Source organism: Lonchura striata, chromosome 1 (genome assembly GCF_046129695.1).
Source record: "Lonchura striata isolate bLonStr1 chromosome 1, bLonStr1.mat, whole genome shotgun sequence".
NCBI lineage: Eukaryota > Metazoa > Chordata > Aves > Passeriformes > Estrildidae > Lonchura > Lonchura striata.
The window spans coordinates 123,449,838-123,520,278 of NC_134603.1; the positions used below are offsets into that span (position 1 = coordinate 123,449,838).

General features: G+C 45.9%; 4 protein-coding genes across 4 annotated transcripts; all 4 read left to right on the plus strand.

Moving 5' to 3' along the window:
• Positions 1–6,655: 6,655 nt before the first annotated feature.
• Positions 6,656–8,150, plus strand: HOXA4 (homeobox A4). Its single transcript, XM_021538195.1, has 2 exons — positions 6,656–7,291; positions 7,822–8,150. The coding sequence occupies exons 1-2, from the start codon at positions 6,700–6,702 to the stop codon at positions 8,148–8,150; spliced, it is 921 nt and encodes a 306-aa protein (XP_021393870.1). The 5' UTR covers positions 6,656–6,699.
• A 2,465-nt stretch (positions 8,151–10,615) lies between these two features.
• Positions 10,616–28,681, plus strand: LOC110474641 (homeobox protein Hox-A3). The gene is made up of 4 exons (XM_077781192.1): positions 10,616–10,710; positions 14,439–14,520; positions 25,751–26,339; positions 27,812–28,681. The coding sequence occupies exons 3-4, from the start codon at positions 25,868–25,870 to the stop codon at positions 28,579–28,581; spliced, it is 1,242 nt and encodes a 413-aa protein (XP_077637318.1). The 5' UTR covers positions 10,616–10,710; positions 14,439–14,520; positions 25,751–25,867; the 3' UTR covers positions 28,582–28,681.
• Positions 28,682–33,924: 5,243 nt separating this feature from the next.
• HOXA2 (homeobox A2) lies at positions 33,925–35,739 on the plus strand. The gene is made up of 2 exons (XM_021538046.2): positions 33,925–34,307; positions 34,985–35,739. The coding sequence occupies exons 1-2, from the start codon at positions 33,926–33,928 to the stop codon at positions 35,737–35,739; spliced, it is 1,137 nt and encodes a 378-aa protein (XP_021393721.1). The 5' UTR covers position 33,925.
• Positions 35,740–40,530: 4,791 nt separating this feature from the next.
• Positions 40,531–42,030, plus strand: HOXA1 (homeobox A1). Its single transcript, XM_021538047.3, has 2 exons — positions 40,531–41,149; positions 41,578–42,030. The coding sequence occupies exons 1-2, from the start codon at positions 40,531–40,533 to the stop codon at positions 41,931–41,933; spliced, it is 975 nt and encodes a 324-aa protein (XP_021393722.2). The 3' UTR covers positions 41,934–42,030.
• The last annotated feature ends 28,411 nt before the right edge of the window (positions 42,031–70,441 follow it).

The following is a 70,441-nucleotide window of genomic DNA, read 5'->3' on the forward strand; positions in this document are numbered from 1 at the left end:
TGGTCATCTTTGAAAATATTATGCCTTTCAAATTAAAGCATCTTCACTAATGTCTCTCTGTAAGGCAAATACTCATGGACCACCCCAGTCACATGTTCCTGTAGCTATGCGCACAAACAATTTCAAATCTGACACAGATATCGTGTAAAATTTGCCTGGATTTTTCCTTAAAACATGCAAAAGGAATCTTTTCTATATCCCCTCCCCCCAAAAAATGTCTTTTCAATAATAATATTTGCTATGAAGGTTATTGGGTAATTATTGCAATTTTGTGGAACAGTCCTTGCTTGAGGTGAAGTCTGTCTCCGGATAATAAATGGCAGCCCGTGCAGTTCACTGCCAGGTTAAGTAAATGCAGAAAAGATAAATCTGCACACCCTAGGAATCACCAGCAGAGCTCGCTTTAGACCAAGTTCACAGTCAACTCGTTTGCCTAGACAAGGCTTCGCAAACAATTAGACTTGTTTCTTTATGTTTAAATCAAGGAGAAATGACTAAAACGCTTCAGCAGAGAGCTGCAGCTTTTCCCCCAAAGCTCGTCGCTCCATTCCTTCCAACCTCACGCCCAGAACTTACCCAGCATTTCACCTGCAATTGTAACCATATAGCGCCTTTGAGTAACAGGCTTTCCTCCAACGCTGCCGAAAGGCTGTGCAAACTGATCTAACAGCATTTTACAAAGCTGAGAGATTAAGGAAAAGAAAAAAAAAAATTAAAAATGCAAAAGTATCCGATTTCTCAGCAACAAGGAAAAAAAAAAGGCAACAACAAAAAAGAGCGCCCTTAGAAAGCTGGGGGAAACAAGCAGAAGTATTGAAACAAACAGTGCGAGTCTCTTACTCCTAAAAGAAGCTGCATAGCTTTTGTATATCTTTGTGGTTAAGGGCGTTACAACTGCAGGTCAAAAAGTTGAGGGTCAAAAGTTTACGTTTTGCACCACTCTTAGTCATTCGCCCAGACAGAGTTTGATGTCAATGTTATAGCCGAGATCTTGACTATCAGCACAAAAGATAAAATAGCTTTGAGTTACGTGTGTATCACAGTATGGACTCCAGGTGAACCCTACTGGCTGAATGACCTCAATTACCAAGGAAAGGATAGAAAATTCCTCTTTTCAAGAGTAATACACGTTGTATTTCATCTTGAATTATCAGCCACTTCTGTGTCTGAATATCTCGGGTTCAGCCGCGGCAGGTAAACACGCGTGTTACCCCCGCAGAAGCCACAGATGTTGACTCCTCCAAAAGTCAGGTAGCAAAATGCCTCACCCTTGTTTATTATATAATAACCTGCTCTAAGAGGTTTAATGTTAAGCCTTCTCACTTTGCAAAATGGCAGGAAGATAAGATAGGAGCGAAGCTATTAACGCGTGTATCGATTCTAGCCGCGTCTTTGTTTTTGCTCTCATTTCTGTAGCGACCGCTAAACTGTGCTTAAACAGGACATGCCGGAGATAATACGGGCTATATGTTTGGTCCGAAGGAGCTCGTTTAAAATGCGGAGCGGTAGAGCCGTGTTGCGATACCCATGGAAAATATTACGGAGAAGCTGGCTCCCTGCGCCTCTCCGTGATTTGGAGGGTTCTCACAGGCTCCTGGAATTACCCAAGGCGGCAGTTCCCAGCGAAATTGGGAGTAGGACGCGTTGTTTTTCCTCTCGCCACCCACCCCTCTTCACCCTTCCAAGAAAAAGTTTAGTGGAATTTCTTAGCGCGGAGAGATTCCCACATTGCTGGGATTTTTTTGTTCCCAGTGCCGCCTCTGAGTAAAAGCTTTAGTTTCTTGGTTAGACGTGTCTGCAGGGAGAACTAACCAATATTGCTCAAGCAACTTAATTTTGGAGGACATAATCGCAGATGGGATTCAGCTTGAAATTTTAAGGCTGAGGGGTCGGTGGAAAAGGGAAAGGATATTCGAATATAGCCATAATCAGACCTGAAAGGTGTGGAGGAGGGGACAGTGCGACAAGGAAATCCAAGGAAAAGCGCACCTCAACCACGCATTGCTGCCTTTCCACCCCCAAGGCAGCAGCCTACACCGGCCTCTGTGTAACTGGTACGCGTGAATTATTTGCCAGAGATACAGCTGGATCGTGGCAGGCGAGCGCTGTATCTTGGGAACAAGTACGCGAGAGGTTAGATATCAGATTAGCCAAAGTGATTATCGGAGATTGTGCCTAAAGTACCTGCTGAAGCCTGGAAAGTGTGTAATGCAAGTGTTTGCTCGGCGTGTAGACGCTGTTCACAAGTTGTTGCTGCTGCTTACTTGTAGCGAGCCCTGGCACTGCACGTTTAGGATCCTGCCCGCTCTGGAGATAGTATATAACCTTTCACATCCAGACTATTTATTTGGTGTAAGACCGAAGCCTGATAACAAGCTAAAAACCGTAGCCAAATATCTATTTTGTTAAAGAATAGCAGGCGGATTGTTTCCAAGAATAACAATGCGTCTTTGATATACCCAGAATGAAAGTTGTTACTATAATCGGCTTACTCAAGAGTAGGTGACAGAAATCCATTTACTTCCTCACTAAAACAATTAGTGGTCAGGATTTCATATTTTAAATCTGGTTTAGAATAAAAATATCAATGAGAATAATTTTAAGTAAGTTGAAACCGTGACTTACATAAATATTTACTAATTTCAATTATTATTTAAATTGTCGTCCCCCCCCCAAAAAAAAAAAAAAAAAATCCAACAGGCTAGAACAGAACAGTTTATAATTTGAGACGAACTTTTTCTGTCCTTTTACTCTCTGCATTCAGCACGCTGCTCTCTGGCGTGGAAGGTCTGCTCAAAAGGCCATTCATTTAAAATCCGGGCACAAATCACATTTTACGTGTGTTTATTTAAGCGCACCAGGACAGAGCGAGCAAACCCCGCCAACCATCCCGTTGTTAAAAGGAGCCCCAGTGCCAGGGAAACCACTGCTTTTATCAAATGTGAACTTGGGGCAAAAATGCCACCATTGCCCCGGCAGCGCCCATCGGGAAGGACGCTCTCATCCGCGGAGGCAGGAGCAGCCTCGGGGCTCTATCATTCCCAGGAACAAAGAAAGGAATACAGTCGATACATTCCATAACGTTTACATTTTCCCTCGATTTTTTTCTTATTTTTCCCTTAGAAGAAGTGACCTGGGCAAAGCACCCTGCTATCTAAAAGACACTGTTATAGACCTTTTAGAAAAACTAAGTCCAAGGCCGAGGTGAACTTCAGGTCACCGCGTCTAACAAATATGAAAATGTCGCCTGGTGAAGGGCACGCCTTGTTATTTAACAAAGACTGTCAATGTGTAAGATTAATAAGAAACAAAATGCACACGGTGTCACTTTTCGGTCACTTTGAAACTTGGGACAGCCTCGCATTCAAGAGGGGAAAGCTGGGACTAAATATATTCAAAATGGTTCAAATCAAAGTCAAACCAGGCTGCTAGTGTGATTCTTCCTCCTCCTACCGCTCTCGGTGGAGGATGCCCGGCACGGCAAGAGGTTGACTTGAATTATTATTATTGTTGTTATTATTATTGTTATTATTATTATTACACTACTATTATTATTGCTGTTGTTATTATTATTTTCTCTTTCGTGGTAATTACATTTTAGCTGCGAATGTGGAGGGTAACAGGAATGTTTGTCTATTTCACAGGAAAAAGAGGGATCCCCTTTTCCCCCCTCTTTTGGTATGTATTGAGTTGCTTCTTCTTGGTGCATGAAAATTTACTCTCTCTCTCTCAACTTAATTCCAGTGCTGTCCCCGTCCCATTCTCGGCCAGCCTCGGTCAGGAAACTCTCGTTTCTTTATTCATTGATTGAAGTCTCCTTCTCCAGCGAAATCGAGCCTCTAGTCTTTCTGGAAAAATAAGGGAGCTGGTCTATTTTATCCTATCCTTCTCTTCTGTAAGAATTTAGGGTGATGGTACAAGTTTGTTAAAGGGAAGTACTGGGGGAAAAAAGGGTTTGAGATTGTTTATTACAGCCATAAATCTTGCAGTAAAATGTCGAAATGGCTGTGTGCAAGATAACACTTGGTGGTCTTGGCTGGGTTCTTGTTTATGATAACAAAACCAGAAAGACACGGAACAGGCCTTTTGGAGGTCCTGCCTCAGCACATCTTCACAGACTAAGAGAACCACACGAAAAAAACAGATTTGAGCTGGGCAGCTCAGGTCACCTTGCAGATTTACACTCTATACAAAATTGACTCCTTCTCTCTGTAACCAAGCGCCAGAGCCCTACTGTAGAAAAGGACACGGTGAAACTTTGAGATCTAATCACAGTAAATTATATGAAGCAGAGGCCGGTCAACTCTCCCAATATAGCGCTGATCTTACCAACCGAGACAACACTTCTCGTTGCGTTTTACTGTGGCGTGGGAACACGGCAGCCCGCTGTAGTGCTCCGGCCATAGAGCCTCAGGACTTATGCCGAGGATAATATTTACGATACCCCAGTGTAATTCGTCTGGTGCTAGCCGGCAGGTATTTGTATGTATGCGTCTCATATGTGTGCATGTATCTCTTTATACCGGGAAAATGCTGTCGTGGTGGACTTCGGCGATCTTTTCTTTTTAATAGTCATGCAGATAGGAGGTTTTTGTTTTTTGTGGTTTTTTTTTTTTTGTTTTTTTTTTTCTTTTAGGAAATGGGTTGCTGTTGTTTTGTTGTTTGGAATATAAATAAAACAATGTCCCCTTTTCTATCAAATGTGTGCTGTTGAGCAGTTGCGGCTGTCTCTGTGTGCAACCGCGTGTGTGTAACCGCATTTCCTTTCCACGCAGAGTAAATAGAGAAACTTATCTATTACGCCAGTTAGAGTTCCATAGATGTGCTGTTAGAAATGAGTAAGTAAATGTGTTTTAACTCTCTTTACAAATTAGACATTCGATAGTAGGAGGAAATGAGTGATTGTTTAGATAAGTACCCCAGTATACCCAAGTGCTGGAAATGTTCTAACATATTACAAACCGCATGCAATGTGCGTGCCTATGTGTCTGTGGATAAAATATAAATCGATACGTTGTGTGTCTTGTTAGATAGAATATATATTCAAATAGAATTTTATTGCACGTATCCATTATCTATTAAACTGCAAAAGACAATAATCTGAATTTAAACCAGGGTAACTGTTAGTGTAATATCTTTAGGAAGGCAAGATCTAAACTGTATCATATTTACGCTTGATATATTAGAAGTATTTTCCCATACAGCAGATGATATTTAGCCACTCAGCAATTATATTCTCTAAGGGTGTGGTAAATATTTCTATCTGTTTATATTCCTTCCTGTACAGATGAAAAAAATAATCTGAAAAAGTTCGCTCCTACTCCAAATGTGGCAGACTAGCTGACATTCAATAAGTATTTTTTTCCCCTTAGAATAAGAGCGTAATTAGTTTAACCATCAAATTTCAATTACCTAAGGTCAGGGCGGTTGTCTTGTTTCCCCCTGAGCTGCAAATACCGTTAACAGTCTCAGTTTTAGCAACGCAGAACTGCCCGAGTGCCCTCTCCCTCCTACACCAGGGTTTGCGAGCTACTGCTGCGAAGGCACTAGCGATTTCTTATGAAAGTGAAAATTAAAAAATAAACCCCAGACGAGGCACACCAAACCGACGGACTTAAATTCGTACTTTAGAAAGCTCTGCTCCGCGGGGAGGGATGCTCACAGTGAGCCCGGTAGGAAGCGTTTGGTACCGTCGTGTCCGTCTTCCCCTCTCCCTTTCCCCTCTGTTCCCCGTTATTTTCAGGCTCGCTCTATGCCTCACACCCCACAAGCCCCTCGAGGACTCTCCTCGGCCTGCCCGCGACCTTCGTTCTAACTTTTGCGTCTATTCCTCCAATTAGCCCAGCTTCAAAGGGGCAAAGGGCTGTCCCTGCAGCTCGCGGCCGCCCGCGGTCCGCAGCGGCGGGGCGCTGGGGACAGACCCTGGAGGGCGGCCGGTGGCCTGTGCCCGACAGCCGCTGCCGCCCTCTGCCTGCGCGCAGCCCCGGCATTCGGAGATGGGTTTGTTTAAAGGATTGTGCAACGCCTTGTGCAATGCCTGCCTCCTTCTGGATCACGCAGCTGGGCTGCGCTCCGCTTCCTCGCCCTGCTTCCTACACTCTCCCACGGGAGAACGAAGACACAAAAAGTGCTGGGGCGGGCGGGGTGGGTGGGAGACTGTCAAAGCCGGATTAGTTTTATCTCGCTTGACACCGCGACTGCTGGACGCTGCCCGGGTCGGCGGGCAGGAGGAGCCGGGGATGCTGGTGAGGAGCGGACGCGGGGCGCTCCCTCGCCAGCCAGCCGCCGCCCGTGGGGGAGGCGCCGTCCCCGCGAAGGGTCCGCGGGCGCGGAGCTGCCCTGCGGCCGCTCGTCCCTCTTCCATTTCCTGATCCGGGGTCCGCGGCCCCGCGCGGTAATTGGCGCTGGCGGTCAGGTGGTGGCGGGGCGGCGGGGGGTGCGGGTGTGTGTGTGCGCGGGTGTGTGTTTGTGTGTGTTGTAGGCGCTCCAGGGGTGGGAAGAGAGGAAGGGAGGGGAGTGCAGCGGGGAGAGGGGGGGGGGAAGGGCTGGAGGCCCAAACTTTGGCAGCGGCAGCACTTGACAGCAGCGGGAGGGGGAGAGGGAGGGAAGGGAGGGAAGGGGGGGGAAGGGGAGTGGCCTCGCCGAGCCCAGAAAAACGACAACGCGAGAAAAATTAGTATTTTTGCACTTCACAAATTAATGACCATGAGTTCGTTTTTGATAAACTCCAACTACATCGAGCCCAAATTCCCTCCCTGCGAGGAATACACGCAGCACAGCGGCAGCGCCGGCAGCTCCGCCAGCTACCACCCGCACCACTCGCACCCGCACGCCCCGCCGCCGCCGCCGCCGCCGCCGCCGCCGCACCTGCACGCCGCGCACCCGGGCCCGGCGCTGCCCGAGTACTTCCCGCGGCCGCGCCGGGAACCGGGCTACCAGGCTCCCGCGGCGCCGCCGGGGCCGCCGGGGCCGCCTCCCGAGGCGCTCTACCCCGCGCAGGCACCCTCCTACCCCCAGGCGCCCTACAGCTACAGCAGCGCCGGCAGCGCCGCCCCGGGCCCTGAGCAGCCGCCCCCGGGCGCCTCGCCGCCGCCGCCCGCCAAGGGCCACCCCGGCCCGCCCCAGCCCCTGCTCCCAGGCCATGCCCTGCAGCGCCGCTGCGAAGCAGCCCCCGCCGCCGGGGCCGGCACCGGGCCCGCCTGTCCGCTGCTGCCCGACAAGAGCCTGCCCGGGTTGAAGGGGAAGGAGCCGGTGGTCTACCCCTGGATGAAGAAGATCCATGTGAGCACGGGTGAGTTGCCCTTGCCAGGGGGAGGTGGGGATGTGCCTGCAGAGGAGAGAAGGGGGGAGGGTGCTCCCGGGACCGGGATGGGTCGGTGCGTGTGTGGCTTTTTTTTTTCCCCTCCTTCTCCGTCTGCGTTTCCTAATAGTAAAGGAAAAAAAAAAAAAAAAAAAAAAGGGAAAAAAAAAAAAGAAAAAAGAAAAAAGTGAGAAACCTTTTGTATCCGGGGTCCTTTATCAAAAGATTTACGAGACGCCAAACTGTTAGGGCAGTAATTATAGCCCCCATAAATTTAATTGCCCTGCAGTGGCTCTGGGCCATGTGTCTTTGAAGCTTTTCTTCTAACCCAAATGCCCATCACCATTTTTTATTGCTCCTCGATTGTCCCCACTGTCGATAGGCTGGGAAACAATTTTTCTTGCCGTTTATGTATCTTATGTGAACCCGGTGTCAAGTTATTATATAATGATTATGTTCCATCCCTTCCCCTCTCCTTCTTTCCGCGTGTGTATGTGTGTGCCTGTGCGTGCATGTTTCAGTCAATCCCAATTACAACGGAGGGGAGCCCAAGAGGTCTCGCACTGCCTACACCAGACAGCAGGTCCTGGAGCTGGAGAAGGAGTTTCACTTCAACCGCTACCTGACCAGAAGGAGACGCATCGAGATCGCGCACACCCTCTGCCTCTCCGAGCGCCAGGTCAAAATTTGGTTCCAGAACAGGCGCATGAAGTGGAAGAAAGACCATAAACTGCCTAACACAAAGATGCGTTCCTCAAACCAGTCCACACTGAGCCAGCAGTCCAAAGCACAGACACAGGGCCACCCCCATCCACTCGATGGGGCTACACCCAACGCAGCTGCTCTATAAATACGGTTTTTGGTTTGAGTCTTTTTGGTCTTTTTTTTTTTTTTTTTTTTTTTTTGGTTGGTTGGCTTTTTTTTTGGTCGTTGTTGTTGTTGTGGTTTTTAAAATATATATATATTTACCTATCTATTGGGGTTTTCAAGCTGCCTCGAGGTGGAGGCTGGCCTTTTGGACCAAACTGTGTAAAACAAAACAGGAGCAGAAAAGGAAGACGAGACGTGTCCAAGCACGGGCACATGTTTAAACCAAAACCCGGACGATTGTCTACATTGTATATAGATAATGGTTCCATGCCCATCATTTTTTTCTATTTATGGAAACGCTCTCTTGCCCTCGGTATAAGAGAGGGATGGATGCTGTCATGGACGAATTCTCTGTACCTAAGATGGACTCTTTTTTTTTTTTTTTTTTTTTTTTAGGGAACACGTTAAAAATAAAAAACATTAAAAACAAAGTAAAGAGCTCGTGAGACACTTGTGTAAGGCACTGACTTGAATAGCGCTGTTTTGTGGTGTGTTCATGGATTTCTCTGTGTGTGCTTGTGTGTGTGGTGGTGCACAGGCACGTATACACACACAGACCAACATGGGAGAATGAACACGTCTACAAGAGGTTAAAGACTTATGAAAAAGTCCCCTTACGCTGTCTAATGGAAAATGTTTTATGTATCAAAGGTAACTTAACTGGTTTTAAGTGTAGCCCCCTCAGTAGCTGTGATCTATTAGTTTTTCTCCACATTCCCTATTGCATTTATTTAAAGAAATATTGCTATAAAGGCTGTTGCTGTCTTCATATTTGGCACCGTCTAAGTAGTTTGAGTCCATGTACAATTTGTGGATTTTTGGTGTAATGTATAACAGTGCCAAATGCTAGTAATAAAGATTATTCTGTACAAAAGAATTAAACGCTTGAAACACAAGTCCACTACGTGCTGTTTCATCCACCTTGTGCTTGGCTGGTGTTGGCATCAGAAATGGAAACGAACAGTTTAATGCATTGGTTTGACTTGGATTAATCTTGTCAATAAGGTAATGGTTATTTTAAACGTGGTGAAAAAGCCCTTGACTCCTACTTGCCTGGCAGGGAAAAATTGCATTGCAGGGCGAAGAAAGGTCTTGCTTCATTGTATAGGTGAGTGGTGCTCTCTTTAGCTGACTTAGACAGAATGAGTCTGACTCCACCGCTGTCCGTGTGACTGTTTTCAGCTGCCTGACAAGAGAAACTGTGCTTCTTCTGGGAGCCAATAAGCTCCCATGCCGTGATAACACTTTAAATCTTTAGCCAGTCCTGGTTTATTCATTCATTTTCGCCTGATTATGATTTCTTAGCTGGCTAGCACTGTTTAAGGGGAATACTTGAACGGTAACCTAAAATTTCTTTTCAAGCTGCCTTTTCTGTGTATACTTCCTTTTGTTTTGTTTTGTTTTAAGATTATTTCAAAATGTGCTGAGAAAGCCTTGGTAGACGCATGAATTTGGATACAACTCATGAGGCTTTTTTGACCGAGATTGTCACAACTACTGTGGCAAAATGGGATTCAGCTGGTTCCAGCTCCGGCTGTGCATCTTCCTGCTTCCAGGCAGCTAAGGAGTTCAGGCAAAACAGAACTGCTAATGGAGAGCCCTGCTTGGGGCTTTCACAACACGGTGTAGCACTGAGCTGGGTAGGAAAAATCTTGGAAAGGAACTCAAGTGCTACTAAATCTTCCAGGGAAGATGTGAAGGCCAATAGTTATTTATTTACTCACCCGAATGCATACAAGATGGATTATTGGAATCAGTGCTTGTCTTCACCTAAGTGAGGCTGCCAGGACCAGGGGGCATCATCATCCCTGGCTGAGGTAGCACCAGGCTCCAAAGGTTGTGCCAGCATCCCTGCCTAGCCATGGAATATGTACCATTCCAAAGAAAAATGTAACGTGCCACTGGCAGAACACATTCAGCATCAGGGCGGTGGCAGCTGCAAACACCCACAGCAAACACGGCTGTCCCCATACCTGACTAAAGAGTAGGCCTGAAAAGCACACTTCTGCTCGCATATTACTGTTTACTAAATCCTGAGTCACCAGTTATCTCCTTATAAAGGGAAAAAAATATATAGCTGTATGTCAGGTAACTACTATCCGCAAATGTGTAACTCTTCATTTGGTTTATTGCCTGAGAATCCCTCAATGTATTTAGAGCCAAAATTAGCACAACTGAGCAAAATTCCAGCTGAAATGCATTAACTGGCAGTGCAGGATTTCTTTAGTGTGCAGCCTATGCGTATAAACCTGGTTTACTCCCATTGTAAAAAGAAATGAAATCACGCTGCAAATAGCAATTTTAGCGAGAATCATTAATCACCTCCTACAATAAATACTTCTTTGTAATTCAACAGCGGTTCTGAAAGGCATTCTCTTGGAAAAGTCTGTGAAGACGCAAAGGATTTTCCTGGGGGAAAAAAAAGTGGTCATGTGTAAAGACACAGCATCTTGGCTGTCTCCTAAAAAAATGTACATTCTCTTGCTGGAGATTGAACTGCGGACTGCAAAATACCCCATGGCCGATTATCATCGTTTAAGGTAAATTCTCCTTCCTTCTCTTTCCCTTCTGCTTCTGTTGGGAGTAGAATGCTGCTCCCGGGCTCTGAGCCCTCTGCTGCCTGTCCAATACCTCCCATCTTTAGAATAACCTCCAAAATTACATCGTCCTGTTTAAATTCTCGCATTGTGCTCCCTTTGCTAGGGCAACCAGGAGTTCACCGAGAGGACAAATTTTCTATCCCATTAATTGTTTTTTTTAGAGGGGCAGACTGACCCTTCAAACCCTTGACCTTTAAAGACAGTATTCTTTTTAATCCGGCACTTGGACCTAAATGTCTCCCCCCCCCCCCCCCCCTCCCCCCCACGCTCTCCCGGTGTCTCTCACACACGGATTTATCTGCTTTGGTCACAAAGGCGAGCACAGCTCAAAACGCTGGAAGTGGAAGTGTGTCAATATTTCAAAGAAAGACCAAATCACCTCGGAGTCAATTTGCTGTCAGCAGGGAACGCCACTCTGTTAACCCCGGCACCCATCTCCCCTCCACCCACCAAGAAAAATACTCCTCTGCCGAGATCCCCATCCTCGTTTCTCCTGCAACCTCTTGCTATACCTGGTGTTTCATTACAGGAGGAGCTGAACTGTGACAAGCGCCTTGTGGTATTTAATGACCAGGGCCATCCTGCATCGGGGCATTACGCAATGCTAGGATTTTTTTTATTTTATTTTTTCCTTTTTTTTTTTTTTTTATTTTTTTTTTCCCAGGGTGCTTACAGTCCCAAGTCTTCTTGTCCCGTGTTTGTAAACGAGGAAAGGGTGGGGGGAACCCTCACACAGGCGGAGATCCTGACAGGCCCGCAGTGAAACTCCGGCTCTCCCGGCCCCCCCGCCTCGCGTCGGGGCCGCACTCGGGCAGCCCGGGCTCGCCCGCCGTTCCCGCGCCTCCGCCCGAGCCGGGCGAGCGGCGCGGCCGCGGGACCCGCACGTCACGTCCCCGAGGAGGCGGAGGCTCTGGCCGTGTCCGCAGCCTCGAGGCTTGGCCGGGCCGCGGCGGGGTGGGACCCCGGGGTGTCGCTCCAGGGCTGTCCCCGGCTGCGCGGCGCTGCGCGGGCGCCCAAGCCCGGCCCACGCGGGTCCCGGTGGGGTCGGAGCTCCCCGCGTGGGCAGCGGGAGCTCCGCGGCCGCCTCCCTCCGGCCCCGGGCAGCCCCACTGGCTCCGCCCGGGCCCGCGGACAGGCAGCACTCACCCGTGGCGGACAGCCCGTGCACTGCCGCCCTGATGCTCTCCCGTCCCCCTGCCAGCAGCGCAGAGCCCCCTCCCCGCCGCAGACAATGACGATTTGGGTTCAACTGATTCATTTGGAGTTGGGGGGCCGGAGGGTGTAAAGCTGCCCCGGTTCGCTGTGCAGAACGGGACAAACCCTTGTTAATAATGCCCCAGAGCTCTCCCTGGAAACTGAGGAGGTGTCAAAGGCAGTAGAGATTAGGGGACCCAACTACGAGCATCCCTGCTCTCGCAGATAAAGGTGTTGCGTCTGTTCTGGGCGAGATATTGAAATTTTAATCTTTATGGTCACGTGACTCATTAAATAATTAATGCAGATAGTCAGGAATGGATCTGTGGCCGTCAGTCCTCACTAGGAGTGATTCTCTCAGAAGTGAAACTCAACTCCTTGTTACTGGAGTTTGTTTTTCTTTCCTTCTTTCCTTTTTTTTTTTTTTTTTTTTTTTCCCTTTTAAAAAAGCCCACCTGATTTATCTTGAAAGATTCTAAACTTCTTAAGCAAGCAATAGGGTCTGTGTTGGTAAGTAGGTAGTGTGTATTTCTAGCTTGATGACTTTAATTGTTTGTGCTTGCTTTGTCTGCTGAGCATTTGCTTAACAAGTTTAATATTTAGAAATGTTAAATCTTTGTTTTAGCTGCCTTGTGGTCACATTATGGCTTTTGGTGATTAAGTGTTACGGAGGCAAACACACTTGATAATGTTCTAATTCACACTGTGGAAAGCTGGGTGCCACAGTGCAGGAGGACCTGCTTTGTTCAATTTTCTTGGCGTTAATAAATCACCGTCTCTTAATACATGGCCAAAAAAGCAATGGAAAGGCAGTGAGCATTGCAAAGGAAAAGTCATGGGCGAATTTCTCTATGACTCATTAGTCTGAACGATTTATGTACGAACTTAGAGTGCCGCAATGAATATTAGAGCTTGGGATAACAACAAATTAAAAAAAAAATTCATAGTTTTTGTAAAGTGCTTTATTGCTACTTAGCAACTCTTTCAAGAAACAACGTACTCTTAAAGGACCGTGGCAGTGTAAAATATGGTAGCGTGACCTAATAGCTGCAAAATAAATAACATAAAGTCGCTGGCACCATTTTCAGATACACGCTCCATATTTAACACGAGTGGGACAACCCAGTCACGCTTGATCGATGATTATTGCTGTTTGTAACATGATTATTGATTAGGGATCAAAACGGCTAAGGTACGACTTTGAGCCTAAAATGCCGGGGGGTTCCCCCTGTGCTGAAGCCGAGTGTAAGGAAAGGTAGAGCTAAGGATAACCCCAGGAAGCAGCGCCCGGGCTCTCTGATTGCAGTTCGAACTTTCTATTTTCTTTTGTGTTTGCCAGTAGATTTTAACAGTCAGCGCTTGCAAATTTATGAGACAGCAATAAACAGTTTAGTAGGCTATTATTGCATGCTTTTATGTAGACTGGAGTTCAACACCAAATTTAAAATTATTAGCGTAATTATGGAACTACTAAATTAGCAAAGCAAAGTATCTGCTCCAAAAGTTGTCCCAAGACAGACTTAATATTTCCAGGGCTCGGATAACACCCTTCAGCTAGAATGGTGTTATTTAATTATTAGCATTTACATTTACTGACGATTGTAAGATGCATTAGATGGGTTTTATTAACAAGACTGAATACAGGGGTATATTATTATATCTGACAAATTCATATGTAAAAGTGATTCAATAAGTGGCATGCAAATAACCTGACTGTTGTATTTTTGGACCAGAAATACTGTTTATTTTAGGGGAAAATAAGTAGCCCAGTACTTTCTCCTCCGTCAATGGCTTTCATGGATGTCGGTTTTTTTTTTGTTGCCTTTTTTTTTTTTTTTTTTTTTTTTTTTTTGGGAGGGGGGGTGTGTATGTCTGTGTGTGTGTATGTGTTGTGCTGGTAGATTAAAAAAAAAAAAAATTACGCATTTGGGCCCGATCCCGCTTCGCTGAGGTCAATTGTTAGTCTCTTAGTGAGCTTGTGGTGGCAGGATTGGGCCCCGGCTAACCGTTTGAATAAAAGCCCAACCACAATACGCCCCGCATTTAAACTGGAATCCTTTCCGAGTTTTATTCAGCAGAGATGAACACCACGACTTGTGTTTAATGTCTGTTCTTGATTAAATGATCCTAAACAAAGGTTTCCCAGAGGAAAATAAAGCAGACATTCATGTAACAAGAGTTAGGAATGACAATATTTCCAAACACTTGGAGACAGAAGGCATAGCTGTCTACAGGGAAAAAAAATAAGGAAAAAAACCCAACCAAAACAACCGCACGCTTTTATTTCTCAGCTCCCCGTGCTCTTCACCCGGGTGGGAATCCACGCTCCTCGCGGGAGCCCGAGCCCGCTCCATCCCCGCCCGCCCCTCTCCGGGCTCTCCCAGCGCACCCGGCAAACCATGTATTGCCAATGAAGGAGCAAAATACCTCCCCCTGCACTCCCCGGTAAGGCACTGTTTGTTGCTTGTTTACAGGGAGCCCCGAAACGAAGCCGCTCGGCCGGGGCGGTGGAAGAAGCTGGGAGCGCCTCAGCCCAACCCTGCGCAGCTGGAGGAGGTAAGAGCCGGGCAGCGGTCGCTGCTTTTGCGCCGGTGGCAGCTGTAAGAATGCGATTTGCCTGGTACCTGCATGAAGAACAAGACTGCTGGAATGAAATTTTGTTGTTGTTGCGATAAATATTTAACCTAGCTGGAATTTTTTTTTTCTGGATTGGCCCTATTCATCTTCCGTGGGTGGTGAATGCGCGTGTCTGGGCAGACAAAGAAGTGTACGGGACCTGAGTGATCGCCATCCTTATAAAGGCATTGGGGACAGGAAGGATGCAAAGTCATCTGAAGAGCGAAAGAGTTAGAGAATTTCTTTGTCCGTTCTTAGTTCCTTCCGAAATCAAAGGCACCAGGCGAGGGAGAGAGGGTTGGAGCCAATTCGGTATTTAATGGCTTCTTATCGCGGCTTGTCTGTTCGCCTCCTCCTCGAGGAGTTCCGCAGCCAGTCCTGCAAACGAGAAGTGCATGTGGGGATGTTAGAAAACCTGCTTTTTGCCTGCGAGCATACAACAGAATGGTTAGCGAATAAATTTCTGTTATTTGTCCGTCCTGGCCTGCTTTGCACTGAGTGGAGGTTGGTGGCTGGTGTTTCGGAGTTGCTGAAGTCCTTGATGTGCTTGGTGCTCTGGCAGGAGAAAAGAAATGCTTTCCATAGTGACAATTTTTTTTTTTTTTTTTTTTTTTAATGACGGCCGTCGAGAGGGGACGATTACATAGAATTAGCTCAAATTCCTGCTGAATTTACCTTCTCCTTTTTGGATGTTGATGTACAATTAGTGTATTTTACTACCTATTAAAAGTGGCCATAAATTACAGGACTACAAGGGCTCTTTGTGTTGGCTTAATGAGCTGCTTAAATCTTAACTACAAAAAGGCGCTGCAAATGTCCATTCACGCTTGCGTTCGGAAATTGAAAGCTAAAACACGGTACGAAGGAATCTTCCTCTGGTGGCATGTACCCACAGCATTGCGGGCAGAGATATTTGGGATTCCTTAACGGACCCAACACCAGCAGATTCAGCTGACTCTGAGCAGAACTTCTCTCACAAGGGCACAGTCGATAACGCTGCTCTTTTTATCTGCTTGGGAATGATCAAAGACCAACTTTATCAGGCGCACGGATGTAGGTAAACAGCTCTGCACCCCAGCAGATTGCAAATCTTTCGAGGTAGCGAGGAAATAAGTACTTATATCGTACGGGTGATTCCCATTTCGTCTCCACATGGGAGTGACAGGAACACCTCTTACCGACTGGCATAAAAGTAAACTTGAAGCACAGTAAAATTTCTAACTCTAATTATATTGAAGGTAACTTCAAATAGCATTAATGCTAAAATTGCCTCTTAATGCCAGGACGGGCACAAAGGGTCTCCCTTAATGAAGGCACGTTATGAACTCAGATCTGTTTGTTGTTACTGAGGCTGGAATTTAAACTCAGCTCCAAGGCATGTGTATAAAGCCCAGAAAAATCAGTAGTACACCTACTGATAAACTCCACATTTCTTCTACTAGAAACAGTCTTTCGGGTCTCCAAATCATCAAGGTGAACAACGTTGAGTGTCCAGGAACAGGAACAAAGCAAGAAATGGGGTGACGAGGGAAGTCTAGCGCCTGCGACTCTCAGCATCATTTGGATTTGCATTTGAAACCTCGTAATCACGCTGCTAGAGCAAACAAAACTTTCTCCAAATTCGGCGGAAGAGAGTAATTTTCAGATGCAATTCAGGACAGCACAAAGTTAGGCAGACTCCCCCTTCTGCCTTCCTAAAACACACTCTGGGAGAGGTATTCGCACGTCAAGAAGTTACTTTTCTTAAGAATTAATTAGTTTTCCCACTAAATACACCAAGTTAATTGTTAAACAGTAGTTTTAGGATTAACTTGACCATTAATACCAATAAAGATGTTCACAGAAACAAGGTTTTGAAGCCAATAGCCACAGCTAGCGTTAAGGCATTTCAGATGACTTATGATTGTGATTTATTGCTTTTGTAGTTTCTATTTGCTCAAGAGTGTAACTTCTAAAGCCATCTTTCTACTTTTGACGCAAAGCAGTCGATAACTTTTTACAACAGCCCCAAGAAAGACTTGCTTCGCTTTTTTCAACATCTGCTCCATTCCCCATTAATTTCATTGTTGCAGAAGAACTTCTCTGTGTGCTTCCTCTATGGGATGCAAACGCACCAAATTTAAAAGAGCCGTGCATCCATCTCAAGCAAATATCGGCCTTGGTTTACAATAAGTGTGAGAGCTGTGGAGTTACCAGACAAGCTGATAGTTACAGACTCGGGCATGTCGAGTGTGCCTAATGCCCTCTCTTTCTTTTAAAAGTCTGTAGTTTTTATTCCAGCTCCTAGTGAGGGATAATATATGTATACCCTGGTACTAGCTTAGTCACTTCCATATGAAAAATTGCAAAGTTTTCTCCTGTTGTAGCGTCCTGCTGACTTTGCTGCAATGCCACTACTGTACACTGTTATGAATGGGTTTACATTCCAGTGGCCCACTTTTACAATTCAGGTGAGAATATAATAAGACTTGTCCATAACACTAAAAGACATCTCTAAGAAGAAATCTCCTTCCATTCTGTTCAATGAAATGTAGGTGATACAGTAAGAGGGGATATGTAGTAGGCTTCTTTGAGCTCATGGGAGATGGTGGAAAGATTTGGGCAAGGGTGTATACATGATGATGTACAATGCTGGAGCCACAGAGCTGAACCAGGAGTGCGATAAAAGTGTGAACTATCTGATTTACTTTGACTCCTTCCAGAAAAGTTGTGTGAGTGGAGGGTTTCTTTTGTTTGTTTAGCTTATTGTGTCAATAGCACAAGTTAAACAATCTTACAGGGAAGATGTGATGGGTTCACACACAGGCAAAGCTGCCTGGCTCAGGGGCCACATACAACTTTGCTTTTTTATTTTTTTGTTAATTTTCTCCCCTTAGGCAAAGAACTCCCCCTCCCCAATTTTTTTTTCCTTTTCCAACCCTAGAAACCTATAATTTTGCGCATCACTCAACCTAGCTGTATAGGAAATGCGTAAGCACAGGTTTAACAGCAAGGTCCCAAAAGATTTTGCAAAATTCAGAGGCACGCCAATGAAGGTTGGTGTATTCTTCATAGTGTGTTGCGGGGACAAAAATCAACTAGCCTCTTAGAAGAGAGTCTTTTTTGCCTTTGTCAGGTAATTATAGGTCTTTTTAGTTTCTACAGGAGCCCTGATGTAGCGTGTGGGAGTTGAGCAAGCCTTGTACAATGGCAGGGTAGAGGGAGCTGGGGGTGGGGGGAAGGCTGGTAATCGTCCCGTTTAGAAGGGGGCTGGAAATAATAGCATTAAGATTTGGGCTTTCTTCGGGGCTTGTAGAGGACATGCGACTGTAGAGCAGAGTGGCGGGCCTCGGGAGCAAATGCCGGTTAATTAGGCTAAGTATCAAAGTGCGGCGTTATAAGAATTCCTCTTACTTTCCAATGGGTTTTGTGTAAAGAAATATTGGTGTGGGAGGAAAGAGAATCAGACCAATCTCCCATCGTAGTCATCTGCATCTCTTAGATTTTTTTTCCCCTCCCTTAAAACTCTTCTTTAACATATTGGGTTAAGGCTTTAAAAAGCGAAGGCTCGCGTTAAGAAACCCTGTTCCTTCAATGATTCCCTATTTCAAATAAAAGGATTTAAGTTGACGTATGACCACGTGAGCACATAATACAGCGCATTATTGTGGCATTTGGAGTGGAGACCCGGTCTGGCTCCGTCTGCGATTACGCTTTTCCAGTTTCTGTTCAGAGCAAGAACTGCTTTCTATTATTTTTTTTTTTTTCTCCTGCCCCCATCACCGTCCCCACAAGAGCTGGCCATTTCGCTGACAGCTTTCGTTCCTTATGGAAAGGTTATTGTCGAGCCGAGAGGACGAAATGCTTCGTTAGAAAGGATGGATTTTATTTTAAGGTATTTCCGTTGATTGTTCATTTATGTGGTGAGTTATTGCTGTTCGAGGCAAAGGTCAGTAGCAGAGGCTGGAGTGAGTGCGTGTGTGTGCGTGCGGGTGTGTGTGCACCCGGAGCCAGGCTGCTTCCCCCTTTGTTTCAATTTGCTGTGGTAAATATTCAACTCTACCCTTGCAGTGAGCAGAGCAGGCAGAGTTTGCTTCTTTATTTATTTTTCTCCATAGAGATCCCACACTGCTGTTGATGGCCAGCTGCCTCTGCTACAGCCCCTCGATTGCCATTTTACCATTATTTATGACCGGCTGGAGATAGGAAGCCTCTTTTATTGTCGTGTTTGAGTACTTCCCTCCTTAATTTTATTCTATTATTTTATTTGTGTGTTTATGTGTTTATTTATTTATGTATTTGGGCAAGTCGGAGAAAACTATGTGGGGGGTGTGTGATGCTCCTCTGTCGGGGTCGTGCTCGAGTGCGGCGGCGGTTGTTGTTTTATGGGTGTTTGTTCGGCCGCTGCCGCTCCGTAAATCGATGACTGCGCGATCGTGCTGCCATTTTATTTATGATGCTTTAGTGGTACTTTGTTTATTGTGCGAGGAGCACTGCATGAGTGCTCAGCTCTATGGCAAAGCTTCCCCTTCCCAAATGAGCCAAGGCGCTCCTCTTTATTTCTCTGCGGTGAGAGGGAGCTGAACCAAGAGCCAGCTACAGCTTCTAACAATAAATCAGCCTCGAAAACGTGGGGGTTTATTCTGCCTCTCTGAATGGGTACCTGGAAAGAGAGAATTAAAAGGAGAGGAGTGGAAAGTATCTTCTAGGAGAACATATACTAGCTCTAAATTAATATACATGCCGTCGCTTACATAAATATAGATATATCCATATATATAAATACGTAACTATTTGTGTATACTTATCAATGTGAATGCATAGATATAAATGCACTTTAAATTACAAAAATGAAAGAGTACTTAGCTATCCAAAGAGGGCAAAATGCTAAATTAAACCCCGTTTCCCTGGTCTGTCTCGGCTTTGGGAAAGGTTGGAGCCCTGGGACTCGCTTTTCTCCAGTTCGTTCCGTGCCTGTCGCTTATTCCTGTTGAGCCATTTTGTGTCCAGTTAGGCGCTATTTGTAATTGCTCGTCTTCTAAGGGGTCAGAAAGAGAGGGAGAAAAGTGAACGATGATAAAAACTCCGCTGAGAGCACAAAAAAAAAAAAAAAAAAAAAAAGGTTATTTCCACTCGGAGCTATTCGCGGCTACTCTGCAGAGACCTTCGGGGTAATGTTTGGGATGGTCTCACGTTTCCCTGTTTTTTAAAGCGGTTCTCGAAGCAGAACTGACGGAAATACATTTTATTTCTCCTTATCGCCACACTGAAGCACGATGTCTCTCTCTTCAGCAAGGGAAGAAGAGCTCTTTTGCTCCCATCTGTGGGTCTAAAAGCCAATATTGGCGTTGCCGTATTTTGAAATGGGCCAAAATGTGCCTCAAAAATAAAATCCAAGCTTTAATTGCAGATAAATTACTTGGCAGCCTTTCCTCTGATTTATGACCCAGTTTGGATGCATATTGACCCAGTTAAAACATTCATAAATAATACAGTCTAGAGTAAAAGAAAGCAGGAAGAGTTCTGGAGGAGAAGGGGATTTCGGCGAGTTGTGTAAATAACTTCAGTCTGTTCAGCAACTAGCAAAGAGTGCATCACCTCTCTAGTGTTAGAAAATATAAACAACAATTTAGATTGACCATGTCTTGCTTCGATTGTCCAGTCCTTCTCTAATTCAGCTGATATCCCCTTCTAACTGTCTAACGACTTGGACAGGCACCACTTCCAGGACTGGCCCCCTTCTCCCTCAACTCCCTGCCTGGCTATTTCATCTCTGAGAGATCCCCCAGAAGCAGCCCTGAATTATGGTGCTGCCTGCTTCCATTTCGGGGCATCTAAGGACAAGGAGCTTTACAGGCATTATTTTATTTGGAAAATAATAATTCAAGGGAAGTGGTGGGAGGGAGGGAGGGGAGTGCCACAGAGTGGAACTCTTCGGGGAGAAAAGACAGGTCATTTCTGACTCAGAAATCAGCCCCAAACACTGCCCGTCCTCCCCGAGCTGAGCCCTATCTCTCTCCGTGGAATGGAGCAGAAAGAAAATATTCGGCCTCTGGGAGGGAAAGACAGATAAAAGCAGCGGGGATCTGTGCGTTGGGACACTTATCTCGACATCATAGGAGACATTAAAAAAAATAATCATCTTCCCATGTTTAAAATTACCTCTTTGGGGAGAGGAGGAGCATGGGGAAATGGGCTAATTAGAGAAATCTCACAAAATACTCTTTGCAGGCAGTAAATGAATGGAATAAACACTTCCATATTCCTATGAACCACTTCGGTTCTCACGATTAAAGTCCTTACATATCCTTTCATTTAAAAAAACCAAAACTCCCCCCGCTTCCCGTTCCCCGTTCTTAAATACAGACATTTAGTCAGAAAATCCTGCTGGAGATGGCTCCCAAGTTGAAACGCGCTCTTAGCGAAAAACTCTCCCGGCTTTCGGTGGGGCCCCCCAAACCGGCAGGCTCCCCGGTGTCCGCAGGTTTCGGCAGTCCCCATCTTTTCTCTCCCTGTCCAAATCCTCCTCGCCAGTCCGGGGGACTCCGTCGGGGCGCAGCGCTGCCTCTCAGTATTTGGCCGGGCAAGTGGGCGAATGGAAGATCAGCAGTTTCAGAAGAAAGTGTGGGGTTGATTATTGACTAAAAAGACTTTTTTTTTTTCTTTTTTTTTTTCCCTTCCAAAGCAACATTCACAGGATTGTTTGAAGCAAAACGCATACGAAGGATTTTTGCCTCTTCTCTCCTCCTACGCTGGCCGCTTCCCCTTTCATGTGGTGCCTTCTCACTTATGCCATAAGGAGCAAGTGTTTTCTGTTTTAGTGCTCTGTTTACAGCTTTGGTGCACGAAGTCATAAATCTTGCATAGCCATAAATGACAAAAACCATTGGTATGCGTAAGAGGCCACCCTAGCCTTATAGTGCTTTTTATTTCTCGCTTCCCCCTCGCTTTGTTTGTGTTTAAAGATGACGCTGGGTTCCCTCGTGTTTTAAACGGACTAGTTATATTTATAACGCCTTAATTAACGAAGTAACGTCAAGTTTACACCTAGATTTTATTCGCAGGCTCCGCTAAATGCACGGAGCCCGTTACCGGCAGGATGTGCAACTTTGTTTTAAGTTCTCGCTTGCACGGTCGCTGCCGCGTTTCTGTTGCAGGAAACTGGGGAGACACGACCACCCCTAAACCCCGTGGCGCTGAGGAAAGAGGCCAGAGCCTTCCTCAGCTGTGCCGCAGAAAGAAGGCGAAGGCGAGCTGTGAGGCGCCGGGCCCGCGTCCACGCGAGGCTCCCACCCACGCGTCCCCACGGGGTGCTGCGGGCACCCCGACCCGTCTGCGCAGCACATGTGCGTGCGTGAGCGCCTCTGTGCCCGTCCCGGGCGCTGGGGATATTTGAGGGGGGCAGGGGGGTGTCTGTGTGTACATCTGTGTGTGTGTGCGCTCACGCATGCATGAGTTAATAATTAGTAACTCTAATGATTTCCAGCGTGGCTCTGAAAGCATTGCCCAGAGCGGGGATCCTGGTGGGCTTCGGTTGGCTCTCCGGACCCAGCCCTGGCTCTCCGGGCTTTGCTCCCTCCCCGGGATTCAGCCGGGGCTGTGCGGGGCTCCCGGCCGTGGGGAGCGGCAGAGGGGCTATTCTGCAGCTACCCCCCAAGCCCACCGGTAAGAGGGACAAACTCAAACCCCCACAGCAGCACCCTGGAGGCTGGTGAGAGCGACCCTTTGTGAGCGCCGTTTGTCTTCATTAGCATAATTTTCCTGGACTTCGGTGACGCCCGGGTGCGGGGGGGCCGCACTCCTTCACTGCCGTGCTCCTGCGCTCCCTCCCCAGCCCCCACCCTGCCCATGCTTCCCCAGGCGGCCGCCTTTCTTTCTTCCTTCCTTTTTTTTTTAAATATTTTCCTATTTTCCCCGCTCCAACTCACCCCCCCCCCCCCCCTTCCCTCTTTCTCCTTCCCTTCCCAGAGCAGCCCTGGGAAACATCCCCGTCCTCCGTGCCCCGCACAGGGGGAGCACGGTACGCCGCGGACCGGCTCGGGGTAGGGTGCGCAGCTTGAAGCGTCAGGGGAGAGGGATAGGCGGGTGTGCGGAGCAATCGACCCCATCCCGTGCGGGCAGGACTCGCCCCTCTCGGCCGGGGGGTGCCGGGTGCCGATGAGCTAGCTGAGCCGGTGCCCACCCCGCGGCCAAAGGGATCGAGTTGGGGCAGACAGCAGCCCCTGCTCTCTGGGTTGTGTCGCCTCCAAAAAAAAAAAAAAAAAAAAAAAAAAAAAAAAAAAAAAAAAAAAGGGGGGGAGAGAGAGAGAGGGAGAGAGAGCATGCTGGCTTCCGCCTCAGTCGTCAGAAGTTAAGGTAAGCAGGCCACAAATACGCTGCTATCAGTCGTGAATGGCGGAGTTTATGTCCCGGTGATTTATGACCGTAGACTTAAATGTCGGTTCAAGAAGAGTTCACAAGCTGGGGCTTCCTTCCAGGCAGTGACTGATACCCTTACACTTCGTGTTCAGGCAGCTCTCTCTCCTCTCTTCCCCCCACCCCCCACCTTCCCTCAACTTTGTCTTTATCTTTCAGGAAATCTTTCAGGGGGGCTGCCTGGTTTTCCGTCCTAGAGTCAGAGTTTGGGGCTCGGTTGGGAGTTACAGGGTAAAGATCTGGTGTGCTTGGGAAGGGGGGGAAATGCAGGGAAGGAGAGGATAGGAGAGAGCTGAAGTGGGGAGTGGGGGAAACCAGGCGGATTTGCCTCCCCAAGCAATTTTCGTCTGCTGTTTCTGGGCTGTCTGGGTGGAGGGAGAGGAGTTGGTAAAGTGAAGAGCCGTGTATTGCTCAAACCGAGACGGAGCCGATCAAACAGGCATTGGAAGGACTGGGGGCCCATTTGTATTTGCAAGACCTGCCTTTTTTGTCTTTGAAGGGGAGAGGAGAGCTCTTCCCATCCCAGGCACCGGCTGGGGTGGTAAATCCACCTCCTCTCCCCTTTCCCGTTAGGATGCTGCCGGGATCGTTGTCGCTTTTAATCCCGCTATTCCCACTTTCTTCTCCTGGAATGACCGGGCGCTCCTCAGGTTACCCCCGCTTCTCTGTAACTTTGTAGGAAGTGATTAACTTGGCGAACCCAAACTCGGGATCTTTTTTTTTTTTTTTTTTTTTTTTTTAACTTGCTGGCAGTCAGCCGAAGCTCCAATAATATTTTGCCTTCCAAGTAAAGTTGTCTATTGTCTGCAGGCCGGCAGCTACGGGAGCAGCGCACCCCGCATCTTCGCTCCGCGCTGCCCGTCCTGCCAGCGCCACAAAACTTCGCAGCGGCCGAAGGAAGGTGAAATATTTGGTGTCGCGGTCATGAAAGGCGGGTGCCTTTGTGAAATCACCGCTGGCTGATTGTTTCCTCCTTCTCCTCTGGTAGTGGTGTCTATAGTCTCTCTTTCAAAGGAATTGAGAAAAATCACACCAGGCCTCTATAGCACAGGCAAGGAGAGGAGCTGGAAATTGTGTATGCGCCTCAGATCTCCATTGGCTTATTAGCTTAATAGCATCCAAAGAGCTTGATTAGTGCAATAACAAGGTAACCGCCCTGCCGTAGGTGTGTTACCTTCATTTTGTTACGATCTAACAAAGGGAATACTGTTTTCTAAGAACTTGTATAACTTGAAAGGCGTAGAATGAGCTCGTTTGGTGCTTGTGTTGTGTAAGGCTTTTCGCCCCTAAGCATTTGTTCTCGTTAGATGTTTTGGGAGGGGGGGGAAATATCCATCTGCTTAAGTACAGGGAAAGTGGTAAAAGGAAAGACGCCCTTCTGATCTGAAAAGACATGGTTATTTGCCAGCAAGGGGTTAGGGGGACGGTGAGAAACACACTTCAGCTTCTGAGAACAATGTGAGTGCGTGTGGAAATACCTCCTAGATCGGAGGTTATGCACAGGTCTCCTCTCTCATTAATACGGGCGATTCTTTAATTGGTTATTTTCATGCAGGTGACGAGTAGACTTTAATTTGGACGGGCGGGGGGGAATCCCAGAAATAAAGGAGGATGGGTGACCGAAAAAAAAAAAAAAAATCGGGGGGGAAGGGATTTGCTCGGGCAGGAGAAGCATTCTCTGAGTTTGTGTCCACCCTCTCCCCAGCCAAGTGACCCTCATACATCAAATTACATAGCAGTTTCCAAGACAGAACCTATTATCGCTAAGTTGGAAGGAAAGTTCAAGCCGTGGTCATGGAGATGAACGCTGGTTTTTCAGGTTTCTGGTGTGTTTTTTTCCCCCAATCCATCATGTTTTAACAGGTAGGATCTGGCTGATTCCACGAAAAGTTAGTGTCTTGAAAATAACTGCTGAAAAAAACAAACCAACGACCGCCCCTGCTGGCCTCTCTGGAGGGGCTTGGAGCGGCGCCGGGAGCAGTTGAGGCCGGATCCACTCGCGAGTGGGAGGCAGGCTCGGGGGCTCCGTGGAACGGCCCAAGCCGCGCTCCAGGACCGAGAGGGAGCGCTGCGGGCGGCGGGCGGGGCTCGCCCGGGCAGAAACAACTGCTGCCAGGGTGCGTGACCTGGGCGGCTCGGGGTGGTGTGCGGGCACGGAGGGGAGAAGGTGCTGGCTTCGTTTATTTTCCTATCGAGCATTTCATAGACAAGCCAAAATCCATCACTTGGGGTCGGGGTGTTTAAATATCCCTGCGTAGGAAACCTTTCCACACTGCTCCTGCCCCCTGCTACACGTAGACAGGAACCATCTCATAAATTTCTTTGAAGTTGTATGAAGAGCCGTAACCAGGGGAGAAAGGCTAAAAATAAAACGACGCTGGTTTAAAGGAGAGGGTTTGATCTTAGAGTTGGACTGAAGTAATAGCCCAGCCCCTTTGCATTACCGATTCCTCGATCACCCTTATCTCAGAGACCGGTATTAAAACAGCCTCTTGGTGATAAACGATCAACCCGCTTGCTCTGTTCCTTAAGAAGAAAGAATAATAATAAAAAAACAAACCAGAAAGCCTCTATCCCGGTGCAGCAAAGCACATATTTGTAGCTGCCAGTAAATCCAGGCAGCTTTTATATCGAAATGCTCCACGCCTGAGGCCAAGTCATGCTGCTAAATATTGCTGACCACTTTTTCTTTTATGGCTTTCATGTCACTTAGCTATTGAAAGTAAGATGGATTTGTACCATTTCTTCACCCTGCTCTGCTCTCCCCACACCCCAGGTCTGCCCGGAGAGGCCATTGGAGGAAGAGCGCCACGTGACAGAGGGGTGCCAATGTTATTCTCCAAGGGTGTCAAGACCCTGTCAGTTTGCGAAATAAATATTGGGAAACAACGAAATGCAAAAAGCGACCTACTACGACAGCTCTGCAATCTATGGTGCCTACCCCTACCAAGGAGCAAATGGTTTCACTTATAATGCGAGTCAACAGCAATATCCTCCATCTTCATCACTTGTGGAAACTGAGTACCACCGCCCCGCGTGCTCCCTCCAGTCCCCTGGCAGCTCTGTGTCCCACCACAAGGCCAATGACATCAGTGAGAGTTGCATGAGGACCCTTCCCAGCCAGACTCTCCAGCCCCCCAGCCTTGCTGACCCACAGGCTCCACCGCAGCCTCCTCCAGCCCAGCAGTCACAACCTCCACCTCCGACCTCCACCTCACCATCTCAAAATGCCAGCAGCAACCCTGCCCCAGCCAACCCCACCAAGAGCCCAGCTCTTAACTCACCCACCGTGTCCAAACAGATATTCCCATGGATGAAAGAGTCTCGGCAAAACACAAAGCAGAAAAACAGCAGTTCCAGTTCAGGTATGAAACATGCTTCCCCTCTCCCTGGGTATTCCTGGGCTGACTATGCATATGGTGGGGAGGAGGGCAGTCTTACCCACCTTCACTTCAGGGGGGAGAGGGTAGGGGCTTTTTCACCCTCTGAGCTCACCCCATGAAACTTTTGGAAAGGGCTTGCCATCACTCAGCTTATTCACTGAGGAGAGCTCAGTGAAAAAAACACCCCGCACAAAACTTTCCCAGCCTTGCAGAATGGATCTGAACTGTCTTTGCTTCCTAGTGGCAGAACCACTTGTACCCTCCAGCATCTATCACATTTCTTAGGTAATCCCCCCTTCAGTAAATCATGTCAGTGTGGAGCAGCCCAGGCCTTAAGCCAGAGGCTTGTCCCGAGTACTTTGTTGGCATGGTGCTGTTAGATTAATAAGACAGTGACCTATCTCTGCTGAAGTGTAACGGGAATAAAATAGCTCATAATCATGTGCAGGCAGGATCAATGCCCTGCATGCAGTCAGAACCTCTTCCTATTTTAATAAGCTGATTGGCAAAGTTACAAGCCTGGTAAACAAAAATCATTCAGGAGTGCTATGAACTTCAGCCCATAAAACATTATTTGGGGGGTGGAAGTGTATATCAACACTTTTATTACTCAAGGAAACCCAAACTAATAACACCAGTGCTAGATCCAAAGCCCAGAAGTCAGGCTTATTCTGATTTCTTGCTCTTTTTTGCTTAAATGTGCCTTGGAAATTGAGTTCAAAACTTTAGCAAATGTTTTGCTGGTCTGCTTTTTAAAGCTGTAGTAACACTGGTGTTTCCAACATTCCATATAATGTATTTATTTTATTAAAAAGCAGCAAGGTTTAGATATATCTCAATGCCTATATGCAAGCCTAGCTACTGTATGTTCTTCTTTATATATATATTATACTTCCCAATCGCTACCATGTATTTATGCTATATAACAGACATGATAAAAAAATCCACTATACTGACAATTCTATATTTGTATGTTAAAATTTTGTATTGTAGCTATCTAGCTTTCAGGTACTTGTTGCTGATGTATATATATATAAATATACATACATACATACACATGTATATATATATATGGAGAACAGCTATTTCTTGAAGACTCTGATCCCACTATATCAGCAGAGCCACAGGTTCAGTTTCAGCATTTCTAAACCTCACTGTGCTTCCCTGAACCTTCCTTGCTCCTCTTTACCAAGCTCGAGATACGTTGGATGCTGTCATTCTTAGGGGAAGCAGGTGTAGTCATACAGTGACACTAATGAGATGAAGGAGCTCTTTTGAGGCTTGGAGTTTGGTGCAACTGAACTCATGCCTTGGGGAAGTACTCATTGCACACATGGGCATCCATGTTGCCCTTGGGAGCTGAAGTCTTCAGGTGCTTGTGTTGTTGGCCATTTTCTCATGTTGCCATGTATAGGTTTGCCATGCTGATTGTGTTCTTTGTGTGATTTACATAGGTGAGAGTTGTGCTGGTGATAAAAGCCCTCCAGGGCAAGCCTCCTCTAAGCGAGCCCGTACAGCTTACACAAGTGCCCAGCTGGTAGAACTGGAAAAGGAGTTCCACTTCAATAGGTACCTTTGCAGGCCACGAAGGGTAGAAATGGCTAATTTGCTCAATCTCACTGAAAGACAGATCAAAATCTGGTTTCAAAACCGCAGAATGAAATACAAAAAGGATCAAAAGGGAAAGGGTATGATGACCTCTTCAGGAGGACAGTCCCCAAGCAGAAGCCCCGTCCCTCCAGCTGCTGGGGGATATCTAAACTCTATGCATTCATTAGTAAACAGTGTCCCCTACGAGCCCCAGTCGCCTCCACCATTTAACAAGCCTCATCAAAACACCTATGGCATCCCTGCATCGTATACTGCTCCTCTTAATAATTGCCCACCTCCTCAAAAGAGATACACGGGGACAGCAGCTGTGACACCTGAATATGATACTCATCCTCTTCAAGGCAACGGTTATGGGAATCCACATATACAGGGAAGCCCCGTCTACGTAGGGGGCAACTACGTGGAGACCATGACCAATTCTGGGCCTTCCATCTTTGGTCTAACTCATCTCCCTCATCCTCCCTCTGCCAACATGGACTACAGCGGGGCTGGGCCAATGGCCAACAATCACCACCATGGACCTTGTGATCCACATCCAACATACACAGACCTTACTGCTCACCATCCTTCTCAGGGAAGAATTCAGGAAGCGCCCAAACTCACTCATCTGTAAGAGACAGGAGTCACTAAGAGGAACAGCAAGCCCCCAAGTTTTGGAAAGTACTCATCCCTTCCCTTCTCTCTCCTCCCCCCAATATGTGCCCTCCTCTTCCCTTCTCGTTTCTTTTGTTCGTTTTGGTTTGTTTTGTTTCCTTTCGTAAAAGCGTTTTCTAGTTTATGTGACGTAGCAATATTTGTTGCTTGAATTGCTCTATAGTTTCACTAGTGGATATTTATCTTCTTGAACTGTAGCCTTGTGTCTCACTTTGCGAGTATGCAGAGGCTTTATACTTTACCTTCTACACTTTTATCAAAACAGGGTATATGAACAAATTTTCTATAAAAGGAATTCTTAAATGTGAATTTGTTCGTACATGATTGATCCCACGGGGAAGCAATTTTTTTTATTGCACTTCTTTTAAATAGCAAGAAAGACATCAAAAGCTCTTGGACAGGGACTTCCTGGACAATTATTGATACGTGTAAGTCTTTCAATGTGTGTATGCTGGTGAACATTCAGATTTATTTATATTTTTTTTTCACAAACATTGAATATTCTAAGTGTTTAAAATTTTATTTATCCCCATTTGTTCATATTTATATATATATAAAAAAATCTGTACCCTGAATATTCAGGAGGCCATATATTAGATGGCATATCGGCACGTGTTAGAAGTATCATTTGAAAGGAAACTATTAACTCCTTTTATTAAAAATAGTGATAATAATGATGATGATGATGCAATAAAATCTGGGAAAAAAGATCGCGGTTTGAATACTTTATGCTTGTAACATCCAGCTAGGCAAAAAGTGTGTGAAGCTGATAAGGCTAGATTTGTTTTGAAAGTTATACATTCCTTGCTGCTCACGTTCTGGAAAAAAAAAAATAAAGTTTTTATTCTGAATAATAAAGAGTTAAGAACATGTTCTTTGCAGCGGAGGGGAATGAAGAGCCCTTCGTGACGTGGGGAGCTAGGAAACTCGTCTGTAAACTCACACGAGGATCTGCTCACCCGAAGGGCCCCGCCATGCCTTTTCAGCATTTCATAGACAGGGAGAGAGATTTTTCTTTTCCCCTCTCTCTCGCTCTCTTTCTCTCGGTCGGTCTCTTTTTTCCCCCTTTCTTCCAGCAGGGTTTCAGGGCCCGCGGTCGCCGCCTCCTCCCGCACCCGCTGCGCGGTGCCCGGCGGGCGCGGATCGCCCCCTCCCCGCGGGGTCCGGCGGGGGATCGGCCGCGGAGCAGCGCCGGGAGGACAGCCGGGCTGTGGGTGTGGGTGTCCAAGCGTGTGTGGGAAGCACAGGCACCGGCGCTCAGGATAAAGCCCCGCGTGGGCGCGGGCGCGGAGGGGCCGCCTTGTCGCTGGTCTGAGCCGGGCGGTGAAGGCTGCGGAACCCCGCCAGCACTGGGGAGCAGGGTGGGAGAGCAGGGTGGGAGAGCAGGGTCTGGCCGAACCGCGAATACGCTGGGGTGGATGCGTGCATTGCTGCTCCTTCCACTGGCTAACCCCGCCGCTTTTCCCTTTTCCTTTAAGACGTGGATTTTACCTTTTCCTTTCCCTATTTTTTTCCCGGATTTTTTTTTTGTTGTTGTTCGTTTGTTTTTTAATTTTACTGGGGCTCATTTCATTTTTGCTGAGCCGCCTTTCCTCACACGGCAGCCTGAAGGTGTGGGGGAGGGGAGCGCTGTGTTCCGTTTCTTCCCGCGGGGAGCTGTGGATGTGTGTGCCGGTGTGTGTTTGTGTCGGGGGAGGGGGGCACGGGGCTGTAGAAGGGCGACGGTCCCGGCCCCAAACCGGCATCCGTAGGGGTCCCCGTACCGAATCGGCTCGAGGTAGAATGGAGAAACCCGCAAGCTTGTGCTTAAATCCGATTTTTCTTCCTTTCAGGCAAAATGTCCGTAATTTTTAGATTGAAACTTGAAAGATAAATCAAAACGGACCTTAATAGACTAGGTAAAATATACCCCTGCACGTTTATAAAGACATATTCCTATGCTGTGTAGATAATAACGCACGCTGTTCACCATCTGTATCTTTTAGAGCACAGAAAAAAAATGTCGCCATTTTGGTCTCATGCTGAAATATTATTAATCTTTGGGCTTTACCTTGTTCCCAGAACCATCGTTGCCTGATGCTGAAACATTGTCATGCATTCGTGACTCTATATAGAGCTTTTCTGCATAAATAGATAAAGCATGCCCAGTCAAAGAAAAGGATAGCAAATAGATTTATACCGTGCTGTTTATTGTATATATAGACATGTAACCGTGGAAGGAAAGGCTATGTAGGCTAATATTTTTCACTGAAACCTGATTATTACCCAGTACAGACCAGCGACTGATTATTACTTTTGTAGGCGAAGGAAGAATTTTTGCAACATTACAAGACAATGCTCGTTTCAAAGGAGCGCCCGTATAAAATTCCAGTCGTCGTCCACCCACCGCCCCCCCCCCTTCAGCTCTCCGATCAGTTAGGTTAGACTCAACAAAAGGTAACGGTACAGTCACAATACTTACTGCGTGGTTCCTTTAGCACCACGAATTGCATTTAGGAAAATGTTCAAATAGAAGGAAGTTCGCGTTTCGCTCCCCTCCCACCCCGAATAAAGAAAAATACAGGGGATTTCTCCCCCTTATTTTCATAAAACGTATTAAATCTTCTCTTCAGAGATTGTAGGTTGCAAATAAGAATTTGTAATTTTGCATTTAAGATTCGTCCGATTAAAAGATGTCCCTGGAGGCAGAAGTAATTGTTTCTCCCAAGAATTTCGCGTCCTCTCTGCAAAGGTTTTGTTCCAGGTGGTTTTTGTATTAGACTGACCAGAAGAAACAAATGTGCAGAATAGAGACACCCACACAGGTTTTACTCACAAAGCCTGGTTAAAGTCCAGACCTCTCTCTTTATTATTTGTCATACTGCTCTTAATCCAAATATTTTCCAGAGGGAAAAAAAAAAAAGAAAAAAAAAAAAGAAAAAAAAAGAAACCAGAGAAAAGAAAACGCAGGCATGAAGAAGCAAAATAAAACCGGACTTTTCCCACAAGCAGCCCAGTCCTCTGCCAGCATATTTTAAAAGCAGCTTTTTTCCTTGTTTACTTGCGTTTCTTGCTCTGCCTCTTTTCACGGCCACATTTGATCTTGGAAAGAGCAAGAAGCTTTAAATGTGTTCTTAAGGGCCAGTAGCTGTCAAACCTTTTGGCGGCCAAGATTGATCGCGGGCAGACACCACCAGAGCTTTGTTTGGACTAAAAGCAAGAAAATTAAACCCCTTGCATTTTCCAACAGCATCGATATTTGTAAGGCATCCCTTTTGAGGGATTAAATGACAAGTCTCGTTCTATATTTTATTTAAACAAGCAACCACCAAAAAGCCCATTTAAAGCCTCTCGGCCCCTCCCCTCCCCCTCTCTCCAATGCCTTCGCAGATATGCTATATCTTGTGGATGCATTAACTTAAAACTGATTTTTAAATTCACTTCGTGCAGACTGGACACAGACTGAGTGCTTTGGGTCTTGTTTTCTGTTTCCCCTCCCTCCCCCCCGTATTCTTTTTTTTTTTTTTTTTTTTTAATATATAATTACGAAGACGGTTGCCGACCCTTGTTTGGCAACTCCGAAAATAAAGCGAGACGGCATCTCATCGCGCTGGCGATGGTTTCCTGGCTCCTGGAGGACACGGAGAGCGGCTCGGAAGCGCCTTCCCCCGGCCCCTGGCGCACCCCACCCCGCCGTGCACCCCGGGCTCCGCGGGCAAGCAAGCCCCGTCCGGGCTGTCTAGGGCGGCTGTGACCATAGGATTCATCGGGTTGCTGATTGTGGCCATCATTGTCGTCACACTCTTTGTCGCCTCAGAATGATTGGAAAATTATGCCAATAGCATCCAAATTCGGATCTTGCCTCGACCTGGCAGGGGTGACTGGAGGAGGCGGCGGCAAGAGCCAAGCATCGGAGGAGAGTGCCGTCTCTCAAGCCAGAACCCCGCAGCATTTTCGCGCTGTCTGGCCCCTTGAAAATAAACCCGCTACCAGCCCATATATTTCCTGGTAATCGAAAATACTCACCAGACCCAGCCTACTACGGTTATTAAGCAAATTATGCCAGCAGACGGGAGTATCGTTTGCAAGCTAAGGCACGGGATATATACTTTTTTTTAAGAGGCAACAGCTAGACGCGTTTGCAGCCTCGCGATTTGGCTCGCCCAGAGAGGTTCTCCTAGGGTTATGTGTTACGGTCCAATCCCGGGACGCCAACTGGAGAGGGAAGTCATGAAGCGCCAGGGTTGCTGCCTATGTGACTCTTCCCCTCGAAGCAAGGTTGCTGAGGAATATCCTGATAAACAATGGCTCAGCACCGGCGACCGATTGTTCTCCATACTGTACACTCGATAGCCATCAAAAAAGAAGACCAAAAAAAAAAAAAAAAAAAAAAGAGAGAGGAAAAGAAGAAAAATAAAAAAAGAAAAAAATCAACAAGAACACAGAGCCAAACAAACAAACAAACAAACAAACAAAGATTACAAAGGAGCCCATCATTGCCCATTGAGGCTGAGTCGGGAAGGAGAAACTAGTTTTGGAGAAAGTGCTATTCCTAGGAAAAAATCAAGACCCTCTGCTTCAGACTCCTGCCTGGGTGCAACTTCTTATGCGGGGGCCTGACGGTGTCAAAACTTTGAAGATTAATGGATTACTTTGTTAATGACTCAAGGCGTCAGACTGAGGTGCTTAAATGATTTGTGAGGTGCAAAGCGTTTTCCTGACAGTCCCAAACAATGAGAGAAGAGTGTGCGGGTGGATGCGAGGAAGGCAGCAGGCTGCAGGACAAGCAGCCACACACACACACACACACACACGCACACGCACACACACACACACACACATACACACTCTCGCAGCCTCTCTCGCAAACATATCCACGCACACGCACCCTCCTCCCCACCCCCGATCATTTCAGATTAGGACGCCAAGGGGATAGATACTCGAGATATCATTTCCCCTTTTAAAAAAAAGTGTAAATAAAGCCTTTCTGGCCCCCAATGAGGCGTTCCTTCCCGACTTTTTTGGATCAATCAAACAGACAGTGGCTTCTTTTGATTAAAGCCCAAATTGTCATTGGGCAGAGGCAATCATGTGACAGCCAATTCGGTCCAATTTCAACCTTGTCTCCATGAATTCAATAGTTTAATAGTAGCACGGTCCCCATACGGCTGTAATCAGTGAATTAGAAAAAAAACACCCCACCAGCGATCTTCTATGCTATATTTTTTTTCTCCTCTCTCTCCTTTTTCCTGGGCCTTCCCCTCCCCCCGAGGCCCCTGAATCCGAGGGAACTTTTTCTCCGCGGGGGCTGCCAGTTGAAGGCCATGAATTTCGCATTTGAGCGAGAGATCGGTTTTATCAATAGCCAGCCATCGCTTGCTGAGTGCCTGACATCTTTTCCCCCTGTCGGTGATACATTTCAAAGTTCATCAATCAAGAACTCGACGCTTTCACACTCGACACTGATTCCTCCTCCTTTCGAGCAGACCATCCCCAGCCTGAACCCCGGCAGCCACCCTCGCCACAGCGGCGGCGGTCGCCCCAAGGCGAGCCCCCGCGGCCGCAGCGGCAGCCCGGGCCCCGCCGGCGCCCCGCCGCCCCCGGAGTACCCCTGGATGAAAGAGAAAAAGGCGTCCAAGCGATCCGCACTGCCGCCCGCTTCGGCCTCCGCCTCAGCCGCTGGACCTGCCTGCCTCAGCCACAAAGGTCAGTCCAAAGACGTGCTGCCAGCCCCGCCGGGCCGCTATTTTGGCTCCCCGCATCCCCCCGGCTTTGCGGGGGGACGAGGCGGAGGGCGGCCGGGCGGGAAAGACCGAACTGGCGGGGGTCGATGGAAACCCAAACTTTCCCCAAACTTGCCTAATGCGGGATGATTTATTTGAGTTGGAGCTGACCTCTCTTGTCTCGCCGTCCTAGAGTTAGGATATTTGACAGTAATGAAGAGTGATAGATTGCTCCCGCTCAGCTAAGCAGCTGATGCATTAATTATAAATTGCGGTATGGCTAATATAAAGTTTGCTCTGGTGTGGGGAGGTTGGGGAGCTGGAGGCAGCGATTTGGCGGAGGTGGCCGAGGGGCACGCAGCACCGGGCGCTCAGCAGTGCAACACAATGGGTTTACTGCATCCAAAGGCGGCCATTTTGTTGCAGTTGCTATTTTATGCTATATGGACATATAGATATAGACACATACATGCAGCGAGAGCACTCCCCCCCACCCCCCCGGGATGCGATGAGCTGGGGTGCTGAAATTCAATCCGTGCATTTATCTGTTTTGTATGTGTGTCCGTATGCCTTTGCTTTCGCTGTTCGGGCGGTGATGCTTTGGGGTGCGTGTGGTGGTGGTGTTTTTCTTTTTTTTTTTTTTTCTTTCTTTTTTAACAGACCCCCTTGAAATCCCCGATAGCGGTAGCGGTGGATCTAGGCGCCTGAGGACGGCTTACACCAACACCCAGCTTTTGGAGCTAGAGAAAGAATTTCATTTCAACAAGTATCTCTGTAGACCAAGGAGGGTTGAGATTGCAGCCTTGCTGGATCTGACTGAGAGACAAGTCAAAGTCTGGTTCCAGAACAGGAGGATGAAGCACAAGAGACAGACCCAGTGCAAGGAGAATCAAAACAGCGAGGGGAAATTTAAGAACCTAGAGGACCCCGAAAAAGCAGTGGACGAGGAAGAAGAGGAGGAGGAGGAGAAATCCCTCTTCGAGCAAGCCCTCAGCAACGTCTCCGGCGCTCTCCTGGAGCGGGAAGGCTACGCTTTCCAGCAGAATGCCCTCTCCCAGCAGCAGGCGCAGAATGCGCACAATGGCGAATCCCAAACTTTCCCCGTTTCGCCTTTAACAAGCAATGAGAAAAATCTGAAACATTTTCAGCATCAGTCACCCACTGTTCAAAACTGCCTCTCAACAATGGCCCAGAACTGTGCAGCTGGCCTGAACAATGACAGTCCTGAGGCCCTAGATGTCCCTTCTTTACAGGACTTTAACGTTTTCTCCACAGATTCCTGCCTACAGCTTTCAGATGCAGTTTCCCCCAGTTTGCCAGGATCTCTGGACAGTCCCGTAGATATCTCTGCTGACAGTTTTGACTTTTTTACAGACACACTCACCACAATTGACTTGCAGCATCTGAATTACTAAGAAATTAAAGAAGTCCTCTCTAAGGGTCCTGCTTTCTCCTCCTTATTTTTTCTTGATTTTTTCCCCCAGTTAATTAATTTTATGCTTCCCCTCCCTTTCCCTCTTCACTATTTTCTGTTTGTTACTTCTCTCTGATATGCCATTTTGCCGTTTCTTATGAAGTTTTAGTTGTGTTCAATTTTAACCTAGCCACATTCTAGGTCCTTCTATGAAAGCAATATATGAGGTCTGTGAGAAAGTGATCATATAGGAATGTATCTTCACTTTCTTTTTATTTTTGTATTACATTAGGATGCGTTGTCATAAGTATTTTTGGTAGAATAAATTCTTGTTTGCTACAAGGAGCTTTCTCTTTTTTCTTTCTCTTTCTCCTCTTTTTCTCTCTGCTTTCAAGACGGATAACATGACGGGTATCTCTCCCCATCCCTTCCACTATTAATTTACTAATAATCAAAATCCAACATTTTGACAACGAGCTCTTCCCTTTTGGCAATCTAGGACACTCATTAGAGAGGAAAAAATCGTTCATTTCCTTTATTGTAAGGATTCTCATAAGGGAAGGAAAAACAAACTAAAGAAATTAGAACCGTTCACAGATTTTATAGACATTTGCTCCTTTTAATGTATAAATATGGCATCTTTGTGAGGATACAAAGCTTGGAAATCCTGAGCTGTAACAAAAGCATGAATGAAGACTTTCTCTGCTACAGGCAGAACGTAAGAGTGACTCAATAGGGTAAGTGTCTCCTTCAGAAACCACCAGCCTGTTACATGAACGAAAGGAAAGTTGCTTTTAATTATTTTTTTTAATTAATCCTGGTTTTCTAGAAAGTAGTGCTTAGCAGCCAGCAAGATATTTCAGAAAACGTATCTTTAAAAATATCAGAGCTCACAAATAATGTGGTTGGTTACTTCTCACGTGCTGAGTAATCCAAGAAATCAGCCCTAGGAGGAGAGGAAATGGAGAAGTTAGTGCCTGTGAAATCAAAAGGGTGGCAGAAACGCAGGGGGAAGAAAAAATATTTAGGGAGGAACCGGCCTCTCCACTCCATCCTTCTCGGGGGCGGTGCGGGGGCAGACCCGAAGATATTTTTCTGTGTAAGCCTTCTCGAGAGATGAAAGACTGATAACGAAAAGGGGAACCTCTGACTTTAAAGTTACAATTTTCTCGGGCTCACTGCTCTTCTGCTGGAGGCGGCTAGACGGGCTTTCAGAAATCTCCACCAAATTGCCTGCCACCCGGTGTTACCGAACCCCAAAGCAGAGGGTGAGCCCCGTCCTTCGGGCTAAAACACAGCAACAGATGCCAGCGGGGCTCTGCCTCTCCGGGGCCAGGGAATCCCGTGCGGGGACATTCGCGGCTCCTTGAATGCGTGTGAGTGCGAGTGAGTCCGAGCGGTCACGTTACACAAGCGAGTGGGGCTTGGGTGGGGGGTTGTGAATGGGGTCCGTCCATGAGAGCAGTGCTGTCTCCCAGCCCTGTAACACGCTGTGGAGCTGGGATGCGTGGGTTATAGCTGGAAGGGCTGAACGCAATTCTTCCGAAAGTCATAAATCAAACTCTTTCTATGAATGAGAATGTCATCAAAGAGATCAATTGCAGGAACACATTCACAAATAAAAATCCTCTTACGTATTTGCCGAGGCTGGGGATCCCCGTCTAAAACCATTAAGTGAGAAGGCGTTTAGTCATAATTCACTTTTATTGCTCTTTTAAAACAACAGCTTGGCTGAGCTGCGGGCGCGGTGAAACCTCGGCCTCAGTTCTCCTCCTTCCCTCTGTTCCAGCCATGTCCCTGCGGAAAGCGAGCAGCCTCACCGGCATTTTCACTCCCCTGCCACTGGGTTAAATTGGACCGCAACGTTCCTGTAAGGCTTGGGGTTTCTTTTGTGCCCAGATTTCCGGATGCTGACTACACTTAAAGAAAACCAAAGCAAAACGAACTAAAAAAACCAAACCCAAACAATAAAACAAAACCCCCAAACAAAACCCAGAGATGTAAAAAAAAAGAAACGAAAATAAAAAGGAAATGGGAATATTCTACAAGGTTTAAACTTCTCACAAACTCAATTTAAATAAATGGGGGAATTCAGCAAGCAGAACCCGCCTCCGAGGCTCTGGGTGAACTATGGGGCCACAGCTGGGGCACACTCCCACGGAAAAGCCTAAACAGCCGGGATCGCCCCCTCAGCCTCAGTTCCGTGGCAGGAAACGCGGAGCGAAGCCGCGGAGGGGCCGGGATGGCCTGAGGGCAAGGGGAAGGGGCCGTAGCTCCCCCTCGCCTGGCCGCGGAGGACGGAGGGTGTGGTGTGTGCTCCTCCTCTGCTCCGACCCTTCTCATGATGTTGCCCCCATGCTTAGTGCGGGCAGCAAAACCCGAGAGCCCCGCCAGGGAAACAATGCAACAAGAGACAATGGCACCAAAAAGGCAGAGGAAAAAGGATTTCAGGATGCTGGAGACTGTAAGAAAAGTGATTGATCGGAATTTACGGGTAAAAGGGATCTAGTTGTAGTAAAATATTTTTTTTTTCCCTTGGCTAAAGGAAAAAGCATTGAGAAGATGTCAGCCCTTTTATTAGTAAGCAATACTAATCGCTGTCTTTTTTTTTTTTCTCTGCTTTGTGCAGTATTTATCACAACGGGTTTACAAGAATGAAATAAATGTGTTTACAGCTGCAGCCATAACCAAAATTGGCGCAGTATAATATCATAAACGCCTCTAGAGTGTTGTTGCTCTTGTCCTCCACTCCACCCCCCTACAGTTTAAGAAACTGAACCTTTCCAGAGGGCCCTTAACCATCCCCGCCTCTGTAGTAAATCAGAACAAATAGACGTACTGAGGGCACCGGGAATGATGCGTGGTGGAGAGGCGCCCGTCGGTTTTGGCTGACAGTAGAGCGGCCGTGCAGATGCCGTGGGATAAGGGCTGACCCAATAGCAGTAGGAAGGAGAGCTTTGCACCTAGTGTTGTTGTGTCGCAGTTCGTGTGGGAGGGAGGAGCTTGAGGGTGTGTATGTGGGTGTGTGCGTGTGTATTCGTGAGCGGGGAGTGGTAGCGTGGTAGAAGAGCCTTTTGGATTTCAAAACAAGCAAGGATCGAGCGTGAGAACAGAGGGACGTAAGAGTCGGCACCTGCAGAAATAGAGGGGGTAGCCCCTTCTGGGGCTAGTGTCAGGGGACATGACTTTCCATCCATCTTTCTCCGAGGCTGACGTTTCGCAGAACTTATTTTGAAGACTTTTGGTCCCGTCCTTTCTGCCTGCAGACGGTTGGGTGAGCTGGGACAGACGGATGCCCGGCCTTTACCTCCCCTTTCCCTTTCCGCATACGTAAAACGCATATAAGGTCGTAACCTACATCTCACCGCCATCCCTCCTTCTCTAGCCACGGACGAATTTTTTGACCCACCTCCCCACGGTGTTGGGGAGGGCTGGGTTGGAGTCGATCCTCAGAGCCGTTCCCGAGGGTCCTGGGGCCGCCTCTGCCACTGGCCATCTGCCATCTCTCCCTACCGCCGACCCGGGTGGCGGAGCGCAGGGACAAAGAGGCCGGGCCGGCGGGCTCTGCGCCTCCCTCCGCTCCTCTGCCCCTGTCCCGGGTCGCCTCCTCGGGCTGCGACCCGCGACACCCCGGACAGCCGTCCCCCCACCCTGTCCCAGGGCGGACGGGCGGCAGCGGCGCTGCGGGAGCACAGCAGATGGGCTGCGGAGCCCCCGGGCCCCCGTCCAATCATTCGTCCTCCTGCCCCCGGCTCCTCCTTCCCTAGGCTGGCGAGGGTGAGCCCGGCGAAGGCGCGGGGGGAGAAGGGATGGGGGCCAGAGGGTGGCCGGTGAGCCTGGGAGAGCACAATGGCCGTCAGTCCCAAAAGCGCCTAATTTCCATGCTAATGTCCGCGGCCGCCTGGTGATGCGGCTGGACAAGCCCCTTTAACTCTTGGCGTGGCGTCGCGTTGGGACTGCGGCGGGGCTGGACCAGCGAGACCCCCTCGGCACCGATACTATTACCGTCTCCACCTCCACCCACATCCCATCCATATCCATATCCTCGGTCCCATGCCTATTCTTTATTCTCTACCTTATCCTTACCTTCATTCCTTTTCTTATCTCAATTCCCGTCCCGGTAGAAGTCCCCAGCCGCATCCCACGGTCCCATTCTCATTCCCGTTCCAAGGGCTGATGCTCTCAGCGCTGTCTCTGCCTCTCTCCGCCCCATCCCTCGCCCCGTGCCGCGGATCCAGTCACCTCCCCTAGCCACCCCACCCCACCCCCGCCGCTGTCCTGGCCGGGGTTGATGGGCAGCAGAGGTGCCCGGTGCAGGCTTGACAGCGCCGACAGCAGGGTGATGCTGGGGCACACTGGCAGCAGCACTCACCCTGGAGGGGACGGCCGGTGGGCTCCGCGGGCCGGGCGCAGCCTCCAGGTCTCTCCTGCCTTCTTCTCTCAGCTGGCGGACGAGACCCAGGGGGCTGCCGCGGCGGGGGTGTGTGTGTACAGCCCTGCCCGGCCCGCCCCCCACCCCCTGGGGGCCACGGCCGGCGCCTCCCTGCCCGCGGTGCCGCTCGGTCGGAGCGCTCGGCGTTTAAATGCCCCCGATGCGGCGCTGTACCAGCGACAGGAGCCGGGGAAGCCCCGCGGGCGCCGCAGCCATTGGCTGCCGCCCCCCACGTGCCTGCCCGCTGCCGGCGCCTTCGTGTCATTTTCCTGCCGGCCCCATGGAGGAAGTGGGAAAGTTGGCGCGGCCCCGCCGGACGCTGAAGACCCGGTGGCGGCGTGACAGACAGACGCGGCGAGGATGAGCTCCTTCCTCGAGTACCCCGTCCTCGGCGGCGAGGCGGGGGCCTGCGCCGCCCGCGCCTACCACCCCGACCACGGGATTACAACTTTCCAGCCCTGCGCCGTCAGCGCCGGCAGCTGCAGCGGAGAGGACCGCTTCCTGGCGGGCCGCGGGGTGCCCATCAGCCCCCACCGCCACCATCACCACAGCCCGGCCCAGCCCGCCGCCTACCAGCACCACGGCGGGCTGGGGGTGTCCTACGCGCACCCCGGCTGCGGCCCGACCTACAGCGCGCAGGGCTTCGGACCGGCGTACGGCCCCTACCCCCTGGGGCAGGACGCGGAGCTGGGCGGCGGCTTCCCTCCCTGTGCCCCCGCCGTGTACTCGGGGAGCATCTCCTCCTCTGCCGCTGCGCAGCACCCGCTCCCCCACCAGGGCTACGCGGGGGCCTCCGCTCAGTACGTGCCTCCCCCTTACGGGCAGGACCAGCAGAGCCTGCCCCTGGGCACCTACAACCATGCGCTGTCTCCCCTCCACGCTGGCCACCGGGAAAACGCCCGCTCCCCCTCCACCGAGACCTCGCCGCCGGCGCAAACCTTCGACTGGATGAAAGTGAAAAGAAACCCACCCAAAACAGGTCAGTGGCCGGCGGGAGGGCCGGGGCGGGGGCCGCTCCTCTCTCTGTCCGCCGCAGGTGCGGGGAAAGAGGCGCGGTATCCCGCGGGGCTCTGGGCAGGTAGGTCGGCCCGCACCTCTGGGATCAGTCGCGGCTGCCTGCCCGCGCAGCTGAAAGCCAGCGGCGCTTATTCCCCACTTATTCCTGACTCCCCCTTCTCCTCCTCTCCCGTGGTCATATTTCTGGTAATTCATAAACCACTTATCAAGTTTGCTCTGACACTAGAGGCTGACTCCGGTTTAGCACCTCGTACTCCATCACTCACCCTGCCGGGGTTTCCCTCTTATCCTAAGAAGTTCTTGCTCCCTATCGCTTAGCCGGTGTGGACATATTGATTACATCGCCTATAAATCATTTGCGCTCACTTACCGCTGCATGTCCCCTCGCAGGCAAGGCTGGCGAGTACGGCTTCGTGGGGCAGCCCAACACCGTCAGAACTAACTTCACCACCAAGCAGCTCACCGAGCTGGAGAAGGAGTTTCATTTCAACAAATACCTGACCAGGGCCAGGCGAGTGGAGATCGCCGCCTCTCTCCAGCTCAACGAGACGCAGGTGAAGATCTGGTTCCAGAACCGGCGGATGAAGCAAAAGAAACGGGAGAAAGAGGGGCTGCTGCCCATCTCCCCCGCCACCCCCACGGGCTGCGAGGAGAAGGCGGAGGACTCGTCGGAGAAGTCCTGCTCCTCGCCCTGCAGCGCCTCGCCCGCCTCCTCCGCCTCGGACACGCTCGCTGCCTCCAACTGAGACCGGCTGCGCCCCGACGGCCGCCGGGCGCGACGCCCCCGCCGGAGCGGCACGCGTCCTTCCGCCGCTCTTATGTCGGTCCCTCGGTCGGTCGGTATCCCCGAGAGGTCCCGGCGAGCTGCCGTTCCCTCCCCCGCTACCTCCGCCGCCGTCCGGCCCCGGGGGTGCCGGCTCCGCCGGGTCCCGGCGCCTTGGTGCTAGGGGAATTTTCTTCCTGGCCCCCCCTTCCTTTTCTGTTAAGGGTGGAGCTGTGTTGGCATCCGCGTAAGGGTCCCCCTCCACCACTGCAAGGACGCTCCACCGAGTTTCCCTGAGTGAAAGACAGGTTATTTAGGGTACATAACCTCACAAAGAGATGCACTATTGCAAGTGTTTACACGACTTATAGGACATTCATCCCCTTAATTTAATGTATTCTTTGTTCGTGTCAATGTATTTGTTGCTTGTAAATACTTTGTCCGAGAGATTTATCTTTTTACAGATTTTTCTAGAATGATGTTTCGATTATCAGGTTAAGCAGGGTGAGTGCATTCGCCAAACTGGATCCATTTTTATATTGGTAAAGTAGATGACCGTATCAAGTAAACGTCTTAAGCTCAAGCAGATACCTCAAAAAAGTAGCGCTATTTCTTTAAATGTGACAAACAAGGCTTCAATTGCACTAGGTTTTTTTAAACCTTGCCCAGTGTGCTTGTCCCCCCTCCTTTTCCCCCTGCCCCAAAAGCTGTGTTGGATTATGTGCAGCTGAAGGGCACAAGCATCCAAAAGACCTCGCCTCTTCCTATTTTCATATTAACCTTCCTTTAGACTCGATGTCTTTTCAAACTACTCGTGAATGTGACAAATGGCCAAATGAATGTATAATTTCTGTGGTTGGTGTCCAGACCTTTGCATGACGCACCGTGCTTTGCTGTACTGCAGGTACACTGAGTTCTATCAGTTGTCGTGTGTGAGCAAAATGTCCTGATTTTTCTGTACAATCATGAAAGGCTCTGTGATTCCACCAGTGGTGGAAGCCAGGGCAGGATTTACGGGTCCTTATAATGTCTGTAATAAATATATTCCACTTTCAGGTAGCTCTTGTCTGCCTACCTCTGCGTGACGTCAGCGCTGAGTCACAGGCTGGGCTCAGCGCTTTTGTTTCCCTTCTTTTCTTCTACTGGGGTCTTTCCAATGGGCAAAGGGAGTAAGAGTCTCACAACCCCTCCTGTGTTGTTTTGTCAGAGTCAGAGAACTAGCTGCCCAATCTGACATCCTACACAAAACTTCTTCCTCTCCTATGCTCAAAAAATATTATTTTTAGACAATATAAGGCCCTTCTCTCCATTCTCTGTAACTGGGAGGAATTTATGATCCCAATCTAATTCTGAAGCACAAACAGGAGAACTTCCTGGGTCAAGTGCTAACCTTTTCACCTCGGGATGGATGCTGACACTTAAATAAACAGAGCACCCTTCAAAAGCAGAAACTCTCTTCAGCCAGTCTTTCCTCACGCTGCAGGCCCCTCTCCAAGGACTGCATATTTAATTAGCCTGGGCACTAAGCTTGTCCGGCTTCTCTCTCCATTCCAAGCTGCTTTCCCCAGCGCTTGATGGGGTGCCAAAGTGGGAGATGGCTCCCAGTGTGTTTTTGGTGTTAATCCCGGGCCCGTTCCACCATCCCTTCCCCTCTTTCTCCGCGCCCCCCCTCCCACCCCCCCAGCCCGCCGTGTACAAGAGAAAGCTCTTGCAGGTAAATATAGTAACTATTCCAAGAAATGTCAAGTGAACAGCAGGTGGGGAAGGGAGAGGAGCCTCAGCGGGGAGATCCTGGGTGGCAGGACACAGTAGAGGCATGCTCAGCTGGACGGGGGATGTCTCAAGCCACTGATGCCTCTTGAATTACAACGCAAACACGCCTAACATCTCCTTCACCCGGCCCAGCTGCGGGAAGTGCTACCGGGCTTCTCCTGGGGCTGATCTGCCCACGCAGGCTTCGCTTTGCGGGATCCACAGAGAGTCAATGAAATTTTCTTCACTTCGGTGTCAAAAGAGACAAGCCCTGATTTGCAAGGCGCGGCGGCCATATCAAGAGCCGAGCTATCTGCCAGGGAGCAGGGCTGTCTCCAAAGGCTCCCGCCGATGCCTCTATTTCTTTCATTTCCCCGCCTGCCATATACTTTACCTTTTGTTGATTAGTGTAAAGCCACAAAGCAAAACAGATGGCCTTCTTCCAGAGTCTTGGATGTGTTAAAGTGGCATTTACATGCCAATGAGGGCATTTCAATATCGAAATCTGGATCTAAACATTAATGGAATCCGGATCTACAACTCGATTCCACCGGTGTTGACTTAATGTGTTAGAAAGAGCGGCCATAAATTACGGCCTAAATACGAGACAAGGCACTTGTCAGTGCGTCAATCTGCGATTTGCGGGCAAAGAATCCCATCTCCTTCCAAGACCAAACACTATATATACATATGTATATATACATATTTCCCACCACTCTGCCCCCCCCATCCCCGCAGTCATAATGTATTTCAAGCAAAGACGCTCCAAACCTCCCGATCCTGTTACATTTTGTTAGCGTTAATACTATTTCGATACCATTAACCTTCGGGTTCAGGGGTGCGGTGAAGAGAAATGAAAATCTCTGGCTTATAGTTTCTACTGCCAAAAATATCGCTAAACCTCCATTCCCCAAGTGCTTTTAATGAAGCCACTAATTCACACTTCAGGTTGTAGAGATTTTTTACACATTTTGAATTAAAAAAAATATTGTCTCTAGACTCTCAGCGTGAAAAATAAAGAAAAAACCCACATCTCATCAAAACCCGTCAACACAAATCGCATTCAAATGTCAAACGGAGTTTAGTATCTTCCTATCATACTTAAGGCCATTTCTGCTGTTCACCTTTAAAGTTTACTTTTGGAGGCTATTGAGATGCTTTGGTGTTTTCCTCTGGGGCAATCAGATTGAAACCGATCAATATTTACTCAGTCTGAAAGGGCTGTTGAAAAGGCAGCTAACAACAAACTGCTTAGCTGCTCTCCTCTCTTTAATCTCAGGTTCACCGAAAGTTCAAGCAGAAATGAATTCGGTGATGGGTCACTTTAGAATAAATCCCAGTAGTTAATCTCACAGCCTTGATAAAGGCAACAATTACAGAGTCATCCCTCTCCCTCTCTCTCTTTCCCTGTCTCTCCAGCAGCGGCAACTTTCCTCTCACTTTTGCCCAGCAATTTTTACTAAATTGTAACAGCTTTCCGCTGTTTTGCGGAGACAGCAAAAACTCGGCATCTTCCCCGCCCTGCACCCGACACTCAGGCGGGTATCCCCGGCGAGAGGTACCGCAGAGAGGGAAAAAAATGATCTCGCTAAGGATCCCGCATTTTCAAGCGGGGGTCCGGGGACAAAGGGAGGGGTGCTTGGGGCTTTTTCCTCAGCAGTGATGAGCAAAGGGATGGCTGGAGAGGCACCCGGCAGCTGGAGGCGCTGGCGGAGCCGTGCTCCCCACTCCATCCTGTATGGGAAAAGAGTAGAAATCGGAGCAAAACGCGATATACGGCTCCGTTAATTGCTGGGACTCTGCAAAGGCCAGAGTTCACATAATCACTGCATAAATGCATGCTTAATAGGGATTTATTAGTAACTCTCTAATGGTAGCTCACGTTTGGGCTATAGACTCGAGCGGCTTTTTGCCGGCAAATAGCTTTCCCGGAGCGATGCCCCCTCCCTTCCCGGAGCTGTCGGGGGACCCTGGGCACGGAAGGCGATGAGCTCCCGGCCAGGCCCCGGGGATGCTCCGAGCGAGGCCGGAGCCCGGGGCGGCCCGCGGGAGAGCCCGGGCGGCAGCGCCGCGCTGGGGACGGCCCCGGGGGAAACTGCTCCCGCTGCGGCACGGCCGGGCCCTGGACCCGGCCGGAACACCGGGCTGTCTTTTTTTTTGAAGGGGGAAAGAGTAGTTTAGGAATGTTTTGCGTGTCAGCTTAGGAGCAAGATCTCTTGTTTGTTTTTCTTCAGTAATTAGCTATGTGAGATCACAGTAAATTTGTAACTACAAAACCCCATTACATAAATAATGAAATTAATAATATATGAATAAACAGATATGTAATGCATTTTGAGAATCTTTCTCTTTCTTTCTTTCTTTCTTTCTCTCTTTCTTTCTTTCTTTCTTTCTTTCTTTCTTTCTTTCTTTTCTTTTCTTTCTTTTCTTTCTTTTCTTTCTTTTCTTTCTTTTCTTTCTTTCTTTCTTTTTCTGTCCGTCCTTTTTTTTTTTTGGTCTGCCTTTCTCAGTTTTTCTCTCTCTCTCTCCCTCTTTCTCTTTTTCTTTAGCCTTTCTCCTTTTCCAAGGCAAACATTCCTTTCCTCCCTCAGGCACACTACTTGGCAGACTTTCATTGTTAACATTATTCTTTTATGGTTTATGTGTCACAAAATATTACAGGTCACAGTTACTCCTGTTTCAAGCGCGGAAAGACCAATGAAATCAATTGGCGTTCTAGGGGGAAAAAAAGAAGTCTTTTGTGCCTGGGCATTTGGGAGCAAACTGTTGATTGTGATCATGCAAGGAGTGCTCTTTGCCATGTAACTTCGAAAGGATTACACATTTCACTGATACGAGCAGGAATGGATCTGGAGAATGCTTCTGCTACTTTTTATAGGGCAGTGACACCGTGTTTGTTCCACACGGAGAATGTTTCAACTATTAAATTTACCGTTATTTTGGTTTTCCAATATATTTTCCTTGAAAGTATATATCTCAGAAAGTTAAATCGGAACTACTGATTCTGATAAAAATGTGGTCGAATAATGATCAGCCTGGACTACGACAAAGCTGTAGCTGATGACTTCTTCGAATGCCCATTTTATAAACACAAACTCAATGTATTTCAAAACTTCTCCCTATCAATAAAGTAAAAATAGTAAAAAAAAAAAAAAAAAAAAAAAAAAATCAAATAACCGCAAATACAAGGGTGACAGCGGGAGGTACGAAGCCAATCTCAATCACAAACTCTCGTGCCTGTGTTCACATCGGTTTCAGATGCCGTGCAGCCAGCGGCAGGAGGAAGGATTAAGAATATACAGGGACTCGTGGAGCGTTTTGCTTGCCAGAGTTGTAGATAGTGTCCGAGAGCTGGAGAGCCAGGGGACGAGCGCACCCTGTCCCGGTGCCTGTCTGGATGCCCGCCTGGCGTCTCGGCGCTGCGCATCGGCTGCTGTTTGCACCCGATAAGCTTGGCTTTGCCAAGGTACCTATGCATGTTCTAAATCTATCCCATGATCGGTTGTAACTCTCTGCCAGGAAAGAAAAAAAGCGAAAGAAAATAAAATAAAAGTAAAAAAATAGCAATACACTACAGATTATTATAAATTAAAAAAAAAAAAAGGAACAAGGATATATCTACATAGATTGAACACTTCGCTAACGCATTTTGTGGGGATCGATTTCATTCGCAGCTGTCTTTGTATTTGATCTTCGTGAAATTACTAATACGAGGAAAATTCGTTGTGTGGATTGGAATAACAACGGAGCGGGGCTGCGACCACCGGGCCGCTCCGCTCGGCGCGGGGGCGCGGCACGCGGCGGCCGCGCTCCTCCGCACCAGCGGGTCTCTCCCTCGGGACCCGCCTGCGGGGACGGCCAAAGTCAGGCACCCTCGGGTGCCTCGGCTCCCACCCCATCTCTGCGGGCCGGCTGGCCGAGCCTGAGGTGGCACTGCAGCGCTGAGCCGGGGATATCGCTTGTGATGTCCTTTGTCTATTAATACAGCCATCACCAAATCCCGGATAACCTCCCTTTCCCTCTGTCAACACCCCTCCGCTCCAGCCCGTGCTGGGGGAAGAGGGATGGGACCTGCCATCGGGGTCCTGTAGCAAGGGGGTGCCCCTTTTAGGGGTAACTTGGTGACAGATGTTGACGTTTCTAGGGAGCTTGGTAAACAGAAAGTTGGACTGGACTTTTTCATAGCCCATGTGTTTTTCATCATTCCCCGTCAGGCTCAGACCAAAGGCAGAAGCTTCCCTCTTCACACTCCTCATCCCCTCTCATCTTCAGCAGTCACTCAGCCCCGGTGACAAGCAATAAAGAGCAGAGAAAACACAGGAGACCAGCTTTGTTAAGTAATGAAAAGAGATGGGGGTAAGGATGAGGCTGGTGGTGGAAATAGGGGGCTTCCTCCTCTGCACACCAGTGAACCTTCAGGTGCAAAGCACACCTGTATAAATCACAGACCCCTTCTGGGAGCAGTGGGGGCATATGGGAGAGGTCTTGGAGAACAACCACTTGTCCAAACTTCCCACCTCATAAGAAGGTGAAGGTCATGGAAGGGGCGAAGCCACAGAAATGGGAATTTCTAGACAGTTTAAATTGAAACTCTTCTGTTCCAATAAAACCAAGTTTTGTCTTTACTTTTGCAATGGGTGTATTAACTCAAATAACTATAGTACAAAACATCAGTTGCAGTGGAAATGTCATCCAAACCTCAATTAATTTTCTTAGCACAGTTGTAAAATATTACCACTAGCACCCAGTGAAGGTAGACACTTGGACCAGATTACTCTGTTTTGCAAGAAATAAAATCCCTGCACTGTCAGTGGATTTAACATCCTTGCATAGTTCTGTAGACAGATGGGTCATAAAACAAAAGGCATTGGTGGGATAGTGTTGTGTTCTTCAAGCTGTGATGGGGAAGAAAAAGGGAAAAAAATAATACTGTCTAGAAACTGAAAGGTGATCGCATCTGAGCTGAGCCAGCTGAGAGCCATGCATATTTCACTGCTCAAAAATGTTATCTTGGAGGAACACTCCTACCAGCAAACAGTATTAACATGAACAATATGCTTAGACATAGAAGTGGGTATTGCAGACAGGCAGGACCCAGGGGGCTTTGCAGTTCATTACATACTCCTGTATATCTTATTTTCTGTATTTCTCACAGTGCTATGAGGCAAGCCAGTGATCATGGAAATAGTGGGGCAAAAAGGGTCTGAGAAGAGCAGTCTTCAGTGACAGAGCTCAGATCCCACTGCACAGCAAACATTCAGTGTTTTTCTATATCCATGGGAACATGTATGTCCCCGAAAACTTAGATTTATGTAAAAAGGCATCACCCAAACTTCTTTCAAGTCAGCTCACAAATTGAAAGGTTTGAAAGATTTTGAGCCTTGCACCTGATACATATCTTGGCTTTGAGTGGGACCTACCATGGCTTATTGCTCAGGGAGACTTAGCTCACCTGAGAGCCACAAATCTGCCAATCCAAAAATTAGCCTCACTGAGCCTGGTAATTCACCAGTAAAGATAAGTTTAATCTCTTCAGATCACATCTTTCTCACCTCAGGGGTTGAACAGCATTTATACAGTAAGGTATATAAGGAATGCAGCCAAAACCACAGAAAATTATGCTGAGGACCCTCTAACAAGTTTGATTGCAAATCAGATGACAGACACTATAAATCCAGATAATCTCTATGTAATCCCCTTTTTTGAACATCATGATGTGTTTTGAGACAGGTCAGCCATACAGGGTGACTCCCATTTTTGTTGCAGCTGAAAGAGAAGAAGACATAACTATTACCCTGGGGTTTGGATCAGGCCCTAACTGGAAACTCCAGATTCAGCAATAGGCAAAAAATTTCCCTTTGCTTTTCACTAAAAAGACAGCAGGGCATACTGTGCACTGAAAGCAGTGAAAATCTAGCAAGAAATCTTCTGATCATAGTTTTTAATTTTTTTTTTTTTAAATCCTATATGTAACCAACCAAAGATGAATTCTGATTGTGGAAGGGGAAGGTGATGCATTTAAAGTATTTGCTGCAACTAGAAAGAACAAGTTTTTCTCAGCCTATCCCATAGGTGGGAATCAAAATAAATACAAATCTTTGAAGTTTAAATACAAGTCTTAGCTGCAACCCGAACTATGATATTGCTCAAAATATGGGAATGGAGGAAGTCCTTTAGTAACCAGTCTTAACCAGGATAAAATACAGAACACATAATGTGACCTTCTTTAAAGATCTTATTCATTAAAATCAGTGGGGTTATGCCTTAGAAAATTATCCAGACAGGATTTTTTAACCAGTAAACATTTTTCAGTGTGACATTTTATAAATTAAAAAAAACAAAAAGAAAATTAGTTACCACAAATGCAGCATTTAAAGCAATGGTAAGCCCAAGTTAACATTGATTTCTCTCTCTGTGTCTCCTTCTCTCTTTCTTTATAAAACTTATGTACTCTGTCGATAAAATACCATCCTCTTTGATAATAAATCTGTTGTTTCAAGCTAGGATGCTACCGTTTCCTTTCCCATGTAATTTATAGTTATATTGATTCTGCAGCTGTGGTTCTCTATTTCCCGCCTGTTGTATTAAAAATGAGTTCTAATTGAGAGGCAGATAATCTTTGGTCGAAGGACCTCACAGAGTATTTTAACTGTAGCTAAGGAGATTTAATTTTGATTAATAGAGAAATGAAAGCCTTGAATATTTAAAATGATAATTTTCAGTTTAGGAAAAAAAGAGAGACAGACAAAGAAAGGAGGTTTATAGATCCAGGAAAAGCACTCATAGATCAGCAGGAGCAGATGTTCTTTTACTTTTCTGTCAACGTTTCTGGTTTGTTGTGCATATAGAAAAACAAGCTTTTCAACTCTCACCATGATTTCAGCCTGTTGCCAGCTTTGCTTGCCTGCAGGATATCTGCTTATCTAGCACAGGAGCAGAATCAGGCCTCCTCCCCTTTGGTCTAGAAGCAAAGCAACCTTTCACATGGGCTGCAAGGTTTGTCACACTCCCTGCCCCCCACTCCTTTGCACGAACATTTCCAGCCCTTAGATCTTTATTTCATAAAATTCCTTTCCTCTTAGAGACCAAAATACTGGCCAGGAGATGAATGGATGAGCTGAACAATATTAACTGCATACAGGTGTGTGTTGGCTAAGACAAACCTGGCCCCTTTCCCTGAGGGCAGGATGCATGTTCAGCCACGGGGGACAGTGATCCCCATGCAGCTGTACAGGGTCCCCTGTAGCCCTGGAGTCTGCATTCAGCATGGAATTTCAGGGTGAGAAGGATGCTGTTACTACATACAGGAATTTCCAATAGCCATTTTCCTTGGTGAAGCACCTTTGAGAGCTGCCCCATGTGCTGACATGTCCAAGGTGTCCATGTTGAAGTAAAAGACTGATCTAAGGGTGCATGGGTGTGTCCTTTAGGATTCATGAGAATGAGGCATGTTATTTCATGTTTTTAATCCTTAAAGCGGGTATTTTGTTTAGTGCAATTCCATATTAGTTTAGAGCAGCAACACTAAAAGTGATGGAGTCCAGCCTGAGCTTTAAAATTAAGTTTGTCTCTAAATATTCTCCAGGGCAAGGAATATATATATCAGCCTTTGGAAAAAACAGTCTGCATTTAAGTGAAGATTAAATAATCTGAGATATATTGTTCACATCTCAGAGGGTAGGACTTGTTTTTTATTATTGCAGTAAAATATTTAGGGTAAAAAAATGTCAGCATGCATCAGATAGATTTCCTTTCATCACAAAAGGTAAACTCCAGCTGTATTTGTGCTATCTAAAAAGGCCTAGTATTTTCAGTGGGGAGTTTATCAGAAAAAGGAGAGTGGAAGTAGCCCCAAAAGTCACACTATTCATGAGGTAACCACTATCTGAGCATGAAAATAAGAGGGAGAAAGGAATGAAATCTGTCAGCAGCACTGTCTTGAAGACATACCTGTTTAATGTGAGTTTGTCTGAAGGCAAGCACTGTGCTCTGCTCCAGAGATCCTGTCAGCTGGATCTGAAGGACACCCCTTGGACTGTCATGTGACAATATCCCTTTAATTGTGAGCAGGAGTATGTGGGCCTAGCCAGAATGCCACTACTGAAAATGTGGCTTTTTCTTGACCAGAGAAATGAATTCTAGATGTACTCAAAATCTGAAGAGCTGCAAAATTATTTTTAGGAAAATGGAGGAAATGAATTCTTCCTTGCATCCATCGTACTCTTCTACTTAAAAGAATATTAAAAATAAAGCTTTGTCTAGATGTTTCCCAGATGCTTATCCACAGCTATGAGACAAGCTCTTCAGCATCTGTTCACTAGTGACTCAGGCCTTTTCCAGACTTCAGAGCTTATGTTCTCCAGCCTTTGGTGCAGCTCTTCCATTACTACAATCTGGGTTAGAATGAAGGTGGTTAAAAGGGCAAGGCTTATGTGAAGAAGGAAGAAGGACAGCTGTGCAGGGGCTTTGCTGGACACAGCTGCCACTGTCCCTAAGAATACTGGCTATAGGGCAGTGGGGGAACTGTAAGGAGAGACTGCTGCCCAGGAGTAGGGGCAGGAGTGGGAGCAAAGTACAGAGACAAGACTCCTCTGTGGTGATAGCTTGTCCTTCCCCAAGCACAGTGTGAAATTCAATATTACACAGAGATGCATTTCAAGATACACTTCACATGACTGTCCAACAGGATTGTTGTTATTTAATGCATTTTTAATTCCTCAAGGAATTTTTTCTTCCATTTTTTTTTCACTCTTTAGTTTGCCGACCATTGCCCATGATTTTATGGTTTTGATAGAGCATAGAAACTTCCTCTTCTTTAAAAGGCATGTGGATCACAGGATGGAAAATTAATGACTTGAAGATTTTTTATACATTTTTTACAAAAGCAGATCCTTCCTTCCTTCCTTCCTTCCTTCCTTCCTTCCTTCCTTCCTTCCTTCCTTCCTTCCTTCCTTCCTTCCTTCCTTCCTCCCTCCCTCCCTCCCTCCCTCCCTCCCTCCCTCCCTGAAAATATTAACCCCCAGCTGTGAGTGTAAGATGTTTGTACCCCCATCTCCCTTCTGGGATGCCCTGCCAGGTTTGTACTGGATGTGTGGGAAGGAAAGGAGTATGTGCCGTTTCCTTCTCAATGTAAGCTTTGAAAATCAGGCTTTGATCTGAGCATAGATAACTCTGCTGAGGCTAAGGGTGATGTTTTATTGTCATTGGACACTTGTTTGTTGTTTGCTGTTGATTTCATGTCCTCCCCCAGTTTTTTCAGTCTGGAATTCACAGACTTCTGCTTCAGGGAAAACATGGAAATTTTTTTCCTTTGTCACAATGTGTTCCCTAATAGTTGCCTCCTTTTCTGCTGTCTTTTCTTCTTCTTTAATATCTTTAATAAGTGTTACCATCTGCTTGGGTGCTGGGTTCTACACATTGTGAGCAAGGCCAAGAGCTTCTGAGGGACTGGAACAGTGTTGTTTACTATTAGGCATAATAGAGATGGTTGTCTTTGCCTGAGGCAGGTGTGCTGTGGCTGGAACAGATATAGAAATGCAGAACATGTGCTGGGGTTCAGCTGTCTACAGTTTTCTTAAAAGGAGGTTTGCCTGCTGATCTGTTGGTGTTTACTTGATATGCAAGGGCTCTTTTCTCCTGCTCTTCTCTGGCCCCTAACATTCTTAACCTTTGAGAGAAAGACACAATACATTGTGATGCTACTAACTGGTCAAAAGGCACTATCAATTTTAGATGAGATAGGTACATGTCAGAATCAGCATAATTAACTGGAATGACAATCCTGTTAAATGTGTTCATGCTATTGCACCGGTAATAAAGCATGTGTAAATCTACAATTAAGACATGTCTTTCTTCTATACCTTGGAGACCAGTGACAAGCATTAAGAAGTTGTATAGCTGCAGAAGCTGAATAGAGGTACTTATCAAAATAAAAACATTAGGTGATGTATTTTCCAGATTATTTGTCCTTCCTATGCAAATATTCTTTTTGCTGGAAATTTCAGGCTAAGTAATAATTATATTTCTGATCTGAAAGGTGATATTTCACCCTCTGAAATGTTGCTTTCATTTGCAAGATGGATGACAACCATATTGTTAACTACCTTGCATAAAGGTATTTGAAATTGTTCCCATTTCACATTATGCATCAAGCTGCACTTTCTTTATATTGAGTGCACTGCACATTGCAGATCCACAGAGAAATTTTCAGGTATGCTGTAAGACATTTCCCCATACTGTACATAGATGCTACAGCTCCTGCTACAGTGATGGCTGGAAAACATCAGCACAAGTAAGATAAAGGTGATTTAAAGTTCGTCTGTGAGTCAGGCAGAGAACTGACAGCCATCTTTAAGCAGCCTGACCCTGGGATGACCCTGAGCTCAGCTGGTTGTGAGATAGTCGGGTCTATTATGGGACAAAGGATCGTATGTCTGACAGGATGCAGAGAACACATTACAGGATCACAGCTGAGTAACAGTGCAAGACATAATGTACATTTATTTGACGAACAACACAAGCAAATCTTGCCAAGAAAATTAAATTTCAACTATTTTGTTTATTTCAAGTCAATCTCTTTCTGTTGCCTATTTCAAGAAATTAATATAGCTTTTTCTCTTCTAGGAATGAAATAGATGATCGTGCTAGTGAAATTTATAAAGCATGCAGAATGTACACTGATAAATTCTTATAATGGGGTTCCACATTTCTACTGTGTTTCCCTCCCATGTGGGTTCAATCTGCATCTATTCAACATTAAATTTCAAACGTCTTTGCCTACAACTCCATATAATTTGGTCAAGTGAGACTGGAAATGTCAGAGCTAGCTCAGCAGTAGCTAGAGAGAGAGCCATGGGCTTGAAACTGCATATGGTCTTGCAAGTGAGTAGCTACACTCATGTGAAAAGTGCCAGAAACCCAAAATTTTGGCATGACAGCCTTCTCAAGAAGGGGGAGAAATACCCAAGTACTTTAATAGGCTGAACTTCCTTTATTTCTAGTTTTGGAGATAATACTGTGGCAAGGGATTTGAGATCTTTAATCTCAGTAGTGGGAAAAGGGCTGACACAGATATGGAAAACCTGTATAACCTTGGACATCAAAAATTAGATCAGCTCTAGCCTCTCCACTGCAGAGCTCATCATATGCTATGGAAGGGGACGACTGCCAGGCTGAAGGTATGGAAGGCAAGGCTGGGGATTGCTGGGGCTTGCCTGGTTGGTTAGTCAGGCATTAGCCAACGTGCCCTGATCCTGTTGCTGACCACACCAGGTCTCTGTTGTGGGGGAAAGGGAGAGTGAGTGTCTCATTGCTAGTGCATCAAGCAAGAGAGGTGGAGTGACAGGGAAGAAGGTCAGTGCATCTCTCAAATGACAAGTCTCTCATCCCCTCGTGAGGGAGGCAGGACCACATCTGCCACAACTCCTGGCAGTGCTGTGCCCTGTCCCTCTGGTGTCCCAAAGCTGCCATCCGGCATCACGAGGCAGGAGGCAAAAGCTTCAATCAGCAAAAGGAAAATTGAGAGTTAACCCCCTGCCCTTCTCACGAGCCCCACCCCCGATGTGGAGGGGTGATGAGAGAGAGGGGATGAAGAGCTGCACCACAGGCAAAGCCGAGAGCAGCGCTTTACCTCGGCCAGCTTTCATGGGGACAGGGGGTTAATCTGCTTCCCAGGCCCTGTTGTCAGTAGCCACACGTCCTATTGCTCCAGGCAGGCTTGGATCTGGCTCGGAGTCCTGTACAAACAGCTCACTCTTTACAGAGCTACTGCGCTGGGTGACCTCTTCTAATGTATTACTGGTTTATATTTGCGCTGATTGCTTCCAAAGGGGAAATGACAAGAAGTGAATCAGTGTGACCTCATTAGCGTGGCTCACACTGGTAAATGGATGACCACCATTAGGAAGGCTCTGTTGTGGCAGTGCTTCCATCGTGTTACCTGTGGATAGTATCATCATCTTGCTATAACCTGCTGCAAAGATTTATGCACTATGCTAACTTGCGTGCTGCAGCTGCTTTCTGTCTTATAAATATTGACTTCTGTGCCAAAAACAACAACTTGGTACAACAGGAATTAATCTTCTGCTTGACTGATGCATCTTTACAGACCAGTTTGTCTTTAGAAAATAGAGCTCAAGAGAGTTTTATGATTTAGAAAAATACTTTATAAGTTGATTTAAAATAGAGGCTGTGATAAGCAGAGGCATCGTTAAAGTGACATGGGGGCTACATTTTGCCTTCTAGATTTTCCTAACTGTGCCATCTGTTTGTCATCTTGACTTGTGTGAAATTTTAAAGAAATTGCCAGACTCTGGGTCCTGAATCTTTTCTGTATGTTACAGTTTCGCAGACAATTTATCTATCACATCTATCACACAATTCAAATGGCTTTAATTCTCTTGATTTTTTTTAATTAAAAAGAAAAAAGAAAATCTTTATGCAATCCAGTTTATCAGAAGACTTGCAGATGTTCTCCACTAACAGAGGAGACCTATTGTCCTCAGCAACAGCATTGCTGTGCCAAGGGAGGCAAAGCACATCTCCAACCTGATGTTAGACACTTGGATAAGGTCACAATATTGCAGAATTCTGGACTTGACAGTAAATAACAACACACAGAGTCAGGGTTCTAAAAGATTTAAAGACAAGACATCAGCTTATCTTAACCAAGATCCTTCTAGGAAGACTTGTTCATGCTAATGCCTAAACAAAGGTGCAGCGCAAAGGAACCATTGAGGATATTTGATCTGAAGATGAACATACAGTATTTTGACAGCTGCCCTCTGTTGAAGTTCAGGTGTTCATGGCTCCAATTACAGGCATTTTTTTGTAAGTCTGTCCATACTATGTATGGCAGTGAGAGAGAGTCAATACACCCTACTACAATGGAATTTCTGACTTAATAACGCTCTTATGGATCATGTGAAAATCAGAAAGGTGGCATGGTTTAGAACAGTATTGTCTCAGCTACATTACCATGTATTATGATATTATACTCTGTATCCCAGATCTGATGGACTTGCAACTGAATTTTTTTTCAGATGGAGAATTCAGTGCTGGTTCTCTAAGGGTTTTTCAAAAGCTCATTGCCATGCATCCCTGAATAAGCAGGTTGGTGACAATAATTCATATCCTGCAGTGAAATTTTTATCTTCAAAATGGAGCCAGTCACTGGGTTTTCTGAGTCCCCACCTAAGCAGATGTTTAGTTTGTGTAGTGTCACAGTGATGCCTTCAGAGGCACCAGCTTATGCTCTCTACACTGATACATTCTTCTAGGTCAGTAAAATTTGTGGTAAAATACCACTAACCACTGTGGTTTGGAACCATGAATAGAGAGCTGATCTGGCTGAGGCTGTCACTGATATGAGATTTGAGAAATCCTAGACCACAACACTTCTGAAGGCTGAAGTAATATGAATGGTTCATGTGAGTTTTTCCACACTAATGATTATTTTTGCCATAAATATAAGGTTTATACATCTCAGAAAAAAAGAACAATGAGAGATGCTACAGGTGCATAATATAAAAAAAAAATAGTATTTTATAAAGCTTACTTGTTATGTAGTTATATTAAGAATTTGGGTCTTACATTTGATAAACCAGAAGCTTTTTTTTTCTATAGCTGATTCCTATGCTTGCTCTGTGTTTAAGAATTCAAGCAGGTAGATGTTTGCACTGGCTGAACTCTTTGGCAGTCTCAGAAATGGACTTTAAAACATTTTCTGATGTCTTATCTGTCGGAGATGGATATGCCCATGCATTTAAAATTATGGTGCTGAATGTCTTCAAAAGAAGAGTTGTTTTTCCCTTCAGAGGAGACAGCTAGACAAAGTAAACCAACACCGAATTTTAAGTTTCATCCCTGTATGGCTCCTAGTAATGCAAATATTCCCATATGGGAAGAGAGTATTTATTTTGTGGTCAATCCTCTAAAAAAACAACAGAACTGATTAAAATCACTTTCAATCAATAGGAATTGTAATCAGTAGGAATTTTCATCAAGAGGACTTTGGAATTGTTAACTGAAAATTCAATTTCTGTTGTGATTATAAGCTCCACATCTATTTAATTACTTCAGGTGCAATGCTGTTACTAGGAAAAGATTCATTCATAGTAAAAGACATAATTGAAACATTTTAATATATAGTTTCAAATTGTGGCTGTGATTAGTTTACAAAAAAAATCTTCTGTAACTGACTGATGAACTGTGCATCTAATTATAAATATGCCAAAGCACAGATGGGATCTTCAGTAAATACATGTTCATACCTCACATTAAGGGATTTGTATTAAGCAAATGAATGTATTTTGAGCTCTAGGAATGATTAATGTATGGAAAGTAACATGAAGCTGTAGTTTAGATCTGTTGCAGACTTCAGAGTCCAATGTAGAAAACTTCATCATAACATAGTCTTAATTCCAAAGTCAAACCTACAAAGCAAAGGGTCTTCAGTTCTTTTTTCTACATCTTCCACAAACAGGATACTGATCAACAGACTAGTAATTGCTACTGATTTTTATTTACAGAAAGCAAACCCAGACACTTGAGCGGCTCTCTGGATCTGTGCTGTGGGCTCATCAGCAGGAGCTGTGACTGGAGGCCCAGAACTGGCCAAGATCATGTGAACCCTCATCTCTTCTATGAAAGTTGCCTGCTCTGTCAGTGTAACTGCCTGTGCTCCTGAGGGCTGGGTTGCCCAGCCACTTTATATTATTTCAGGAAATTATGAATTTATTACACACTGGGCTCAATGATATCTTTGTTTCTGAGAAGGTGAAGGTTTTGTGGGAAAGGGTTTTCTTCCTTATCCAACCTTAATCTTGAGATCTTAATCAAACAAGCAGATCGGAGTCAGTGATATATGGACAATGTTTCATGTTTTCGTGGCTCTCTTGAGGCATAGTCCACTAATATTTCAATACCTGACAGCACTGGTAGTTTTTCATGTGTGTGCTACTTGTTATTACTGATTTCCTTAGGCTGTGATGTTGCATGCATTTGTGATGCTGTCCCAGAGGTATGAAGCCAAGCACAGGCATTTCTCTGGCTTTCTGGATCAAAGCAAAGCTATGAACAGGTATCCTGTTGCTTCAGTCACAGCTGAGCCCTCAGGTGGCAGCTGAGCCCAGCTCTGTGCCAGTACAACTGCAAGACTTCAGACAGACACTGTCTGTACAAGGTGTGCAACCCTCAAGTTGCCTGAAATGTCTTCCTGGACTGTGAGTTGTCCATCAGAGGGAATGAGGTGAGCATTCCTCTGTTGGAGGTTCAGTACAGTCATTCATTTATATTTAGGAGAAGAAGGAGAGCTCTTTCCTATTCCCATGTCTCCCTCCTCACTTTCCTTCTGCTGTATTAAGATGAACCTGAATAAAATTGCTAGCAGAAAGCCTGGTGGAAAAAAGGGAGTGGAAGACCTAGCTTTGAGCCCTACTCATGTTGCTCTGAAAAAGTTGAAATTTGTTTAACTGGAGGCCATGGCAAGGGGAGAGGCAAGAGCAGCATTTCTCCAGGTGTCAGGGAAGTCACTCTCGGCATGAATTTTTTCCCCTCAATTTCAAATACTTGTAAATTTCTCCCAAGTTTCTCTAGGGCTGGAGGATGTGATGCTTGATTTCAGCTCATAAAAGACCTTTTTATCCTGCTGAAATTGAGAAAAGGCGTTGATCAAACTTTGAATCACAGAAGAGTGGGACAGTGAACCTTCTTACAGCTTAAAAACAAGCAAGCAAACAAGCAAGAAGTACTCCAGAGAAAATGTTATCTAATTTTGGCATCTCAATGTTATTTTGTAAAGGCTGACATCCTACCCCAGATGCACAAAATTCAAGAAATGCCATGCACAGAAGAATAATATGTAAAATCTCAAGTTTGTTAAACAGTGTTGAGAAACAATTTCTAAATGTGCATGGCAAAAGCATTCCTCTGAGAAACACAAATAAAGGAAAACCCTCTATGTGACAGCCTGGGAATTGGAGAAGCACTGTCTGTTCCATTTGGCTGAAAGTCACACTGGGACCAGGCTGCTGTGGGGGATTTGGAAATGACTTCAGACAAACCCACTTCAGCCTAGTGAGGAACTGATGGCCTTTTTGGAAACCAGATCAAGCCCTGAATTGTAATAACTGCTTTATGCATTCACAATGATCCAAGCAACATATTTGCTACTGGTGTTTGTTGTATTTGAGCAGTAAGTTTGCAGCAAATCTCCTACTGTTGCATTTCATATTTATTTTAAGGTACCTTGATAATAGCTTTGAAATCAGTTTAAGTCTTCTAAGTATTTAAAGTGGTGGTGGAATGAGGAGATGGCAGGAGTTTATCTCAATTGGCAATATGGACCATAGACATATATGGATTTGGGCTTGGCACTGGTAATCAGCTCTCTCCGATCCAGTAGTGGGTGTGAATGCCTGCTTAACTGCACTGCCCAAGCATACAGAGGTGCTGTCATCCACAACAGTCCCTTGTGTGTTATTGGCTGCAGAAGTTCTGTGAGCTTTAAAATTTTGCATCTGATGGGTCATCTAGACCTGGGCAGATATTTATATGGATACACAGATTCTATTTGGAATTCAAGTACTTGTCCTTCATAAAACATCACGTTGATTTTTTTTTTTTTTTAAGCTGTGAGGTGCTAAGCACGTTCTGATGGCCTGATTTAATATGATGCCAAACGAAAGCTGGTAAAAGAGCTGATGCCGTGAAATAATACCAGCAGGAATATGTAATGAAAGCAAAGTAATAGTGTTTACAAAATCAAGGCTTATCATGCTGTGAAAAGCAAGGCTCTTATTTCGGCTGTATTCAAATCTGGGCTCTTCACACTGGTTTTGTCTTAATAAAAAAAACACATCTCATACTGGCAAACAGAGCAATCCCTATTGAGAATAAAATACCCATTGTTGTCATAATGGATCTCCATTGACACATTTAACAGCTTGAAAGTATACATTTCAGACACTATAACTTACACTAATTAATCTTTATTACATCGTTAGTGCCTTGTAAAAGAAAAGCAAACCAACAAGCAGAACCTCTGCAAGAACGTGTCATTGACATTAAAGGATAAGCCTGCCTGATGTTACTAAAGTTAAACTTGATTTTGAAACAGAGATGCTCTAAGAACCTTATGCAGTAACTGGATAAACCCAGCCAAATTAAATGCTGTCCTCCATCACTTTAGAATATAAACACATCGTATTCTTATCTGATGATGAGTTACGGGTTTCTGTGTTTAGAATTCAGAGGATTACTAAAGAGATTATCTGATCTGTCAGTCAAACTGATATCTTGATGACTTGGAATACTGCAACAGATTTAGTGAAGAGTTTTTGCTCTAATGCTCATTCTGGATGTCACGGTTAACCAACATCTTAATTATATACAATGAATAATCTCTCCAATGGCTTATTATACATACACAAGTCTCAGGAGTGACATATAAGCATAGTACATATCTGTGAGTCACTTAAAACTTCAGGGCTCCACAGAAGGACTGCTATAATAAAGAATTCAGGAAGCCTTACCCAGACTGAGTGGAATGACTTTGATTATGCATGCTTTGCAAACTAAGCACCCTTCAGCCAGGTCAGGGGACTCAGATGACTGTATAGAAAGTCCAGGTACAGCAAGCCCATGGCCAAATATTTAGCCACAGAAACTAGATAACTGAAGTTGAGATACTCCTCTCATATCTACTGCTGCTACTATACTGATGCATGTGGTGAAGAGAAAAAGCCACAGTACAGTCAGCTGAAAGAAATTTTTCTCATTAAGTACTGGCCTGCATCCAAGTGTCTAGTAGGACCTGAAGGCTTTGCAATAGCCTTTTGGCTTCTGGACTAATAGACTAATGAATTGGCATGCTCACCTGTCTTACCTCACCCTCTCTGCTTTCCTGGGTCAACTTTTTGTTCTCATCCCTCCATCTGTCTGCTATCTCACATAAGAGGAGGGACATTTTAATGAGGAAAAGAGGATTTCCCAGGTAGTGGTGGACACATATCTGCATGCTACCTGACCACTGATGGTGTGGAATAAATGGTATTTTGCACTCACATCTGTGATGCAAAATTGTTTGAGAAAAGGGGTGGGGGAGAGGGGGCATAGGCACAAAACAATGCCATGCACAAGAGAAGGGGTGTACAGATACTCCTCAAAATCCAGTGGAAAAAACCTAATCAGTGGGAACAGTTTCAGCACAGCACTTCTTAATTTACCTGCCTTAGACTTGTCAGGCATGTTATCTGTGCCATTTAGGCAGCCCTGGGTATAACTGCTGAATGATCTAACATGATTTAAACAAGAAAGCTTACCCTGACTGTAGCTGACAAAGATGACTGCTCTCCATTACAGCCTAATATTGCTGTGAATTGCAGCAGAATAGTGACAGAGGGCTATCACTGCCTCCTCTGCAGAGGAAGGGGATGTTGCTAAAATAGCTGGATCCCTTAAAACGGGGCATTGATGAAGGAAGTTGGTTTCACTGAAAACTACCATAGAAAAGAGCTACACCTATAAGCTTTTGTCATTACAGAAGGCCAGGGATTATTTTCAAAGAGTGGCTGAGTGCTTATTCTCACAATCATGCAAAATTATCTGCGCTGTGCAGTGTACCCTCATCTAAAATGCAGATTCCTAAAAATCAATGCAATTAATTCTCTGTCTAGGTAGTGAAAACAAACAAAACAGTTAAGGTGGTTACCATATATGACACATTCCTCTGATTTGTGTTGGACATATTTTCTGGGATGTTCTGCCATAGCTAAACATAGACAGTACAAAAAGAACCAGATTCTCAAGTGGTACAAGTTGATATAGTGCCCCAAATTCATAGCTAGGCTAGCTGGTGGGAGATCAAACATTTCTGTCAAGAAGATGAAGCAAAAATCTCAAAGGATGAACAAATATGAATTCCTGTAAATTTCTTTATCTGGCTTTATTTATAGCCATTTTCTGTGGAAGTTCTTGTGTTCCTGTTTCTAGATACAACTATCCACATGAAATATGCTTAAGTATCTGTTTCATGATTGCTTACATGCTTATACCAGTAGGAAATGGAAACCATTTAAATGACCAGCTACAACATAGCTGCATGGCCCAATGTGAGAATAGTCATAGCCAGGCAATGGAAAAGTTGTTCAGTAATCAGCTGATTAAAATTTAGAAGGAAACATGGTCAAAATAAATAAAATTATTCACATTTAGCACTAAATTAAAGTTTTGGTGTATTGTTATAGGGTATCTTAATGCTTGTCTAATTGAACTGTAGCCAGCTGTGCCTGGTATGTGCAACAGGTCCTCTGTAACTAAGACAGAAATAAGTGATCTGCAAATTTTTACTGTGTCCTATAGCAGTTATGACTTAAATGTGAGGAATAGATGAGAGAGCTACAAAGTTTCTTTTACCTTGTTGATGCGTTGATGCACCCTGGCACAGGACACTGACTTCTAAAAACTGCATGATCCTTCTGGTGAGGTGGGCATCTTTGATTTACCATTTGCATGTCAAGACAGACCTTTTGCTACCATAGGACCATTGATTTCTGCATGGCAATAGACACTGCACAACTGGAGAGGAAAAGAATCCCCCATGTTTCTGACTTTGGGCTCAATAACATCAAATGAACAAATTGACCTTGCACAGACATTACCCAAAATGATGTGCATGCCGTGTTGTTCCCAGCTCAAAGAAACAGCACAATACTTTAAAAATAAAATGGTAGAAATTGGTAATTTAACGGCATGTAGCAAGCAATTTTCAGCTTTCCCTGCTGTGAATCAAGTCCATGCCTTTCTGTCTTAATCAGAATTTTATTTAAATAAGTTTCATTGTACCACAAGAAACAAAACTGCCAACTCATTCTCTTGCAGTGAGCCGTGTTGTCTGCAGGGCCAGCTCAAAGCTTTCAGCAGTGTTAGCACAATTGAATTTTGCAGTCCGAAGGCTGGAGGCCTGGGCTTGTCCTGCTGCTGGCTGGGGAAGGACGAAAGAAGGGCTGGAATGGAGGCGAGTCCTGGAGAGCAAGGCTTGCTACTCCTGTGCCACTGGGGTGGGACATCTGCCACATCCCCTTACTTGACTTTCCAGGGCTCTGCTGGTAGGTAATGGAAAAGCCATCTTGCCCATTTCTATCAGTCATCTGCTTGAGGTGACTGCTGACTTTGCCAGCAGCAGTGCCAGCTGTGGTTATTAGCTTGTCACATTGAAAGCTCTGTGGAAGGCAGAGCAAATACTGGGGCCACTGGGCCACAGTGGGAGTGAGGTTTCGATTGGCAATGCGCCTGTAAAACTGCCTTTCCCCCAGTGAAAGTCTGACTGTTCTTGTTTACTGCTTTATGCAGGTATTATTTCCGTCTCCCGCAGAATTGCTATGAAATATGTATCTTGCCTTTGAACTCAAAGATCAGGATGAATTCTCCCTTTCACCAGAGTTTGACTTTGTCTGGGCAGGGTGAAAGGGGGAGAGGCGACATTAATTTGATCCTGGATGTAATTTAGATTTACTGAGAAATAGTAAACCCTGGGTCTGTCCTGCCTTCTCCTCAACAATCAGCATTCTTGCCTCCTTCATCTCTGTTTACCTCTAAGATTCTTTCTTGAAGGGAACTCTCCATTATCCCCTGTGCACTATAAATGGTGTCACCTCAAGGATGCAAAGAATTGGAATTCAGTGAGTTACCTAATTCATCCCAATTTGAGGAACATGGGATTGTGTAATCTTTTATTGGTTGTAACTCCTGCAAGTTGCTGTTTTCAGGCATCAGGCACAAAAACTTTTCTTGGCCCCAAACTTGTTGAAGAGACTTTATTAGGATAGGACTGCATTGGCTTAACAAACAGGATGGCCTAATCTTAAATCTAATTATAAATTATTAACAAATACAGAAACTGCACCATGCTTCAGGTTAGTCTCTGGGCTCCAGCTGTCCTATCAGCCCTACCTGGAGTGATTAGGGCAAGAAAGATGAGTCAAGGATGGTCTTGCACATGGATCCTTCTTATCTCTGATACCACTTGGGACCAGCACAGGCAACATGCAGGCTGCCTACCCTTTGTCTTGTGTCTGGTTGTGTCTTTGGAGCAAACTGGGGCTCCTAGCATTTTTGGACTACTGTCTCTGGGATTGCTGCTGCTCTGAAGACACTCCATGAACACTTCTACTGCTCATAAGGTATCTTGTGTGAATATTTGAAACAGTTATGGCCTCAAATACTTGGGTTAAAGCAGTAATTGTAGCTAATCACTGAAGGGAATAATGAGACACTTCTAGATATCAGATGACCTTACCACAGTAATACCTGTCTTGTCACGTTTTATTGTCTAGTGACATGATGAAGGTTTGGAAGATAATTGAATAGCAGGCATTCACGAGTGCAGCAGTGATTAAAGGAGCAAATAGCCTAACAAGCATGGTCAGGTACTGCATATGTTTCAGCTGTTCATTTTGCTGAAGGCCAACAATTTATCCTGTGCCCAGTGGCTACCGAGTCTCTTCAGGCCAGGTACATGCAATAAAAGAGGAATGTTAATTGGGGCAGAATGCAAGGCCTTAAAGGGACAGTGTTCTAGCAGGTACTGGTGATACCTTATTCCAGGTTGTTTTGCTCTTAAATTTTAATTTAAACCTTGGTCATTGAAATGCTTATGGGAAGAAATTAATAAAAGAGGCAGCATGTTTTGACACATATTCAGCATCCTCATTTCAAAGTGAAATCCAGGGCTAATTTTTTCCTGCAGATGAGAAGACATAGCAAATGTTTTCAAGTAATGCTAGTGGTATATGAGACAGGCACTGCACTAATAAAGGTGGGAAAATGCCAGCGTTGTGGAATTATTGACAGGTCTGACATAAAATTCAGTTTCTGCAACACCATTCCATCCAAACAGAATCAATGGGATATTAGACTTGCAGGGTCTGTGACTGCAGGTATATCACTCACTAAACAGTTTCCCAGCTATGCAGTTAAGGGGGAAAGGCCAATGCTACGCTTAAAAGTATGAGGCTGCCAATACTTTTTGTACAACAGCTATACTTTTGTACAGGAAATCTTGCTGCTTGCAGGATTACTGACTTACTGTAGAAATAGTTAAAATCTATTCCCCACACAGTCTGAGCTTTATAGCAAATGTCGGGACTCTTGAAACTTGGGAACATCTTGAGAAAAAACTCCTCAGGAGATAGATTAAATGTTAAGTGTCCAAACTCAATTTCACAGAGGTATTTAAGATTTAACCCTCCAGAGACTAAATTCACACTAAGACCAAAGGGAAGTACCCCTGTAGGTTTTAGTTTTTCAGCTATCATTGTGAATTTGACCTCTAGAATCTATAAAGCCTCCTGTTGAGTGGCATAAAATGTTTCCACTCTCCAGAGTTATTGGTTAGGTACACTAATCCCCATCTGTCATGGGGGAAAAAAATAAATAAAGAAAGAAAAAAAAAAAGGTAACTGAGATCCTGTCTCTCCCATGCTATACTAACTTGCTGGCTTGCTGGACCATCAAACCAAGCTATGCCTGGAGGTTTGCCACCTCTTCTGTTTTCTCATGAATGGGACACTGACAGCAGTTGAGATCCTCATATTGCCCAAGCTCTCCTGACATGAGAACTGTGGAGTGATTACAGATGAAGGGTGTTGGTTACATCTGTTCCAGGGCTGCTCCACTCTGCTAACAAGCTGAACTGCCTCAGGCCAGTTCCCTGTTGTTTGTGGCACTCCTACCTTTTCTCACACTTGCTCATGAAGCAATGCATTGATATTTGTTCTGTGTGGAGCTTGGCTGCCAAGCATGTTCTTATCAGCTCATGTCACCAGCTGGATCAGCTGGACAGCAGGCTAGAAGGGAGAGATATGGTTGTGGTACACTTCGAATGCTATTAAATGCACAAAGGCTTAGAAGGTTTTAGCTTTGCAGATTTAAAGATCATATATCTTGTTAAGCTATAATGATTCTTTCTTAAGGAAATTTTCACATATTTCCTCTTTGAAGAACTGGGTATATTCTGTCCTGTGGAAGTGCTATACCATGTTTTAATAGTTTTTGCTTAGATTTTAAGATTGTCTTTAATGCTATAGATTTATATTTTCACTCAAATGCCACAGATTTCTTGTACATGACACACTTCTTAAATTCAAATCAGTAAAGAGGGATCAAAAGTCTACATTCCAGTCCTATTGAATGAGGCCATAAACCAAAACCAGAACCATAAGTGAATGTCATTTAGAAAAAAATGAGAGCAGAAGTAACATGTGAAAGTATGAAGAAAAACTCATTGATGAAATATAGCCATAAACATCTTCACTTATGTGATCCACTTTATCTTTTTAGATGCTAGTGTTTTTTTTTTAATTTCAGGGAAGAAAAAGTTTCATCTTGTGGCACAGTACAAACGATGGATGCTGAGCTGCTGGGACCTTTGCTTCTCAGAATTGGCTAATCTTGGGGCTCCAGTAAGGTTTTGATGTTGTCTCAGCTCCTTTCTGCCTCCTCTTGTTGTGTTTGGATAGCATCTCCTGCAGAGAGGGGGAAGCATCCTAGTCTAGGAGGTGGTCACATGCCACTTCTCAGAGTACATTGTCCTTGTGGGACATTTGTCACCTAGCCTCACATTTGGGATAAAAGAAATTAGCCTTTTAAGTGAATGTTCCCATCTTTTCAAGTCTCACTTTATTCCCAGCCATCACAGTCAGGCACTACTGAGTTCTACAGTCCAGAATGCAGTCTTCAGCAATCTCTGGTTTGATGGCTAGGCCAGGATATCTCAGCTGAGTCTTAATTTTAATTTTTAGGACATCACTAGGTCCCAGCTTATTTTATTCTTGTTTTCTTCTGCGTGGGATTACAGTGCCTCTGCTGTCAAAATTACTAATAGACCCCTGAGGCAGAAAATGTTTCTTCTGTAACGATACGTACTGTGCTACTTCACATCTGGAGTGCTGCAGGGCCACTATTTTGGCTAGCTCTCACTTTGCTGGGGAATGAGATGGAAAAATGACTGTCTCTCCTGGTATACCTTTAGCATACTTTAGTTTAGTTTACATTAAATACCCAGGAGTGAGGACAGAATGACAGCTACTGTACTGTGTGAGCTGCCCAAAGGTAGACTCTGTTAATACAGAAGTTAGACAGTGTGACAGATAGATGGGAGATAAGCAAAAGGCTATTATCCCAAGGTAAAGTTATTTCAACATACTGCCAATAACCCCTACTTATAATTTGGATGAGAGGTGGGAGAGGCATGACTTCAGCTGAGATCCTTTGACTGCCATCTACACCTTTCAGTGAGGCTCTGACACTTTATCAAAGAAAGGGGGGAAAAAAAGAAAGATCAGTCTTTATATTCTGGGCAGATGTCCAATAAGAAACTCCAGCAGAAGATTAAAGTCTTTAACATGAAAGGGAGACCTAGTGCAATGTGTAATATCTAGCAGTTCTAAAAATAAGCATGTTTGTCAAGTCTGCAACAATCAGGCTGATTGCTAGCCTTGACAGCATGACATACAGCTCACAATCTGGCACAGGGGAAAAATGTGATTCAAATATCTTCACAGACAAGCTGGCCTTTGCATTTACAAGAAAGGGACTGCACAACAACTCTGGCCCAGCATGCCTGGAGTCTCTCTCCAGCTGTGACACCCCATTCCTGAGGAGCTTGGGAGGAGATGGAAGACAGATTCTGAGGGGGATTCAACAAAAAAAGCTGCCTGATTTTGCAGGTCTAACCAGACCCTTCTAGTGGTCATCAAAGAGGGAGTCCTTGGTCTGTTTGCTGGGGTGCCACATGTTGATGGGTAGGTTGTTCAGACTGCCATCAGGAGAAGGGGAAAGATAGGGCAAGAGAGGTGATGACTTTTCAGCAACCAGTGACTGAGCAGGGGGTAGGATCATTCTCCACCCCCAAGCACAGAACAGGTAACTGACCAGAAAAAGGGCTGTACAAAACAAATGGCTACTTGTGTGCTGATTGATTTCACAGTGTACTTCCTTTCTAAGGCCAAGTTCTCCTCTGGGAGCAAGAAAGGAGCACTACACCAGATCCAACAATGGAGGTGCATTTTGGGAGTAGAAAAGGCATGTAACTTGACCATAGCTATAAAGGAAGCTGAAGTTCAGAGCAGGATTCACATATGCAATTGCTATCTTCCCACTTCTAAGCAATGCTGAAGGAGGATTAAATGTATGTTCAGGACATGAATGAACTTCTGGGCAATGTTCAGAAATCTTCCATTATTTATGGCCAGAAATCTAAAAAGTGGTACACAGAGGAATTCAATTTGCTTCTTGGGAAGGAGCTGCTGTCTTTGGTCTCCAAGTGGTACCTCTGTAGCAGTCCTCTGCTCCTGGGCCAGCCCCTGCCTCTCTGGGTGAGGCATCAATGCACAGGCAGTCCTCTTGCAGGGACTGACCTCCAGTCAGAACTGAACGGGGACCAAAAGCAAGCTATATGCCTTAATAAGGAAGTCCCCAGACAGTAAGCATTTGCTCTTTTTAAGAAGCATGATCAACCTTGTTTTCTCTTGAAGGGAAAAAGGTTTTAAAATCCACTTCAGCTTTCAGCTCTTCCTAACTAGGAATGTAATAGGACACTTTCTGTGAGTCTGAGACCTGCAGTGAAGTCTCTGGGTATGAAACTCTAACACTGGGTTCCTTGTCTTTCCTGGCTAGCCTTAATCATCACTCTTTGAGTTCCACATTTACAAATCACTCCTTTAATTTCCAAGTGTCCTTCTGATCCCTTTCAAGGCACAGGATTTCTTTTACTTATTTTTACTTTCCAGTAAGCCAAACACTAAAAACAAAGTGTGAACATAATGTTAACCTTGCTATGCCCTATTACTGGCCAAAAGAGCAGCCACATGAATTTCATAGTTAATGTTCTTCAGAACCTCATTAAAATCCAGGACAGCTGAATGCAGATGATCATATGGCCAGAACTGCAGGCATTTTCAACCCTTTGCATTAACAAAATTCCATAGTTCTTTATTAAAACATTTCAACTCCACTCACTCCCCAATACACCTCTGGGGTCTTTGAGCCTGAGGAAAGAAAGCATCAGGCAACAGAACTATTTCTGTTCCTGGCAGGCATCCTCTGTTCCCAGATGAAATCTTTGATTCCTGTAGCTTTTTTTTCTTCTTTTAAATGCAGAACTTATGACTTCATACTTTCTTCCTGGGGCTAAGTAGTGCTGGCTCATACCCGTTAGTGAAAATCACATTCTAGATAGAGTAACTCCTCATGCTCTATTCCTGTGAAAATTAAAGACAAGATCCTGACTCCTGTCATCTGGGACAGGTCCTGTTTTTATGGCAATTCACTATTTTTGCAAAAAATACAAACATTTTAGAGAAATACAGCCACAAATAGCTGTCTTAATGTCTCACAGCTCATCCTCAGAACTGGACTGGATGGGGAACACCCATTTTTTCTTACTAGAGGTCAAACCAGAGTTCATTGCTTCTTAACTGTTCCTATGCCAGTACACAAGGCTGTTATCCATGCTGTTGAGAGTCTACTGCATCTCTGAGGGATCCTAAGGGAATTATTCTATCCTTGCTGTAGAAACATTGGATATATTTGGTCCATTAAATGATTTGAAATAGTTCAGAAAGTTTAAGTAATGAGAAATGACCTTCTGGCAGTGTTTTGAGTGAGGACTGGGAAAGTGTCCCCATATACAAACATGTCCAAGCAGTTGCCGTTTTCTGGGAAAGCCTTGTCCAATTTATC

Bases quoted from the DNA above. Each gene is read 5' to 3' on its own strand.
- HOXA1 (XM_021538047.3), top strand. From the start codon at position 40,531: ATGAGCTCCTTCCTCGAGTACCCCGTCCTCGGCGGCGAGGCGGGGGCC. The intron at 41,150-41,577 runs GTCAGTGGCCGG...GTCCCCTCGCAG, and splicing joins AAGAAACCCACCCAAAACAG to GCAAGGCTGGCGAGTACGGC.
- LOC110474641 (XM_077781192.1), top strand. From the start codon at position 25,868: ATGCAAAAAGCGACCTACTACGACAGCTCTGCAATCTATGGTGCCTAC. The intron at 26,340-27,811 runs GTATGAAACATG...TGATTTACATAG, and splicing joins AAACAGCAGTTCCAGTTCAG to GTGAGAGTTGTGCTGGTGAT.
- HOXA2 (XM_021538046.2), top strand. From the start codon at position 33,926: ATGAATTTCGCATTTGAGCGAGAGATCGGTTTTATCAATAGCCAGCCA. The intron at 34,308-34,984 runs GTCAGTCCAAAG...CTTTTTTAACAG, and splicing joins TGCCTGCCTCAGCCACAAAG to ACCCCCTTGAAATCCCCGAT.
- HOXA4 (XM_021538195.1), top strand. From the start codon at position 6,700: ATGACCATGAGTTCGTTTTTGATAAACTCCAACTACATCGAGCCCAAA. The intron at 7,292-7,821 runs GTGAGTTGCCCT...TGCATGTTTCAG, and splicing joins GAAGATCCATGTGAGCACGG to TCAATCCCAATTACAACGGA.